This window comes from Boleophthalmus pectinirostris, unplaced genomic scaffold, assembly GCF_026225935.1.
Source record: "Boleophthalmus pectinirostris isolate CB_2022bp ecotype Guang Dong unplaced genomic scaffold, ASM2622593v1 HiC_scaffold_13, whole genome shotgun sequence".
NCBI lineage: Eukaryota > Metazoa > Chordata > Actinopteri > Gobiiformes > Gobiidae > Boleophthalmus > Boleophthalmus pectinirostris.
The window spans coordinates 34,467,719-34,539,807 of NW_026571036.1; the positions used below are offsets into that span (position 1 = coordinate 34,467,719).

The following is a 72,089-nucleotide window of genomic DNA, read 5'->3' on the forward strand; positions in this document are numbered from 1 at the left end:
GGAACTGCTCACCCATTCACAGTAGACTGCCCAAGGACACAGTGGCAGCATTCATCTGTGGGAGATGGAATCGCTCCGCCAATGATGTTTACATCAAGAGTGGGATTCAAATTGCCAAACACAACTCCAGGTATATTTTTAATGAGCAAAAAACATTATGATATTTTATGATCTGTTATAATATGGACCCTTTAAAGGTGCATTGTGTCTTTTTTTGTTTGTTTGTTTGCGGGTCCGTCACCTGCATGTTTCTATGGATACGTCATTGCTCTGCCTGGAATGTTCCACAGTATGAAATTAAACAGCTCTACCTTACATTTACTCAATTACAGGTTTTATAGCTCAAAAATACCTAAAAAACATATTTTCTGACTGTGATCAGGGTTTTGTCTACATTCCTGAAAAAGCAAAAGCATCTCCATGGAGAAACCCAAGGGTGTAGGTTTGGTCTCAGCTTTGATGGAGACATTTTCAGCTCCCCCACGTGAAACCAGCTGATAGGTTACTTGATTAACAGATTAATTATATAATATTGTTTACTTTTGGTATGATGCACACTGCAAAAAACAAACAGCACATCTGTATAAGAAAGGGTCAAATGGGATAAGAAGTTGCGTATTTTTTATGCATTCTCTCCAAAATAAGTGAGAGGTGGATTCATTCTTCAGTTTGTGTCCATTGCTCTTCTAAGATGATTCTCTACTGGATAACAGTGATGTAGAAGTTTGTAGTAGATTTCCCTTTGCTTGTTGGTGATGAGATATTTGTGAGATGTCCATACATTTTTTCCATGGAATATTGTCAATAGAGTGGGGCTGTTAAGTTACAGCAGTAGGGCTCTTTTTGGGAGGTGCACTTGTGGCGATAGTCGCTCTTTTTCTGCGATGACTCATTATAAGGCCAGTTTAATTGAAGATGAAGCCAAGTAAGTTCCTTTTGAAAAGTTTTTCAAAGTTTGGTGCGCAGCGTCTTCACTCACGCCTGCTCAATCTTCGGGAGGTTTAGCCTAACTGTCATCACTCTGTTGCAGCCAATGAAATAATATATCATATTACTGAATACATGTCAGAACATCTAATAAACAAAATGTGAATGAAAATGTGTTAAATTAATACTAGTGAGTTTGGAAAAATATTGGAATAAATATAAATATATTTATATATGTGTTTATTAAAATAAAATCTCAAATATTGGTAGGGACTATTTTGTCTTCCCCAAATATTGGTTGTGACATGTCCCCACCGTCCCTATGCCAACCTACACCCTTGGATGAACCCTCCACCAGTAAAGCTACATGACACACCTTTAAGACAGCCGTAAATGATAGAAGTTTAAACAGAAACTATCACTTTTTTTCCCAGATTGTTTTATGACTCTACATGAACCTTAGGCCACAGGTTTAAAGCCAGGTGTCCACTGCAAGAAAACCATTAAACCAAATCAAATGTCATCACCTTTGTTCACTCCTGACATGCCATTAGCTCAACAGAGAAAGAAAGGGGGCAGATTCCAAATTAGCTTAACAATTTTATTTCTTGACTCCAGCATGACCTCAAACAAAAGAAGCCAATTACCTCACCTTCCTCCAGTTAGGACTCAGTCTCTCGGAAACAGTAGGACTATTTTTTCACATCAAAAGCATGGAGGATGAATGCATTTTTGCAAGTTTCAAAACTGAATATGTGACGAAATATTGATATAGAAATGCAAATTTGTCCTTCCTTTTGTTTAATCCCATCTCTATGATCTTTAGTTGCTTTCAGACCAAAATGAGCCAGTGACAGAAGCTCGTGCACCTAATTCTTCCACAGCACCTGACATTTAAAGTATTAAAATTACTGCACTATCTGTGAGAAGTAATAAGATAAATGATTAAGCAAAATTTGAAATTAATCCAAAGTAAATACCACACAAGTTATTATATCATTAAAGGGCCTACATTACACAACCTGGATTATTGTACGATTTAAACCATGTTAGAATGCTGTAACCTCCTCAAAAACATACCTGCAGTTGTGTTTTTCATTCAAGTTTGAGCAATCCATTATTAGTTTGTCTACAAAAGATGTGCATTTTTTTCAATAGTTAAAGGGCCTATATTACACAAAACTAACTCTTCTGAGCTTTCAACCATGTTATAATATTGTTACCTCCTAAAAAACATACCCGGAGTTGTGTTTTGTTTCATTCACACATGTTTTATCAGGCCCCATGCACACTAGTATGTATTTGAGTCATTTTCGTTGCAGATGCAGTGTTCGTCCACACTAATCCGATGGAAAACGGCTCCAGAGACGGAACGATCTGGTAGTTTTCAAGATAACAGCTCCTTTTACCTTTATTTCAATAGAGATAATTATTCTAGTGAAGGCGTATGGAGTTGAAAAAACACAATGGAGCACTTCCTGTATTCCTGTATTACCATATGATAGCGCAAGATGGAATAAATGTTTTTTTGGTTTTGGAAAAGAACACTCAGCCTAAATATGTAGGATTTGTGAGTTAAATGTGTGTGAATGAAACAAAACAACTCCAGGTGTGTTTGTGATGAGGAAACAACATCATAACCTAGAGCAGAAAATCATGTATTTTGAGCCCTTTAAACCATCAATGCAGCACTATCAGTGGGAAGCAATAAAATAAATGATCTGGCAAAATTTGAAATTAATCCACAGTAAATACCACTCACTTTAAATTAGCATATCATTAACTAGGACTGCTGTAATCACCGTGGATGGATTCAAGTTCATGGCCTGTCTTATTAAAAATGTATGGAAGAGTTCCTTGTACACAGGAGAACATGGAAGAAATGTGTTCTGACGTATACAATGAAATATAACAAGGTTCACAGACATTGTCAGAAAGCAAAGCAGCAGACTCCTGATTCTATGTTTTCTTATCCGTGGGTTTTAGTGTGATGCCATAGCAGTTAAAGAGCTCATATAATTTTTAAAAAACCTCTGATTTAAACTATTTTAGACCAATTTCAAAGCTTCCATTTTTATCCAAAGTTTTACAGAACATTGTTTCTAACTAGATTTCAGATTGTATGAATAGAAATCACATCTTTGAGAAATTTCAATCAGGTTTTAAAGCATCTCACAGCAGTGAAACAGCCCTCCTCATAGTCTCAAATAATTTTCTTGTAGCTACTGACAGGGGAGAGTGCTCGATTTTAATTCTTTTAGATTCAAGCGCCACGTTTGATTCCGATGAACATGCTATTTTAATGAACCGCCTCAAAAACTGGGTTGACATCTGAGACACTGCACTTGATTGGTTTTATTTCTTTCTTTTAGACAGAACCTTTGCGGTCACCATAGGCAACTTTCCCTCCTCCTCTGCCCCCGTTACCTGTGGCGTGCTGCAAGATTCTCTTTTAGGTCCCATTTTTTTTCTATTTATACACTCCCCCAGAACATGTTATAACCCGCCATAATGTGTCCCTCCACTGCTATGCTGACAACAAACAGCTCTACCAACAGCTCTACCTCCTGACCCCGGGAGCCTGGCTGCTGTGTAAAACAGCTTCAATGACGTCAACATTATGGCACAGAACTTCCTACATCTCAACAGCTCCAAATCCAAAATCATTTTAATCAATCCTCCCCAATCCACCTCCCATATCAGCTGTAGTCTCGGCTCTCTCGCTTCCAGCACCACCCCTGCTGCCAGAAACCTTGTCGTTATTTTTGACTCTCACCTCAACTTCCACCTTCATATGAAAAAAATCACCCAATCCTCTTTTCTTCACCTTCACACAAATAGCAAAATCAAAATGATCCTCTCCTGCCCTGATCTTGAAAAAGTCATCCACACACTCATCTTCTTATGTCTAGACTATTGCATCTCCCTCCTCTCTGGCCTCGACTCATTCATCCTCCAACCGGTGCAGAACGCAGCTCGGCTCCTCACTGGGTTTAACAGGCATTAACACTTTACCCTTGTTTTAGCTTCCCTTCACTACCTGTGTGTTTTAGAATTGATTTTAAGATTTCACTCATCACTTTTAAAGCTCACTTAGGTCTTGCACCACACCAAACAAGCTTTTAACCCCGAACTTCAGAGCCCTCCCGTAGCCTTGGATCCTTAGGCGGGTCCCTGTGGCTGTTCCAAAGTCCAGGCTCCAGATGAAAGGTGATGGAGCCTTTTCAGTCCGAGCGCCTCGGCTTTGGATTGATCGCACCATCAGTATCAGTATCGCATTTCTTAAAACCCATTTTTATCGGCTAGCCTTCCTTTAGGTGGTTTTAGCTTGACTATTTCTTATTCAATTTTATTAATGTATTTATTATAATAGATTTTTAAATATTTAATATTTTTGATTATTGTGTTAACTGATCTGCCTCTGTCTGTTTTTGTATGCTTTTTGTATGCTATTTTATGCTTTTGTGCTGTTTTTTGATGTCATGAGGTAATATGGGAAGTGCTCCACTGTGTTTTTAAACTCCATACATCTTTTCAAGAATCTTTTTGATAATTTCAGGTTTGAAATTACCGATCTCTACTGAACAAAAGCTAAAAGGTGTTACCTAAACTACTGCTTCATGACATCACAAGGTGGATCAGAGCATTTGTTTTAAGAACATTTAAGACTGGAAAAATACACATCTTTTGTATAATCGAGTCCTCAAAATGTCCTCAAAATGTCCCTGCCACCACACATTAAGCTGAAAACAATCTAAAAATCAATCCAAAAGCTTAGGCGACTTATTGAGCCTGATGTAGAAGTAATAAAAGATGGATATTCGTTGTCTCACTCTTTCTGCTTGAATAAACAATCAGGAACACAGCGGTACCAAACTGCAGCTCCTGGGAACATACTGTATCTCCATCTTGAGCTGTAAGAAAGGCCCAGGCATAACATGCAAACTCCACACAGAAAGCCTGAGAAGCCAGCTCTATAGGACCTCTTTGTAGTCCACTACAGTGTATTAGAGCTCTGCCTTTGCCCCCATTATCTATCAATCTCTATTCTCTTATTCAAAGCACATGACGTAAGTTCCATGAATCATCACTGCTCACTGCATCCTTTACTGTGAGATAAAACATGAATTACTGTAGTTTGTGGGTACTGCCTGGATACACTGCATACTGTATACTTTACATTAGCGGTATCGTGTGAATGGGTAGCAACAATCATGATCGTTCAGTCTGTTAGCCTGTTATTTTAATTACTTTACTTGCTAAAAACAGTTAAAAGTGCACTGTGTAACTTTTCTGGAGGAGGGTCCACCACTAGGGGCATAACGATATCCAAGTCTCACGATTCGATATTGTCACGGTAATAACCTCATGGTACGATGTTTACTGCAATATCGTGGGAAAGCTCACGATATGGTGGGGAGGCTCACAAGTAGGGATGTAACAATATCTCTCGGTACAATATTTTCACTATATAAATCTCATGGTACGATATTTATTGCGATATTTTGTGGAGGTTAATATGCTACTTTTTCCTCTTAAAATGCCTTGACAAGACTTAATCCAAAGAACGAAGACTTAAAAGTGCTTACAACAGTTATTTCTGAAATGGAGCAAAGGATCATGGTCTATGTAGTTCCCTCTGTCTTTTTTTTTTTAGCTCTTGGACCATAACTCTTAATTTAAGCAAAGTTGTGATGGTCCACGATATTATTGTGAGAACTTTGACGATACAAAATCACGATATTTCGGTTATTGTTACATCCTTATCTGCCACCTGTTTGTCCTTGATTATTCCACAGTATGGAAATAAACTTTGTAATCACAATAGAGACAGGTTAGTGGTCAGATCTATGGAGAAGCAAGCCTGCACATGATAAGAATTCATGTATTTTAAGATATTTGTAAGCTATAAAACAACTGTAATTGAACAAATGCAAGAACATTCCAGGCAAAGAACTAACACCTCCCTGGAGATAAACAGGTAGCAGATAACCTCCATAAAAGTTGCACAGTACAACTTTAATTATCTTATCTGTCAGTTTACCATTCTTCAAGCTTAAACAACTTTCCTTTTTCTGTGCTGTCTTTTATAACGCTCTGTAACTTCCATCTGTGTTACCAACAGATGGAAATTAGCATCTTTGCTTTAATCTGGCACATTTAGACTGTATACAGATATTCATTAATATGCACTGCCTCTTTCAAGTAAATAAAGAGAGTTTCCAAGAAAGTTTCATGACATTTATCTTTTAGACAGAGATGTAGACAGAGACCGAACCTGCATAATCACCAAACTTATAAAACTTTAAACTGAACTCATTTGGTTTTGATGGTTTTGATTCTCTGAACTGTTTCTTAGCAGTTAAATCTTCTCCTATTTCATATTTAACTCACAATAGAGAGCTAAATGTTTAAATAATAAAATAAATTCAGTTTGTCTTTGTTTGTGTTGCCATAGGAAAGGACCAACGTTGTCGTGCTTGCGTAGAAATATCTGGGCATACGTACATCAGTTTCGATGCAAATTCACTTCCGACTCAAACTGGGTGATCACCAGACACTGCTATTTTATTTTATTTTATAACCAAGGTAACATGTTGACATCCATACTTTCAGTCTAATCTCCAGACACCACATGTCACCATGACTCCATAACTTTGATGTTTCAGACTCCCTTCACATCCTGGACCGTCATCTCTGTTGTTTATTTACAGTATCTTCTTTATGACCTACTTCTCCCGTTGCTATGGTTACCCTCCTGGGGCTGGCTGGACGTGGGATATATTTTGAAATTAAATTGTTATTGAAGATCATATCACCTTTTTCAGGTTGTAAACGAAATTGCCATGATAAAAGTGGTGTTTTGTTATAAGTGAATAGAAAACGAGTCAGTAGAAAATGCTTCTATCTCAACAGTCAGACAGAGAATCATCAGGTCTGTGCACACACTACTATTTACACTACAGAACATTAATGAAGTAAAAGTGCAGCGCCGATCAATAGAAATAACCTTGGTAACGGAAAAGAGAATTGAAGTTTACACTGGGTAACATTTCTAGTGGTGGGTCCACCAACTGCTTATCTCCATGGAAATGTTATTGCGTTGTCTAGAATGTTCCACAGTATATATTAAACCTATCTGTCACAAAGGAGACCAAACCCTTAGCTATATTACAATTCAGATCTGTGGAGAGTCGCCCCTATTCAATACATTTAAGAATAGAAACACCTGTAATGAATAAATGCTAGATGGATATGCTTAATGTCTACCATGGAACATTAAAAGCAAAGCAATAACATCTCCATGGAGACAATATCAAATAGCTGTGAATGAAGCATTTCTCATGAGAATGTATTTTGAATTACCATATTTTCTGGACTATTGAGTGCACCTGAATATAAGCGGCATCAACTAAATTTTAACAAAATTTAAAAATTGCACATATATAGGCCGCACCTGAATATAAGCCGCAGGTGTCCACGTCTTCAAGAATGTTTTCAAGTTCGGGCCGTCTGTTTTTATCGTCTCTGAAACCTTTTGTTGTCTTTTTGCACTGAGTCATTTTGTCATGGTGACGTTGCCAAAATCTCACCATAAACTCATCAATGCTGAGCTCACGTGCAGCAGCTCTGTTTCCTTCTTCCACAGCCACATCAATTGCCGTTAACTTAAAAGCTGCATCATCTGCATTTCTTCGTGTGTTTTCCATGAGGAGGGTGTGTGTATGAAGTGCAAAATAACTGTTCAAAACACAATCAAACGAGCATCTTCCTCAGCACATCACTCCCATCTCTCCCTGTGCTCTACTGCACATGTCTCCTGCAAAAAGAGCCTCTGTTGTGTCTGTATCATGTCAGTGTCTTGGAGGATTTCAGCAGATTTCAGTCTCTCTTGGAAGCAGGACTAGTTCTACCAATCAGGTATGAGTCGATGTTCGGCTACTGAAGTTTGAGACGTTTCTTCTCTTCATTTAACGCATACGGGTAAGACGTATCCCCCTCATTGATGTTCATTTAGCATCATAACTTATTTTATCACATGGCGATAAATTGTTTGAGTGTGCTGACAATATCACTAGTTAGTGTAGCAACTTCATGTAAATCCTAGATCCATGTGTTACCCACACAGACAGCGATGTTTTCTGCACTTAGACTGTGCATATCCGTTGTGTTGTCAAACCATAGACCGTATAATAAGTGGCAATGTGCCAAACAAATAATCCGTCTATATGTTAGCAGCATCATTTTATTCGCCGCAGGGTTCAAAGTGTGAGAAAAAAGTAGCAGCTTATAGTCCGGAATTTATAGTATTTATATTTTATATACACTCCTACCTCCACCTATCACTCACTCCAAAAACACATTCATACCAAGCAAGGTGGGTGGATTGTTTTGCCTAAGGACACAATGGCAGCAGAGTAGAGCCATAACCGTCCCACTGTGGTGCTTGGTATGCCCACTAAAAAGCATTATTTTACAAAAACTGTCTTTTGCCAGAAGAGTTATGGGGCAAATTTGAGAACAGAACCCAATAACAAAAAAATTTAAAATAAGGTTCAACATTCAAGTAGATTTGAGCTGTCAACTGGATGAAGACTTTTTAGTTTTTTTTTTCTTCAATTCTGAGGCAACCACTGGACTAAAACTTAAATATTTTTGTATGTTTTGTATTTTGTTTGAAGATTTCTTTCAAGTACTGTGCCCGTGCCCTCCCTGCGACTTTAAATTATGTGAATTTTCAGAACAAAACCAGTGATTGTTGCGCTTGGCTGTTACTTCTTGCAAAGCAATCTGAACTAAATGTGCCTGAGTTTTTATTGTTGTCACAAAGGATTCATTAGCACTGCTACTAGTATAATACAACACAAATCATTTTAAATAGACTGATGTTCAAAACGGCAACACAACAAAGAAGAACCAGTCAGGGGGAGAAACGGCAGCTTCAGCCCATTCCACAGGTGATGAAGCTCGGAACAGTGTTAATTGGAGAAATTCTCAAGGCCCCTTAGTTGTAGATGTGTGATCCCATGTTTGTCATGTTCTTTCTCACCTGAGATGATTTTGTATGTGGTGTATGTTGTAATGTAAAATGTGTGAACAGGGAGAAACATTTAGAGTAGATTTTGGCCTTTAGTAATGAGATCATGAGTCTTTAAATGCACAAGGAGAAGAGAAAGAGAGAGACAAAGAGAGAAGGAGAGAGAGAAAGAGAGGGAGAGACCAGAGAGAGAGATAGAGAGAGACAGAGAAAGAGACAGTGAGAGGGAGAGGGGAAGAGAGAGAGAGAGAGACAAAGAGAGAGGCAGGGAGAGAGAGAGTGAAAGAGAGAGACAGAGAGAGAGAGAGGGAGACAGAGAAAGAGGCAGCAAGAGGGAGCGAGGGAAGAGAGAGAGAAACAGAGAGAGAGCGAAAGGGAGAGACCAGAGAGATGGAAAGACAGACATGGAGAGAAAGACAGAGAAAGAGACAGCGAGAGTGAGGGGGGAAGAGAGAGAAACAGAGAGGCAGAGAGAGGGAGCGAAAGAGAGAGACAGTGAGAGAGATGGAGAGACCAGAGACAGAAAGACAGAGACAGACAGAGAGAGAGAGACAGGCAGAGAGAGAGATAGAAAGACAGAGAAAGAGACAGCGAGAGGGAGAGGGGAAGAGAGAGAGAAAAAAGAGAGGGAGAGAGACAGACAGACAGAGAAAGAGACAATGAGAGGGAGGGGGAGAGACCAGAGATATAGAAAGACAGAGAGAGAGACAGAGAGAGAGAGAGACAGAGAAACAAAGAGAGAAAGATAGAAAGACAGAGACAGGCAGAGCTAGAGAGAGAGACAGAGACAGCGAGAGAGAGGGGGGAAGAGAGAGGGAAAAAGAGAGAGAGAAAACAGAGTGTGAAAGAGAGAGGGGCAGAGACTAGAGAGATGGAAAAACAGAGACAGACAGACAGAGAGAGAGACAGACAGAGAGACTGCGAGAGGGAGGGGGGAAGAGAGAGAAAAAGAGAGAGAAAGAGAGGGCGAGAGACCAGAGAAAGAGAGAGACGGAGAAAGAGACAGTGAGAAGAAGAGGGGAAGAGAGAGAGAAAAAGAGAAAGAGACAGTGAGAGGGAGGGGGGAAGAGAGAGAGGAGAGAGGACCACAGAGAGAAAGTGAGAGAGACAGAGAAAGAGGCAGTTAGAGGGAGGGGGAGAGACCAGAGAGAGAGAAACAGAGGCAGAATGAGAGAGACACAGTGAAAGGCATTATTTTCACAATGCTTTTTATGGTTCTTGTCTGTACTGAAGTCTTCATTCAGTAAAAGGAAAGTGGTATTGTACATTAGAGAACATATACGCCAAATCAAAACTAAAACATGCAAATAATCAAAAAGAAGTCACTTAGTCTTGATGTTTCTCTGAACTGTTTGCTATGGTTTCTTCGCAGTACAAATTGGGAAATCAGGAGGATTGTTTTATTATTCTAATTTGTTTCTAACACAAATCAAAACTAAAACAAGCAGATAATCAAAAAGAAAACATACATTTTCATAAGTGTTGCATATTTGATTACTCCCACTCTTCATCCTTTGCTAATGCTAAAAATGTGATTCTATCATTTAAAACTTCTTAATTGTGAACAAAAATCTTAATTCCAGTGAGACTCTCTTGCGTTCCTTTACCAGAGTTCCACTGACATATGCCCTCCCCGCACCCCACGCCTTCATTGTTGTATTGTGTTTTTGTATTGTACTGTGTTCTGCCTTTAACGCCACCCCACACTCCCCTCTCCTGTTACAAGTCGAGTCTTCATGTTGTCTATATTGTGTGTTTGCATTGTTCGTATAGAGCAGGGATACTCATTGCCAGGCTTTAATTGGTGGCTTGCAAGCTTATACCAAAAATAGCAACACAGCCATTATATTTTTTCACATGTGCTAGATAAACAAATAGTGAAAACTGCAACACAAACAGCTGCATTACACGAAGTATAAATCAAGACTTAATTAATGGTATAAATGACCCGTAACCGACCAACGTTTGTTTTTATTTTTTTTTTATAATTTTATTTTCAAACTACATACATTATAAAAATTAGGAACCAAACAACATACAAGATACAAGACAAACATTATGATTGAAGATTACACACACATAGGGACAAAGGTGACGGGCTGGTGACAGTGTGGACATTATGTGTGCACAGGGGTCAACTAACCCACCCCCAGCTCTGACCACAAAAAAATATTTGAAAATACTGTACCCAACCTGCTGTCTGACCAACATTTTAAAAAGTAGTCCATGCTCTAGATTAACATTATCTAAATAAAGTGACCAACAAAAATAAAGTGAGTGAAATTACTGTTAAATGAAGAGCTGTACTAAACCTGCACACGTACGACCTGCACATGTATGACCTCTGAAAACATGAGCCATCTGCTATGATATATGCACAGAACGGACTCACCATGAGCAGCACGCCCTTCTGTCACAAAAAGAACACTCATATTCCACTGAATCGTGTCTTTTAGTCTGACAGAAGCTGACGCATCAGTGCACAAGGAAAGATCTGTTTTTTTCAACACTTACAGTTTATGCAAATGAACCATGTGGTTTTAAGTTTAATTTCTGTAAAACATAAACAAATGTGGCAAAGCTGCATTAAACACATTATAATCTCAAATGGGCTGATGTGGCTCTATAGTGGATATGGTTTATATCAGGGGTCTCCAATCTTTTTCCTCTAATGAACTACCTTTATAAAACAAAAATGCCAAAGAGCTACTGATTTTAACGGCCACAAGAAATTGAGGTGGTTATAAGGAAGAGGGCGAGCCTTTGGGTACAGTTAGATGCCAATAAAACATAAACCATTGTCCATTTATTAGTGCACAAAGTTGGGCTTCAAAATGATACATTTACGATAATAACAGGCATGTAATTAACCACATTTTGTTATTCAGCAACATAATATATAATAATACAGCATAATAACATATAATTCCGAAATCCCTTGGTGAGCTACTTGGAATGGGGTGGAGAGGTTGGAGATTCCTGGTTTATATGTTGTAAAGTTGAGTTTATTCATGCAGATTAGTAATAGTAATAATGCATACCAACTTCCACTTATGCCAGTATTAAAGTAAATATGGTTTTAATTGAAATGTATTGGCTATGTTTCTTTTTTGTGGGATGTCCATTTTATATGTAGAAAAGCAGATTTGCAAAGGTGACTTGGTATGTTGGCGTATGTTGGGTATAAGTGGCTCTCTGTTGATTTTTCTCTTCCAGTGTGGCTCTTGTGAAAAAAATAGTATCTCTGATATAGAGAAAAACACAATTCCATTCCTTTCCCCATTATGTTGCTTTCAGACATGTTTGACCCCCATACAAGGCCATCATAACTGAAGATTTCAGTCAAAGTCAAAGTCCTTGGACATCGTAGCTAAAGTAATTGCTAGTGGCTAATTGTTTGATAGCTTTAGCCCTAAACATGTTGTACTTTTGTCCATTATCTCCAGCTTAACAACTGTGCCTCTAAACACTGGTGAAGAGGCCACTCAGACAGAAAACAACCCTGACCTTGACCTACTACATGCCAACGCTAACCCCACCGCTGTCTGTAGCAAATAATTAAAATAAAATTACGACTAATTACCAGCACTATAAGCAGCAACCGGCGAAGGGTTACGACAGTGGCAAGTTTATTAATGGAATAGTTGGGAGTGCATTTCCATGGCAACGGATCTCTTTTTGGTAGAGTAAACATAGTACTAAATAATGTTTCATAATGACATGTCTCGGATTGGAGGTGGCGCCGGTCAGTCGTCGATATGATTGTAACTTCGTGTCTTGTCTCATTTCTTTATTGATTTTGTGTAATTGTCCACAGTGGAGCTTAGTACAGAGCAGGTACTGTTGGATACACTAATAAAGGTGTGTGGACACAACAAGCAGGCAAATGTTACTTCAAAATAATATTGTGTAAATTAAGGTGACTAGAGTAGAATAAAAACTGGGACACTCTTGGTTAGGAATGGTTGGTAATAATAATAAAACTGTGCGTAATTAAGGAAAACTGTTCAGCACTCGAGTCAGTATAGTCATATTTTCTTTCTGTTTTGGTCATTTTTAAGCAGCCTTTCTGTATTTTACCTAAACAAATGTCAATATCTTTACTGTTGGCAGGTATAAAACTGGTCAAAAATAGAGACACCTTGGACATTTCTTGTATAAAACTGGGACAGATCAGTGGTTTTGGATAAAGCTGCAGGGACAGAGGACACGGCTCAAAACTGGGACTGTGCCGAGTAAATAGGGACATCTGGTCACTCTAGTATAAGCAGAACTACAAAGTGTTCCAAGAAATTCTCAAGTAAGCAGATGTTGGGACTTACAAGTCATGACTTGGACTCAAGTCAGACTTGAGTCACTTTTTTAGAATTTGAGACTTGACTTGATAAAATGGACATAGGCTGCGTTTAGACTGCAGCCTGAAGTGACCCAAATCCAATTTTTTGGCCCCTATGTGACCTGTATCCGATCTTATAATGACAGTCTGAACCACACAGATCCGATTTTTTCAAATGTGACCCAGGACACTTGGATATGTGCTCCTGAACCCGATACATATCTGATCTTTTGACATGTGACTTCAGTCTGAACGGCCAAAGTACATTCATCCACCTACATGTTATCAACAAGACACAAACGTCACTATTCTGCGCTGAAGTAGGTGAAAATTGTTAACGAACTCCGTGTCACTGAAGTGAAGCACATCACCACTCACCACTCTTGGCTCCGTCTCCACATCCACACGTTCCTTTCAACGGACGTCGCTGCCGCTGCCCCACAAAACACCACGACCAAAAACCTCGTCCTTCTCCTTCTCAATCTCCTCCTTAAAACAAGTAAGTTGTTCATGTTCTGGCTCCGTTACGAGAGGAACTTTAAAATCTCCAGGTGCTCGATGCTGCGTCCATGTTTGGACAACTTCCATAAACACAGAGACGCTCGCTGCGGTTGACGTCATCGTGTCTCCAGTGCACATGCGGGACACTTTCGGGCCGTTTACTGTTCACACTGGAGTCACATACAAGACGCATTTAATTGGAAATGTGAATTTCACAAAAAAATCGGAATTGAGCGTTAAGCTCTGCAGTCTGAACGTAGCCTAAGACTTGGGACTCGACTTGGGCTTGAAGGTTATTGACTTGAGACTTGACTCGGACTTGTGGCCTTTGACTTGAGAAGACTTGATGCTTCTGAAAAAATTGTTTTTAGAAAATACTTTTCTCTTTAATTTTACAGGAACAAACTTTAACATGTCCCTCCCACTTTTTTGTTTGTTACTTTGGGTGTAACTGAAGTACTGTGATGTGGTATCCTCAAATGTACTACAGTAATACACAGTACAATACAGTAAAACAGAGGGAACTACATAGAACATGATCCTTCTATTTCAGTGCAGACTTCATGACAAAATAACTGTTATTTAGCACTTATCAATCTTAATTATTTCTATTCTGACCATCATGATTCACATCAAGATCTTCTCAAAAATTTGCATTTCTACAACTGTAAATGCTCATATATAAATATACCATGACTTCTTTAAGTACAAGTTAGTTTAAATTCATACAAATTGCAAAAGTCTAAGCTATATTTGGTATTTTGGTTTAAAGATTTGCAAAATGTCTTTCCACAACAGATAATTTAGCTTTTACTTTATTTTTTGCCACATTTATATCCACAATATGCCTTTCCTCACAGGCCAGAGTTGAATTCACGGCTCCATCATGCAATGCTTTTCTTTCCAAAACAACCACAATGCTGACAAAGTACAACCACAGAACAGATAATTGTGCCCAGAGGAGCCCAACTCTACAGAGATCTGTCAGTTGCACACTCCAGGGCTCTCATGCTACTTTACAATTAACTTTTGTCCAACCCAAACTGCAGAGATAGTAGTAGTATTACGTTTATCCTAGTAGTTGTGTGTACTTGGGTAAAACATTTTGAAGATTTTGGATTTGGAGATGTTATTGCTTTGTCTGGAATGTTTCACAGCATTAAACCTTTCTATCTTCATAGAGACCAAACCAGGCCATGTTAAAGGTCAGATCTGTGGAGACGCAACCACACTCACAGACAGAATGCCTGTTTTTCTAGGTATTTTTGAGCAAGAAAAACACTTGTAATTAAATAAATGTAGGGTAGAGCTGTTTAATGTCATACTGTGGAACATTTCAGGCAGAGCAATGACCATATCCATAGAAAGAAGCAGGTGACCAGGCACTTTTAATGACAAAAGCTTTAAATTTAATGTGTGATTTAGCTTTTATAGGTCTGGTGGAAATCTAAGTATTGTTTGATGTTTTATCTGTCCAATTACAATGAACTCTTAATAAAACATCATTAAAGGTGCACTGTGTAATTTTTTTTTTTTTTTTGGAGAGTACATCACTAGCTTGTCTTCATGATGATGTTAATGTGACACATAAAAAATTTCCAAGGTTGTTTTGACCAATAAAATCACCCGTGCCCATGTGTTTCAGAACGATTCAAAATTAAGACTGTTGCCATGGCGATTAACATTTTAAAACAAAAATGTCAAAATATTATATCTTTTCACTGGAAAAATCCTCAAAATGCAAATTGCTATTTTTTTTCCCTTTTTTCCTTTTGTTTCTGTTAAACACTCTGAAGCAAGTAATAACATTTCCATGAAACATTTCCAAAACTATGGTGTACCTTCCATCAGACAAGTTGCACCTTTAAATAATTGTTTGGCTCACTATAGTTGATAATCATTTAGTAATGGTACTCTTTTTGAAGTTTTATGGAATGCCAAACTGCAGTCCTCCTGTACTTTCTCAATTTTAAGAGCAATGACCTCCCTTATACATAGTCAGTACAAGTCACTCCAAAATGGACCAAGTAAAAAGACTCTTCTTACAGGAGCAGACAGACTGCAGACTACATACTATAGTTGAGTCACTTCTGTTGGTGATAAATTGTTTGACCTCGAGGTTGTCTCACTACACATTCTGTACAAACATGGTAGATTTCACAAACCTAACAGCCATTTGTAGGTGAGAATTGAAACGTTTTAAACATCTGATCCAAAAGAGACCAGCGAGTTTGTTTGGTAAACCCGTCCGAACCCTCCAGGATCTCAAGGTTTGGTGTTTATTTCACAACCAGTACAAAAGATCAGCTCCTTCTTGCCAAATACTCATGGATTTTGGCTGGTACATTTATATCTATTTCCAACTGGGCAGTTGTATCTCACATATATTTTAAGCAAGACTCTTCTTCCTCATGTTTATATATGATTGGAAAGTGTTGTTTTTTTAAAGGTGGAACTTGAAGAGGTCTTTCAGGCCTGATACTATCTTCTCTTCTCCATGGAGATAAATTACTTTAAAAGGTCCTATATTATGCTAAATGGACACCTGTGAGCTTTAAGCCAGAATGTCAGAATGTCATTACTTATTAGCTATGTTGTTTCATTCACAAATGTTTGAGCAACCCTTTATAATGATTGGCAGATCAAAAAGGCAAACAATGAAAAGTCCAAAAATAAACAGGATTTATTGATTACAAAAATGTGCAGGTTGCTAGGATTGGGTCGGAGGCTGGAGAGAAAGTCCAATACAGGTGAGTCCAAAAACCGAGTCTGAGGAAAGCATAAAAAAACTAAGTATCTAGGAAAATGGGAAAAAATGCAAGAAACAGATCTGGAGCCAATAGTAACCCTGCGTTCAATTATCTTCCCACTCCCATTTGGACCTCAGATTTGATGTCACGTTCGAGCTTGAAGCGTATTTTTATGTTTCGTGTGTCGGAGTACATGGATTATGATTATGACTATTCCCTCATCTTATGAAAACGCTGCCACTTCAGTTAATTTAATCTTTGAAATTTGCACTTTATTTTATATTATGATTTCTCTTCTGTTACAGCCTTAGGGACGTTAATGCCTGTTAAATCAAGTATTTGTTCAATATTGGCCTCACCACAAGTCCAACTACCATACCCATAGGCAGTGATACAGACGCAGTAAGGTATTGCAGTAATATGAGTGACTGAAACTGTCGTTTAAACCACCAAAGTGTCCAAACACGATGAAAACACTTCATATTTACATGTCACAGTGGGTGTAGCCATCTTGGTTTCTGACTTGGAATCCTTGCTCGTTTTGCTTTTTCCACCACCGAGGTCCGAGTCGTGTCGTCCCAGGAAAAGGGGTATGTCACGCATGTCACTAGGCAACTTCAAAGGCAACAAAACCGATTTGCAAGGATAATCAAACGCTGGGTTAGTACCATGGAGGATAAACCGTTGATCTGGCGAGGTGTAGGTGTTTGAACTGGTCTTTAATCCTGCAGGGGTGAAGACACACAAGGCACAGAGGGGAGGGGAAGACAGCACAAAAAAAAAAAAATGGGAAACCTGACACTTTATTAGTATAGTCTGTATACATCTCTAAAGCTCAAACTGCTCTGTTCCACCATGTGATGTCATCAAGTGGCAGTTTTTAGCAGTAGTTAACAGCTCCTTTTTATCTTTAGTTCAGTAGATAATGGCAATTCCAGGGCTGAAATTATCCTGATGATTCTAGTGAAGGTGTATGGAGTTTAAAAACACAGTGGAACACTCCCCATATTACCACATGACATTACAAAGTGGAGAGTTTTCTGTTTGAGAGAAGAACTCAGTTTAAATATGCAGGTTTTGTGTGTTAAACATGTGAGAATGAAATAAAACAAAACATTAAATAATAAAGCAGAAAATAAAATAATATGAGCCATTTAAATATGATTGAACAGACTTACATCACATTCAAAACTCATTATTAAATTACATTGTGACTAGATGACTCATTTTGTCAACATATCCTCCAATCAGACAATAACTTAAGCTTGAAGTCTTACAGTAATTCCCTTGAAGTTTCAAACAAACAAGTATCTTTTTTACAGCAGTCACAACATGCAAACTTTTATTTTTATTCACTGCAAATAAAACTACCTAGCCTGAATTTTGTCATATGAAGAAAAGGAAATACTTCTAGGAATCGTAAGGTTATTAAAATTCCTGCAGAGGGGTAGTGAGTTAGACATCTCATTGGGAGGTGCAGAGTTAGACTGTTCTCTGCGCTGTGTGCTGAAGTACAGAGAGAAGTGCCATCTTAAGACATAATCACAAAGTCTTTTTCATTGTTCCGTCCGTTTCCTCAAGATATGAAAACTGAAAACAAGTTCATATCAAAACAGAATTACAACTGGCCAACAGAAAATGGCGGTATAAAATTGGTTTTCTAGTGTGACTCGCAGCAGATTTTCAAGACCAAAGCTTTATGTTAACTTTGGAGTGATTAAATGGGAAGAGAATAACATCATGAATGGAAAATGTGGTTGCGTTGTGTACGGTAGTGAACTTTTAGACTGACCTCTGTTTACCCTTTGTATAATCTAATGGTTAATATAAGTATCATGGGCTCAAAAAAACATTTTTATTCTTTATCATTTATGTGTCTAAAGCAGTATAACTTAACATTATTTTGTACAAGTGCAGAAAAGAGAAAGCAGAGCCAAAACTCTCATTATACTGGACTTGTGCATTTACATGACAGTGCTTTTAGTCTATGAAGAAAACTCTTTGATAGAAAGTGTTATACTGAAGATTACTTTCTGTAGAAATAGCATAAAATGTGAGAAAATACAGTGCAGAGACAACCAAAGCTCCTCCAGCCACTGATGTACCTGGCTCAAAAATAACCATAATATAACCATAATAACGGTGTTAGGGTTATGGTGTTATGGTGATGATCTTTTTCAATTTTCCCTGGATCCCATCTCCAGATCTTGAACTAGATTTGGGGCCAATCCCATTTCTAATTTCTACTCCAATCCCTACCCCTTGCCCCTTGAAACTGAGTAACAAGGGGTAGGGGTTGACAGTAAACCCCTATGAATTGGGAACCCCTCAACAGTCACATACGTCATCAGTAGTCTCCGCCAGCTTTTACATAAGCAGACGTGACAAGCTTTTGCCAGAAATCCAACAGGCCGTCTACAATTTGTGAACTTCTTTGGTCTCTGTGGTCGTGGTAGCAGCCATCTTGCCGGTGATTCGCAAGGCATTCTGGAAAATTGCTCATACCCCTCTGAGCAGAATGGAGGGGTATATAGACCTACTACTTTCCCCTACCCCTCTGCTATAACGGTAACTGGTACATCCCTACCGCTACACGAGAACGTGCAAAACGGAGGGGTAGGGGAAAGTGGTACGGCCAAGGGGTGTAATGGGTTTCAGCCTTGGTCTTGTTTATGCATGTTTTGGGTTGATTGGACAAATTTGAATGCCCAGACCTGGGGAGAACTTGCAAAATCTGCAAAGAAAAGCAGGCAGCCCAGAGTAAATGGTAAAAATGGTAAATGGTCACATTTTTATGTAACACTTTTCCACATTTAAGGCACTCAAAGCACTTTACATCATGGAACCACTTCACACACATTATTCAAACTCCAGTGTACGCAGAAAAGACACTGGAGAGCAGGATTCGAACCGACAAACGCTCTACCAACTGCGCTACTGTAGCCATATAGTAGTACAGCACTGAAGGATAGGTCAGTTGCAGTGAACATCTTTCTCTATGGGTTCAATGAGGTCTACCATGCTGACAAGGAGCTTCTGGCATGTGGTTCCCAACTGATTAGATTATTTCTGAGTTCTAATTACCCCAGCTTTAAAAATACAGCCATTTTCCCTATGCTAGCTGACTTGGGTAATGACCAGAAACACCATCTTTTCCAATTACAATCCCTCCTGAATACAAACCACCATGGAGCCTCCCGTCTGGAGCTTCAACAGCCAGTCAAAAATCAACAGTGATGTGTACTTTATTATTGCCTGATAGCTTCTAACAGCCTCTCCAGACTCAGATCAGCCCAGTGAGTGGAAAAACAACACTCCAATCAACACTGACCTCAAGGCAATTGTTGGTAAAATACTGACGCTTCTTACTATAGAGCAGATGGGGAACTCAGTAATCAGTGGTTGGAGTTCATGGCAAAATGTTATAGGTTAGTTTGTGACACAGGCTGTTATTAAGAGCACCCTGCTATTCTCTATCCAAAGAAATCTGTAGGCTGACTTTTAAAAATCCATCAAAACTACAATGAATTGATATTACTGTAATGATAGTGTAAAGAAAGTACTCACATCAAGCTATGGTGGTTAGATGTGTCAGGGAGGACATCTGAAAAAAATAATAAAAATCACCTGTGACAATTATTAAAAAACCCATATTGTGCAATAAATGATGTTTTCTCATCACAAACATACCTGAAGTTGTGTTTTGTTTCATTTACACATGTTTAACTCACAAATCTAGGCTTTTTCTCAAACAAAAAACACTCATGTGGTAATACAGGAAGTGGCCCATTGTGCTTTTAAACCCTATACACCTTCACTAGAATTATCAGGATAATTTCAGTTGTGGAATTGCTTATATCTACTGAGCTTCATGGTGGAACAGAGCATTTTAGACAGATAAAGTAATATAATAATGTGTGAATGGAACAAAACAAACAGAATTATAACATGGCTAAACTCTCAGAAGGACCATTTTGTGTAGGACCTTTACTGTACACAATAAACAAAAAAATATTTTTCAAAACAATGATATTCAAGCAGAGGTATAAATTTGACTAAACTACGCAAAAGTTTCATTGTTTAGAAAAGAAAATTGTGAATCTTTGGAGACTCAAAACTTAGTGTTCTCAAAAGAAAACTTATTTAAACACAGCTAACAACACAACAACAATAAGGATGATTGTGAACACGCATTGTCTAACAGCCTGTTCACTGGGAAACAATTCTACCCTTGTTGCCATGACATCTGCTGGATTTTGCGAAAACGCCAATAAACTCTCTCCTGCTGAACTGGGAGGTCTCTGTCCAGGGTCCTGAACCATCTCGTCCAAGTCAGATCACTATTTTTAACTTTTTGGCCTACATGTTCCTGCAGTGATCGTGAATAATTTATCTTGGAAACCTTTTTTGTGTGCTGACATTTGCTCAGATCGTCCCCGGGCAACGCACCGGAGCCTCGAGCCCACACCCCATCAGAACTCACAAAGGTCACGCCATATTGATCTCACCTATGCAAACTCGGGTCGCGCGCGCAGAGCTTTGAACAACAAGACCCGAATTATATTGAGCTTTGTTCGAAAGAAAAACAAGTGGAAGCGAAGAGGATGTTTACACGTTTCGAATAATGAGCTAATGAGAAGAGTTGCTGGTCAGTGACTGGTGCGTAATACGCGCGCTCCGGGGTGGGGATTTCTTTGGAGAGGCTGGAGCTCGCGCACAACCACACGACTCTGCGCATCTACAGGTTGCCACGCGAACGCCACAGTTTGAAATGGGATTTTAAATGATGCGTGAGCGAGAACAGTAGACGTGAAAATGCCTTTTACTTTGCGCATGTTTAATTCATTGCTTGACATTTGGACTCTGTCGATACTTTTCTGCGCGTTTTTCTCGCCTTGGCTTTAAGTGCCTCAGCAGCACCATGCCAGAAGGACTGACGGCTACATAATGGCATGTAGGAGCGGCTGTTGCTGCGGCTCCATCAACGAAGACAACGCGAGGTTCCTGCTCCTCGCGCTCTTCATCGTCTTGTACCTTTTGTGCGGAGCCGCCGTGTTCTCCGCGCTGGAGCAGCCCAAGGAGCGCGAGGCGAAGGAGCGCTGGGAGCAGAGGTTTGAGCACTTCAGCCAAAAGTACAACCTGAGCAAAAAGGAGCTCAACAACTTTCTGAAGAACTATGAGGAGGCGAACGTAGCGGGGATACGCGTGGATATGATCAGACCCCGGTGGGACTTCACAGGAGCTTTTTACTTCGTGGGAACTGTGGTGTCAACGATCGGTAAGAGAAGAATAATTCATTCAGAAATCACACGCAAATGGATTCACAGTAACATTCTCTCGTTTCTGTGATTACTATTAGTATTATTCATTATTGATCATCATTATTAGCTTTACTTGACAAAGAATTTCTAGATGATTATTTATAATAATTGATTATAACTTTTGAAATAAAACCTGTAGATATACAATCACATGCAACATATCAGTATTTTTCAAGTGCAAAAGAGTGCTTCCTTTTCAGCTGCTTAAAAAAAAATCAGCTATACAAAATATGTTTTTACTTATTTTTTCTAGAGCAAAATAATGTTACTGTAAATATTCAGTAATTAGAAAATCTGAGCAGTAAAACGCCGTTCATACACTCAACATGTCTTTTTGTCTGTATCTACTCCACTTTACATGATTATTCCTGCCCCGTTTGTTTGTTTTAGAACATGTTTGGATAGAAATGAATAAGATTTGTCATTCGCCATTTAACCTACATTTGAGTGGCTGTCACCGAGGCAACCACTAATTGGAATCTGAATTAATCCAGTGTCCACATGAAGCTTATAATTGGTCCTCCATTTTGCTGAACATCTGGCTCTGTACCAGACTCCTGCTTGGTTAAAATGAGGAGATTTGAGGAGTTATTGTCAGCACTGAGATACACTGAATAGGCTACATGGTGGGAAAAGGGTTTGGTTCATTTGCACAGGTTGGCGTATCTCTCATTATAAGAAAATGCACATTCTCCCAGACTTGCTCAAATCAATTTAATGCACAACCTATAGGGTCTTCAGCAATTAGAATTTTAGCTGCTCTTTGTGTGAGCTACTGTGTCTAAATCATTTCCCTTGTGGATCAATAAAGTCTGTTTAAGTCTAAGCCTAAGTCTGATTCTAACTGCTTCACTCCTCAGTGTATCCATCCCCCTCAGTGAGTCCTTGTGCCCTCTGCTGGTGATTTTTTTTAAGTAATTGAAATCAGGAACTGACCTTCAGTTTTCCATACATATGTTAATTCAAAATGCTATGAGGGTAGTGTCCAATATTATTTTAAAAGGGCAGAAATTACATATCTTGATGATGTGTTGTCAAATTATATACTAATTAATCTATTTAACATGTTTTAAAACTGGTAGAGTATAAGACGTGATCACAATATCAACATTAAAAGTCTTATATTACATAAAACTGACACTTTTAAGCAATATTATAATACGGTTACCCCACAAAAACAAACAAACAAAAAAAAGTTGGGTGTTGTTTCATTCACACATGTAGCTCTTTATTATTAGTTTGTCTACATCTCTAAAGCTCAAAATGCTCTTTTCCAAATTGTGATGTCATGTAGTGCTAGTTTTGTGGAGTTGACAGCTGATTTTTACCTTTTGTTAATTAGAGAGTGCAATTCCAGATCTGAAAATACAGCAACATAATATGGGCTCTTTAACAAAATAAGAAAAAGTTTCTCAATTCAGATTAAGTATAAGATTTCATATAGTAGTTGTTTTTCCCAATAATCGTCAATACAACTCAGTAAGATTTAGTTCAATGAGGTTCATCTGGTTTTCCGATATTTTATATTATTAGCCCAAGAGTTTGTTTTCATACCTGACAGTTTCGACTGCTCACTAAGTGTCTTCCTCAGAGTGGTCACGTGATGTTGCTGTGACGTGTCCGGTCAGATGATTTATACAGGTTTTGGTGCTGTCTTCCTACTGGTGGAGGCACGACGACAGTGCAATTTGCAGTCAGACTTCCTCAGGACAGTATCCCAGGTGTGTGAGAGTAAAAAAAAACCCTCGTCCCAGTTTATAGTCCATGGGCACGTTTCCGTATTTCGATTGCCTCTTTAATCCAGCGACGGTGTTCGTTTTCCTCTGTCCCAATGATGTTTGCTCCATCCCAGTCCATAATGTGGTTCTCTTTTCTCTGCTTTGTGTTTTGTTGCTCGTGTGCACACCTTCGCTATTTCCTTCTCGCATTCTGTTCTATGTTCCTTCTTCCGTGTACTGAACGCCCTCCCTGTTTCCCCGATGTATGTTTTATTGCAGGACATGCAGGGTATTTCGTATATGACATTACATTTATGCTCCGGTTCTATTTTGTTGACGAGTAATTGCCTGAGTTTATAAAAAAAACCTGTATAAATCAGCTGACCGGACACATCACAGCAACATCATATGACCACTCTGAGGAAGCGCGCTAGTGAGCAGTCGAAACTGTCAGGTATGAAAACAAACTCTTGGTCTGAAAAAAGAACCTCATAATCAGTAAGATTTAGTTCGATTAGCTCTATATCTTTTCACAGTTCACAATGCAATGTTAAGTTTGAGTACAAGAAAAATTACAAGTCGACAAACTCACACCACCTACTCATTACCTTGAGCAAACTACAGCTTGTTGGAATCCTGCCAGTGTTCAAATCTTATTTATTCTGAGGACATCCACCCAACAGCATGGCCATACCCAACATGGTGCTCCTGTAAATATATATACAGTTTAGGGTGTTTACTGTTGGAAGAGGGGGATGTTTGTCACTGGCCTTTAAATATTGAAATTACAAATTGGGTCCATTAAACTTATTTATTCATAGGTTCCAGCTTCCTGTTTGTGTAGAAGGCGTTTGAAGGACCCTTCAGCCTTCAAAACGTATAATATTCTGTTTTAAATTGTGAATTACTATGGGAACAGTGCCAATTTTCTGTCATTTTGAAACCCATAGCTGAGGTAAATGATTTCCAAACTGTAAATGGAGGAAGAGGATTTTTTTATTTTATTTTATCTGCAATTATAATTTGTTCAGAGCTCTCATGAAACACATATTATCAGCATATTTCTTAGTATATGAAGTGAAAAGGATCAGTCTCTACACTATTCAATACTAAAACTATACAAGTATTTATAATGAAAGAAATCATATAAATAGGAGCTTTGCTGAATGCTTTTAGAATAGCCTTGATCTGAAACTCAAAGTAACTATTATTTATCTTGAAAATACATTCTGTTGAAGATCTTTAAAGGTGCAGTATGGTCCACCACTTGCTTGTTAATACCTTGAATGCTCCAGGGAATGGCTTTAAACTTGCATTTACCATCTTTTCCACACTATAGGGCGCTCTGGATTATCCGGCGCACTGTCACTGAATGGTCTATTTTCAAACTTTTTTCACATATAAACCGCACCGGACTATAAGGCGCATTAAACGAAACACAACACTTAGATGGGTTAGTCAGACTTTGTTTGGTGCGTTCATGGTGACTCTCAGCTTTGTTCAATTGTCGTGTGTAGGGAGGGTGATGTCTGGGACTGCTCGATTGTCGGCGTGTTCGCAGTGACTCAGTTGTTCAGTTGTGGCTAGAAGTGGCACATTGCGCTTGCTTTTTCGGTTCGTTCCTCCGTTCCATTCCTCATCCGCGTGGAGTGATGAGTGTGGCAGTGGGTGTTTTTCGCTGTGCGGTCGCTGTCTGCTCTGTGTGTGTTTGCGTGCGCTGCGGGTGATGCGGCTTTGTAGTTTACTGAAGTCGTGCTGGGACACCCAAGTGGATTCATGTATAGGGCGCACAGTTGTTTTTTGATGGGGTTGGAAACTTAAGTGTGCGCCCTATAGTGCGGAAAATACAGTATTCAACTATAGTTCATATATTGTTCATTTTCTTTTATAGAAAAATACCTTGCATTCTTACAGTGAGTGGATTTGACTCTCCACTGCTCTAACCTGTAACTTGTCTTTATTTTGGGACTTATTTGGAGAAACTTGAACACCATAGGGAAAGGAAAATCTCAATATAGTACTTTGAAAACATTGAGCACACTTATGTGAACGCAAGCCTTTTGTGGTATTTGTTTCATGTTGTCATTTGATGATAAACTCCAATTTGTTTCCAGGCATTTCATAGCTACCGTTCAAGGAAAGCTGCTCTTGTCTGTCAGATAGAAGAGAAGAGGCCTTGTGGAGGAGGAGGAGCTGGATAATAGACCTATTGATCCAACCATGTCAATGCTGTCATTTGATTTCACCCTCGTTATATTCTTTTTTGCTTGACTATACACCGAGTTGAAAATTGCCTATAGGTGACTGACACTGTAATGGCTGGCATGGATCATATAGTATTTGTATTTTTCTTTTTTTTTTTTCCCTGACCTACTTTTGCCAAATGGTAGTATGATGGCATCAGTGGTAAAAGTATGAATGCAAATTGGCGAGACATGGGTGGGCCGGCTGGTCTCGAGTATATGTGAATGAATGCATGTTCTCCATATTTTTCAATGGGCTTTGAAGAGCACTGTAGCTATAGGATGAGACACTTGCAATATCACAATCATTAACTACATTATTATGGTGAAGTGGCATTGAACACTAGCAGCATCTTTTGTGCTAATCTATAAAACAAAGAGTGATCTTGTCATGTATAATCTTAGCTTTCTCTTACGCTGCCTACACAATAGGCATTTATGAGAGAGCAATAATAATAGTCATCGTAATAATCTTTAGTCGTCTTGAAGGATCTACCGTGTTGCAATAAGTTGAGTTAACTTGATATCATGGCATTCAAATCAGTCCGTATTTAAAGGACACATATTAGGCAAATTGAGGTTTTAACTAGAGAGGGGCGTTCGATTAAATTTTCTTAATCAATTGTTGGGAGAATTAACGATCAATTATTTATTAATCATTAACGTTTTTATATTAAAATGATCATCATTATTATTACTATCTGCACTACTAATCTGCATAAATAAATTCAACTTTACGACATATAAACCGTAACCACTCTAGAGCCACATCAGCTGTTTGAGGTTATGTGTTTAATGCAGTTTTGCGCAACTCTCACAGAAACAAAACTTAAAACCACATGGCTAATTTGCATAAACTAAGCAAAGGGGAAAAAAAAAAAACAGCTCTTGTGTGCTGATGCAACATGACTCAGTGGAATACAGGTTAGTGTGACCATATTTAAGTTTGTCAAAACCAGGACACCGTACGGGGGGGTGAGAGGTGGGGCCTCGTCATCGATACTGTGCTACTCTCACCTGGCAACGCTTTTTCATGCTTTCGGGGTCCTGGTGAGCTTTTTCCCACTGGACAATGAAACATATGTGCTGCATTTTACACTGTGCACATGCCCTCCCACTTGTCCCGACCGCAACAGAAAGCGTGGAATTTCTTTACAAGTTATTGTTAAATACGCATTTGCGCTTCAGGGTGGGGGGTGGGAGGTGGGGCCTCGTCATCGACATTGAGCTACTCTCACCTGGCAAAGCTTTTTAATGTTTTTCGGTGTCCTGGTGAGCTTTGAGGTCCCTGGCACCACCACTGGACACCGAAACATATGTACATCACTTTATAAAAAAAAAAGAAACCCGGACGGCCAGGACAGGACGTGAAAAACTGACATGTCCGGGGGAAAACGAACGTTTGGTGACCCTACGCTACGCACAGCAACCTACATTCAGTTTGTCAATTAAAAATGAACGTAATCGACGAAATTCTTAATGATCAATTATCGATTAATCTACTAACCATGTCCATCCCTAGTTTTAACCATGTTATATTGTACTGTATTGTATGTTGTTATATTATACTCATCAAATACATTTCTGAAGTTGTATTTTGTTGCACTCATTCTTCTTTCATGAATCTATTAATCCAACGTTGTCTTCTCTGTGCACAAAAAAGATTCCTCTGTTCACATTTTGTCAAAATTGTTTCGTCATAGGTAAAACTCCAGATTTCTTCTGCAAAGTTTTTAAGCCCACAGGACATGTTCTGTGGTTAAATTGTGTGTTAAAATTTAAGAAGCCATTAGACAAAATAGAGCCATGTGTTTTTGTTTTAATTCTCATTGTTTATTCTCACCCCCAAAACTGAAACAAAAAGGCATAATTGGAAACAAATATATGTTTTCTAAATGAATCATGTGATATTTTATGTTAGAACATGTGGAATACTTATCCCAAGGACGTTTAAAAGGGAAATAAGCAGCAAAAAATGCACAGTGTTTAAAATGGACCAGGTGGGCAGTTGGACTTCTGTGTTCAAATCCGTCTTTCAAACTGTCTAAATGCAGATGTTTTTGGTGTGGTTTATAGTGAACAGACCTAAAACAAAGGCGAGAGAACTTTCTTTTGAAATGTGTGTCGTAACTTGTAAATAATTCACAAGATGAGTCAACTGCCTGTCTCACATCCTTCAATAACACAAGTGGATTCAGGGGTTTTAGCCGATGAACATTTTGAGGACATATTTTTTCCCTAAGCAAAACAATATATTATTTTATTTTAAATTGTTAATTGCTATTGGCAAAGGTCCAGATTTCTCATCATTCTGAAACAAATGGTTATTTTCCATCTGGACTGCAGTGTAAAGTGTGTGTTGTCACTAGAATTACAGATTAACTACGCAGTGAAGTCAGTGATCTCAGTAGATCCTATGGGAAAAGGAAACAGATAAACACATAAACACACAAAGACCATATGCCCAGTCCAGGAATCAAACCCATAACTTTCCTGGCATTGTAAAACTAAAAAAATACACTGATTCAGAAAGCTCATGTACTATATTTGCCTGCTCCACTCTAACTCTAATCTTAAGACTGATTCATATGTCATTGCCATTTTTAGCACAAACAGGAGTTTGATATATTTTTATTCCCAAAAGGTCACCAGTCATCAGATGAGCTTAGGTAACCTGTCAAAGACTCAACACCATTTTTGATAAGTGCAGACCTGCAAGATAAAGCATAATTGTTTTGCCATTTTAATGTTACAATTAGCAAAAAGAACTGTCATTTAAAGGTCTCATATTACACAGAATTGACTCATCGAATTATCTCATTAAAAACATGCTTGGAGTTGTGTTTTGTTTTATTCACACATATTTGAGTAATCCTTTATTATTAGTCTGTCAAACACAACTACACCTCTAAAGCTCAGAATGCTCCGTTCCATCTTGTGATGTCATGTAGTGGTAGTTTTCAAGTTAACAGCTCCTTTTACATTTAGTTCAGTTGAGATTGGCAATTCCAGAGTTGCAATTATCCAAATGATTTTAGTGAACATTATACAGAGTAATATGGGCCCTTTACGCAATAAAATAATATCCTCCAACAGCGGAATGCACAGTGAGGGTTTTTTTTTTCCCATGCACATAGTATTATACATATGGCACCTTTCTATGTATAGAATGGCGAAATGAGTCATCCATGTAGAGGATTCACAGAAAAATAGTACCTTTGTGCACTTAAATTCAATGTATATTGGAAAAGAACCTTAAGTTTCAATTATCACCTTGACAACAGTGCTCGTGTGGTGACAATCATATCCGCATTGGGACGTTGCCAATTAGTTAGCACCAATTACGGATAAATGTGGTTTAATAGGTGAAAAGAATATAATAAGTGGAAATATATATATGTAAACTCATAAATGCAAATGAGTGAGAACTGCTTTTTTTTTTTTGTAATTATATCTTAAAGGGCCTATATTATGTCATTTTCAAATCTATGTTATAATGTTGTTTCCTCATCACAAGTTCTTCTCTCTAAGAGAAAACTCTCTATTCCACCTTCTGATATCATGTGGTGATACAAGAAGTGCTCCACTGTGTTTTTAAACCCCATACACCTTCACTAGAATCATTTGGATAATTTCATACATGGAAATGCCAGTCTCTACTAAACAAAAAATGTAGCTGTTAACTTAAACTACTGCTTCAGCTTCATGACATCACAAAGTGGAACAGAGTATTTTGAGCACTGAATGTGGGAACTAATAAAGGATTACTCAAACATGTGTGGATGAAACAAAACACCAAGTATGTTTTTGAGGAGGAAACAACATTATAACTTGACTTAAAGCTCACAAGAGTCCATTTTGCTTAATATAGGAACTTTAAATACATTTTCTTCTCTAAAAGTAAAACCATTTACCACATGGACCATGCAATGCTGAGTACAATAAACCTTTGTCATCTTTTTCCATGTTGGTGATGGGAAGATTGGACCCTTTAATTGCAACTATGGTTATGCTGGACAATGGGCCATTTAGTTGCAAAGATGACATTTTAGCTGAATAACACTGTGTTGCGCTGTGTTATTCAGCTAAAATGTGACAATGTAAGTAGATTAAAGGAATGCAATTTCAACATTTATAATTAATATGATGTGATGAAAAAGGCAAATTAGTATTTTGATAATCACATTTACTCTGCAGCTTGTAAATTACAGAGCACACGTCATTCATGTATCTATTATTTTCAAATATTCTTATGAATAAATGAATAGCAAACACATCGTGGCTATAGTACGCAAAGACTGCATGTGACAGACTCAGAACACACACACCAGTTTCTTTTGTTTACTGACAAAAGCAAATTTTTTTTTTCCAATTAACATAATGATTCCTACGGTACACATGTCATTTCTGTGTTCACACGTGCTCATCATCACATCAAAACTGGGACTAAACAGAAGCTAGATCAGGATTAATGGTGGAAGATGTATTCATTTTTGTTACCTAAGAAAAAGCTGAGATTTAGCTGTATGAATAATTATCCAAGCAAAAATTTCACATAAAAAATACATATACTTAAATGAAGTCAAACCACGCAGATTACGCACACGGATCAAAAACAAAGATTACGCACGAGTAGTTAAACTGTTGGATTTTGAGACCAAGTTATTCTAATAATTCTCATCCAAATCTGATGGCTAAAAACAAAAGCTTATGTTTAACTTTTGCAAAACAAAATGGCTATATTTCTGGGATACTTCTAAAATAGGCTAAATTACCATAAAGTTTAAAAAAACGGTGATGAGATATGCATTATTATATATCATTATCATTGTTAACAGCACCACATACTGGTGTGGCATATATATTACATCGTTTTCACTCAGTGCTCCATTGTCATCTGGATGTGAATATTTATGAATCCGACAAGTGTGTGGATGCAATTAAAATTAAAATATAAAAAAAATAATCCAGGAGCATTATCATGTGGATGTAGCCGAAGTGTTTAAAAATTTAGTTTATAGAGTTAAAAAAAATTCATACAGATTTTGAGTAAAAAACAAAACAAAACTATATTTCTTCATTTTTGTTGCAGTTCTATAGATATATTTTGGTTTGTTCAAGTTGTTGGTTTGTTCAAGACATTGGTACAAACTTGTTCAAAATAACCTTTCAGCCATTTCAGTGGACATAAAGAAAAGCACTTTTTAGTCCAGCTATTCCAGTTAAAACTGTAGTGAAGTAGTGCTCTCAAATGTCGTGAAATAAAAGTTAAAAGTGTGTACTCAGGTACTGTCTACCACCACCAGGACTAAGCCAGGACTAGAACAGGACCAGTAATCTGCAAATTGGCTTAACCCATTGTCTATTGTCATGTATTGTTATTTTGGAATAGTTCACCCATCGACTGCAGAAATGACTTAAGTACAATTTTGGTGCATAGTCTGGAACATATGAACAAAAAGAAACAGACAAAGGACTTGTTTTTTTTTGTTTTCTATCTGCTTGGTCCCTATAGACAGGACTGTATTTACCAGATTCAGAGGTTGGTTCTGCTGCTGCTGTGGAGAAAAGAACAAAAGGACTCAGCGTGTATCTTAAACTGTAGGATGAAGGAAGGGAAAGAGAAGCAGTGCTGACAGATTAGGTACAGTATTAGTTGCTTTCAATGGTGAATGAAGTAGTCAATTTATGTTATTTCAGTAAAAGTACAGAAACCAGAGCAAAACAAAAGACTCAAGTAAAAGTATTGAACCTATACCTGTTTAAAAATGTGCTTAAACAGTACAAATTAAAAGCATTTCGGACAGATTTTGAGGCCTAATAAAGCTTCAAATGTAGTGATCTTGAAACAGATTTGTGCTGACAACTGTACTTTGTAGCTGCTTGTATTTGTATATTTTTGTTTGCTCAATCTATGAAGGTGTTAAAAATAACCTTTTCAACAGGTCTGAACAGGACTGAAAATACTTTGAGTTTTCAGTTCTGTTCAAAAATGTTGTGGAGTAGAAAGTATAGATACCTTCTCTCAAATGTAGTGAAGTAAAAGTAAAATGTACTTAAAGGGCCCATATTATGCTATTTTCTGATCAATGTTGGAATGTTGTTTTCTTGTCGTAAATAGATCTGGAGATGTATTTTGTTTCATCCACATGTTTAACACTCAAACCCTGCATATTTAAGGTGAAAGTCTTTCTCACACAAAAAACACTCTGTTCCAACTTGTACTGTCACGTGTTAATACAGGAAGTGCTCCACTCTATACACCTTCACCAGAGTCATTTGGATGATTTCAGCCCTGAAATTGCTAGTCGCTACAGAACTAAAGATAAAACAGTATTGTGAGCGTAGGATATGTAGACAGACTAATAATAAAGAATTACTCAAACATGCATGAATTAAACAAAACACAACCCCAGGTCTGCTTTAAATCATTGTTTCCTAAAGACTGGGTCACGATCCTCAGGTGGGTCGTCTTGTCATGATCTGCATGTAGGTCTGACACTCACAGTTCTGATCTGTGACCTTATCGTCATTCTCGGTAAGCATTTTGTCAGAATATCCTGTCCTCAGTAGAGCCAGTATTTCTATGCTTATTCCTTTCACAACTACATATATGTGTGAATTGGGATTTTCTGTGCTCACAAAAAGACAAAGCACAGAGACAGACTGAATGCTGCTCCTGATCTGCTGTTGTGCTCTCCTCCTGCGCCCTGGACTGAAATGCATTACAAAAATGCAGACAGATCCACCTATCTCATTAGAAATGTTGAAATGTTAAGACATGTTTTGTATAATTACTAATCTTTTTTGTAATTATTTTAATGACAATTTTGTTCCAGTATTGATGGTTCAATTGAATGTTGAAAAGAAAAAGAAATAGGCTACATTTAATGTCCAAATTGGCAACTTATGGATCCTTTTATTGCTGGTTCAGTTACTGTTTTTCATAGTTTAAAACTCGAGTAATACTAATTGTTCAGAGAGACAAGATCACTCAGTCAACAATAAAATATTCTCATTAATGTTCAAAAATAACCTTTATTTTGTGATTTACAAATAATGTCTATTGACTTGGGTCGCGAAGGTTTGTGACTTTTAAAATATGGGTCTCCAGAAAAAAAGTTTGGGAAACACTGCCTTAAATGACATAACAGTATTACAACATGGCTCACAAGTCCATTTGCATAATATAGGATCTTTAATTAAAGTACAGATACCTAAAATGTATATATAAGTACAGTATTTTTCTACTTACTCTTTGTTACAGTTCACCACTGGTTGCTTCCATATAGTTAAAGTTTCATCTTTTTTCTCCATCAAGAATTTCCCTAAGGCAAAAATACAGTACCGTATCTTGCTTTACCTAAAAGGAGACAGTACCATTCGTACATTTAGTGAACATAGATGTCAGCAGATTTAACTTCTATATTTAGCCTTGACACTCACCTCATTTTCACAGGAGATGTACAGGCTATTATTGGCTGGTGCAGATATGATGGTGCCACTTATTTGCGCTTTCAGTGTGAAATGAGCTAAAATAAAAAGAGGAGAGGTGAAAAGGCTCCAACCGGTCTCCCCTACACTCCGTTTTTCTGTCTGTCCTTATCCACTAGGAGGAGGGAAGAGGTTTGAAATGTGTTACAAAGAACTGTCACTTATCCTAAGCTGACTTCAATCATTTTACATTATTAGGAGTAATCTTGCATATTTAAATAAAACATAAGATGCATTCAGGTGGCTCTAATTCCCTTTTAAACATGCTTCTGATCACCTTAGAATAAGTAGTTCAGAGTATTTCACATTTTTCTAATTGAAAATAAAATATACTTTATAAACTTCACCTCTGTTTCCTATGAGACATTCAGCCTCTGCTGTCAGCAACGGGAATTAACAATGGCAAAGTAAACAATTGAAGTCCTTATCCTCCATGACTGCTATACTAATAGAGCTATGCATTTGTTGTGAACACAGTTTGACCGTAGAATGAGTCTTTATGGGCTTTTGAACATGTTGACAGGTCTGGACTTGACCGACAGTTGATGTTTTCTTTACACAGGGGTAGTTTTGTGTAGTTTTGTGTATGTGTTGAATATGGAGAAATTTTTTTTGAGTGTTATATACTGTATTTATTCTCAAAATTTAAAACACGTAGACTTTGGCAAACTGTATTGAGCCACAAATGAAATTATTTGGACACAGTAGCTCACACATCACAATATAATATAATAACAAAGGGCAAGAATATAAATGGTAATAACAAATTCAAAATGAGTAGCAAAAATAGCAAGAGATAAGTGGTTTCAAATAAGGCATAATTATACACCTGTAGATGTACAAATAAAAGTCAAATATAGAAATACAGAAATATAGTAATACAACATATATCTTGGCCATATACAACTGGGGTCAGGAGAAGTGGTTTTATAATTTGTTAAAAACAAAACAAAAACAGAGCTTCCCATCAGAAAAAGAAATGAAGAAGCAGTGATTTTTTGTATTTCTCAGACGACTGTAGTGCTATACAATGACACTTAAGTTCAAGTGGGTGTTCAGGGTAGCGGATAAGACTTATCACCAATGGCAACCCAGCTCCTGAGAGAGACATGGACATAATTTTTCTTCTTTACAAATAACAGAGAGATTTATATGGAGTAAGAAAGCTGTCAAAAATATTCGTGCGCATAAAATAGAAATCCGTGCATATTTGGCTGTAGTTGCGCATAAAATAAATATTTGTAAACTCTCAAATGAGTCCAGTCGTACATAAAATATATTGTGTGTATTTTATCCATCAGAATACGAATTGAAAAATTACGACGTCATGAATTACAATCACAAAATGAAAATTTACGATTACGCTTTCATCAGTACGAATACGAATTCACAGACGAGACTTTACTGTCAAAAATACGTCATCACTTCACAGACATTATCCATCGAGCAGAAGAAACATCGATCAAGATCAAGACTGTGCAGCTCAAGTTTGTAGCAGAGTAAAAACAGAGTAATAGCACAAGAAGCTACAACAACGACCAACAAGTGAGTTAATTAAAATCTATTGTAAAAATGTCTTGAATTCGAGAACCGAACGCTGCTGTATAATATTGTAGAAACACCTCCTTTGAACGGGAAATTGCACCTATATGTTAGAAAACACAGTGGAGCCAGTTGGCTAACATCCGATGTAACGTTATCCCAGGGCTAATTAGCAAATATCAGGCTCTGTATGTTTAGATTAAAACATTCACTTCTTCTTCTTCACCGTCCACACTACTACATATTCAAATCGTTTTCGTTGTGGATGCAGTGTTCGTCCACACTAATCCGACTGAAAACAGCTCCAGAGACGGAATGATCTGGTGACTCCAGCTCCCACAAATTCATTTGAGTATGGATCTGATCCAGCACTGTGTGGACGCCTGAAAACGCTGATACGCTGATGTAGGTCTATGCACTGCGAAGTAGCTAATTCAGCACCAAAACGCTAAGAAGCTAGCATATATTCATATATACATTCTGTGTGTATGACCTGCAGACGTATAATCTCTGAAAAGTTTCACATGAACCATCTCCAACACAATAGAAGCATAGAACACACTAATCATCAGCAGAACACCCCTCTGTCACAGAAAGAACACATATTCTACTGAGTTGTGTCCTTTAGTCCGACAGAAGCTGAACCGCATCAGCGCACAACAGCGAGCTGTTTGAGTGCTCAGTTTATGCAGAGTAGCCATGCAGTTTTAAGTTTTGTTTCTGTAAAATGTAAACACATGCTCAAAGGCGTGTGGATAAGGAAGCATTGCGGACACATAAACGACGTGTGTGGACGCAGATTGTTTCCGATACGGTGATACGATAATACGCGGATTCATTTCGGTGTAAATGGGATCTAAATCAGCCAAAGGACTAATTACTTTGAATACTTCAAGGTGCATTGTGTGACTTTTCTACTGGAGCATTCGTCAATCCTTTTCTCCATGGAGATGTTATTGCTTTGTCTGGAATGTTTCACAGAATGGCATTAAACCTTTATCCTCATGGAGACCCAACCAAACCAAGTTATAGGTCAGATCTGTGGAAAGGCGACCCTGCTCACAGTCAGAATACCTGTTTTTCTAGGTACTTTTGAGCAGTAAAACCACATTTAATTGAATAAATATAAGGCAGATCTGTTTAATGTCATGCTGTGGAACTTTCCAGGCAGCACAATGACACGTCAAGCAGGTGAGCGACCCCCTGCAGAAAAATTACACAGTCCACCTTTAAGTAATCATAATTATTAGTTCATTATAACTTAATTGCAACTGTTCCCCTTTAATTAAAGCAGTATCATTTTATAATAGTAAACAAAGATGAAGAACTTTGGTTGATGACATCATGTTCAACTAATGAAGCCTAAATGATCATCTCACACATAAACACTCACCATGGTTTGTAATGAATATAACATGAGTCATTTCAAAGGCTTACCGAACAGTTTTATGCAGACAAAATTATGACTCAGTTCAACTATTGACACAAAAGATGAAGAACATTTAGTTAAATCAGGTATGTTCAGTTCTGGTGCAATAATCTGTTTTTGAGTGTTTGTACTGGCCTTGTTACTCTCAGTAGCTTCCAAGGCCTGTCAAAACGTGTACGGATGGAGAATTCATTTGATCCATTTTGCTTAATAATCTCTCTCTATCAAAGGAAGTGCATTAGTAAGATGAATTTCCCCTGCATGAACAGTTGTCTGCTCTGTCTACCCCTTCTATAATCTATTCACTCCACTGTCCAGATTAATTCTTACACTTCAGGACTGAAAGCAAGAAAAAAAATCTATCAATCAATTCATCAATCTTAAAGGTGCACTATGTAACTTTTCTGGTGGAGGGTCCGTCAAATGCTTTTCTCCATGGAGATGTTATTGCTTTGTCTGGAATGTTTCACAGTATGACATTAAACCTTCATTCTTCATGGAGACGAAACTGGACTAAAAGTTAGAGGTGTTTAATGTCATACTGTGGAACATTCCAGGCAGAGCAGTGACATATTCAAAGAAACAAACAGGTGAAGGAGCCCCATCCAAAAAAGTTATACAGTACACTATTAAAGCGCTTAAAGACAGGTTAGACCACGACTGTAATGTTACTAAAACACAGTTAAGATCGTTATATGGGGGATCGTTACTGGGGATTTTTTTGGTTTAAAATATACTTCCTGGTTGGAAATTGTGACATTATGCTAGGGAATTCCATAAATGTAGCAACCATCTTGTAGCCAGGCTGGCGCCACCTAGTACCTCCACTCAATTCCATTTCTCTCCAGCAACTAGGTCAGGAATCAGAATAAAACAGATGGTTTGTCAGATTCCTGGAAGTGCAAGTTTGGGCACCAGCCAATCAGCGAAGAGCCATATATTCAGTGTTATCAATGATTCCCGAGATCAAGGATTTAAAGCCGGAACAAAGAGTATGTTTGGTGAATTTCATCAAGGGGAAAGACATTTTTGCCCTTCTTACTACGGGATTTGGGAAAAGATTAATATACCAGTTAGCCATACATGACTACCAAATAGTAGCGACTGGTTAAATGACAAAAAGAACCCACCTACCGTCGAGCAAACGAATTCTAACACTGCGAGGTCAGGCGATTTGTACGAAGTGAAACGAAGTAAAACCGGCTGATGAATCAGGCTAACCATCTTGTACACTGGGCCAAAACTCCTCTAATTTACACGGAAATTAATACTGGACAAATAAAATATAAGAAAGCACCTTTATTTTGTTGATATAATGTTTAAAGTATCAGATAAAATGTGTTTCTATTGTGTAAATTGTGCCAAACTTCTGGATAGAATTCTCCCTGGTGTGATGACATTATTATGAAAATGTAAATGTTTCTACAAATTGTTTCTCGATTGGTGTAAATGGTACTGGTACTGGTACTATCCCATCACGTTAAGTCAAAATTAGAAAATCATCAAAACCTGCCATGCACACTCTAAATGGGCTCTTTATGTAATTCTAATTTCACTTGATCGAAAGATGAGCAATTTTACTGAAGGACAAAAGACAGCATTTTCGCTCAGCCTATTTATCCCAGTTGAATGGAATCAGTAATAAAAAAATGGCGCTGGTTGTATATAAAAATCAAAGCACTTAGATTTGATAAAGTAAACACGAGCTGATAAAAGATCACCTTTATGAGTGTGAGTGCATTAAGAGCAGCTGTGCCATGGGCGAAAGCGAGCTACGTGCAGCCTCCATGCTCATTTAGACATAATTTGTGCAGCCTGTTGGAAAAAACTGTTGTTGGCTTCCTAGAACACGAGGGACATAGTTCAAAACACATCACATAAAAGCAATCATCGTTCAGTGTATTGACAAAGAACACGCTGACCACTCACGTATACCTTTTGCTACCTGACCTGGATCAAACAAAAACTTATCCACCTATAGAGCTTGGGATCACATCACACAATTTTCAGTTACCCATATGTTAAATCAATGTGTTCAGTGATTCAAAAGTAATGCTAATATCAATAATACATTTTATTTATGTTACACTTAAAATAAAAAAAATCTCAAAGTGGTAGTATTCTAGCACTTTGAGATTAGTATTCTAGTAAAGTGCAAAATATTCTGACATATAGAGTTATAAATGTAGTGACCCAACAACCTGTTAGGATGATCTTTTGTTTTTGTTTTTAGATTTCTTTTATATATTTTTTTCTGACAGGAACATAAAGTTTGTCACTTTTGGTTCCTAGCTGTATTATTATCTATGTATTTTGTACAATGGTGTTTTAACAATTTCCTGTCCTACTGGAAATACATCCAGGTTTTGGTTTCCAGGAATTTGTGTAATGCAAACAAAGCAAACATGACCTGTGTCAATCTACCTGTGCGGCAAAGAAGGAAGCAGCTTGTATCAAGATAATAAAACTGCAGGTTTAAAGGGCCTGTTTTATGCAAAATTCACTCTTGTGAGCTCTAGGCCACATTACAATGGTGGTACCTCATCACAATCATACCTGTTGTTTCATTCACACATATTTAAGTAACCATTTATCATAAGTCTGTCTACATCCTCAAAACTCTAAATGCTCTGTGTGAAGAATCCCGCGGTCGTCCAGGTAGAATCCATGGCGAGGAGAAAATTCAGTTTGTCGACTGGACAAAAGTTAGGTTAGGTTAGTTTGGTTGAAGACGTTTCGAAGCTCATCCAAGCTGCTTTTTCAGTTCTGGTAAGACGCTGGTGGACACTTCCTTATATCTGCAGGGAGGAGCTAACTAACTGAAACTAACCCTCCTACTTGTTTACAGTTTCTGTTTGTTAGTTTGGTCTATTGACCAGGGTGTGGGGTCTAATTAGCATAACAATTCATGGCCATAATGGAGCTTCCACACCTCTGGACCTGACCTGGCTACACCTATTGTTCTCTTGTTTGTTTTGATTTAGGTTTGAGTAAGGAGTTGTAAATAGGAGAGTCCTCCATTTCTGTTTAGAGAAGGATTCTCTTTCTTAACAAAAATGGCTTCTTTCACTCCCCTCTCAAACCAATTCTTTTCTCTGGCTAAAATCTGTACCTCACTGTCCTCAAATGAGTGGCCCGTGGCTTTTAAGTGGAAATGCACAACAGACTGAGGTCCACTGCTGCTCTCTCGTCTGTGTTGGTACATCCTCTTGTGAAGTAGCTGTTTAGTTTCTCCAGTGTAGTGTTCACTGCAGTCTTCACTGCACTGAATGGAGTAGACCACATTGCTTTGTTTGTGGCTCGGTGTTTTGTCCTTTGGTTGGACCAGTCTCTATCTTAAAGTGTTTGTAGGTTTGAAATAGACCGGGATCTCATGTTGTCTGAAAATCCTCTGTAGTTTTTCAGAAACACCAGCCATGTACGGAATAGTTACCCCCTTTCTCCTGGGTTCTGATTCTCTGTTGTCCTGTTTTTTAGTTCTCTTGGTTTTGTTGAAGGCCCATTTTGGATATCCGCAAACAGAGAGGACTTTCAATGCTACATTGGAGAAACTAAACAGCTACTTCACAAGAGGATGTACAAACACAGAGAAGAGAGCAGCAGTGGACCTCAGTCTGCTCAGTCACTTAAAAGCCACGGGCCACTCATTTGAGGACAGTGAGGTACACATTTTAGCCAGAGAAAAGAATTGGTTAGAGAGGGGAGTGAAAGAAGCCATTTTTATTATGAAAGAGAACCCTTCTCTAAAGAAAAATGGAGGACTCAGACACCATCTATTTTTCATTTACAACTCCATCCTCAAACCTAAATCAAAACAAACAAGAGAACAATAGGTGTAGCCAGGTCAGATCCAGAGGTGTGGAATTATGGCCAAGAACTATTATGCTAATTAGACCCCACACCCTGTACCGGTCAATAGACTTAACTAACAAACTAAAAATGTGAACAAGTAGGAGTTTTAGTTTCAGTTAGTTAGCTCCTCCCTGCAGATATAAGGAAGTGTCCACCAGCACTCTGACCAGAACTGAAGAAGCAGCTTAGATGAGCTGCGAAATATCTTCAACCGAACTAACTTTTGTCCAGTCGACAAACTGAATTTTCTCCTCGTCTAAATGCTCTGTTCCGCCTTGTGATGCCACGCAGTGGTAGTTTCAGCTACCTTTTATCTTTGGACTGAAATCTTACAAATTTTTCTAGTGACGGTGTGTGAGGCACTTCTTGCATTACTACATGACATCACAGGGTGGAACAGAGTGGTTTCTGTTTGAAAGAAGAACTTCACATATATGCAGGTTTGCATGTTAAACATGTGTGAATGAAACAACTCCAGGTATGTTTGTGATGAGGAAATATTATAACAAAGATTGATAAGATAGTACAGGCCCTTTAACTAAGCTGGACAGTGAGAGCAATTTGAGCACTCTAAAGCACAATTCATTTTCATGCATCAAATCGTCTGCATCATGACGCAGAGAGTCTGTGTTGCCTTGGATCCCCTCCACAGAGTGTCAGTGTCAACTGATGTGCACCTCCGAAATTTTCTAACTACACTTTGAAATGACGCAGACAGCAGGGGAAGGCAATGCATACAATAAGGGTTGTGATTGGTCCTCTCTGCATCAGCATTACATACCTTTTCAGTACTCTGCTTTCCCGCTTCATTGTGTATACATGAAAGCAATCCTAGCAGTGCATAGACCTCGACGCAGATCCATAAATCAAAAACGACGGCGACAAGGCAACGGTGGCAGTGTATGTTGAGTCAATGCAGAACTATAATTCAGCTTTTAGATGGGCCATTATAAGACAGAGTACTTAACTTTGAAAAACACAGAATCTTTGAAGAAAGAACTCTGAATATCTGTCAGTACTTTATACTCTGCACTGATACATTCTTCTTTGCCGTTTTCAGGTTTTGGGATGACCACTCCTGCTACCATCGGTGGTAAAGTCTTTCTCATGTTCTACGGTCTGTTGGGCTGCGCATCCACCATCTTGTTCTTCAACCTCTTCCTGGAGCGCGTCATCACCGTCATCGCAGTGGTGCTCAAGTCCTGCCACGAGCGACGCCATAGCAACATCGTCCTGCCCCAAAACGGCCGCCGCACCTCAGAGGAGGGCCGGGCACGGGCTAAAGTTGAGGACCTATCCGGATGGAAGCCGTCTGTGTACTGCGTTATGCTAATACTCGGGGTGGCGGCTATTCTGGTTTCTTGCTGTGCTTCTCTCATGTACTCTGCCGCTGAAGGTTGGGGATACCTGGACTCTTTATATTTTTGCTTTGTCGCCTTTAGCACTATCGGATTTGGGGACATGGTTAGCAGTCAAAGAACAGTTTACGAAGGGCTCCCCACTGCTGCTTACAGAGTGTGTAACTTCTTTTTCATCCTCACCGGAGTTTGCTGCATCTACTCTCTCTTCAATGTAATATCTATAGTGATCAAGCAGGTTCTGAATTGGTTGCTAAGGAGATTGGAAGCCCCGTGTCGTTGTTTCCCCAGAAGAGGGCACCCACACAGACACCCGCGGCGAAATGTGGTCGCTCCCGGCAACCTCAGGACGCGCAGGGACCCCTCCATTGAGACGGACGCAGTGAACGAGAGCGAGACTGACACTGGTCGGAGGATGTCAGGCGAAATGATCTCAATGAGGGACTTCCTGGCAGCCAATAAGGTGAGAGACAGCTATAACTTTAAGGTGTACTGTGTAACATTTCTAGTGGAGAGTCTGTCACCTGCATGTCTCCATGGAAATGTTATTAGAATGTTGTCTGGAATGTTCCACAGTATAGATTAAATCCATCACGAGGGAGACAAGCAGGTTACAAGCAGGTTACAGCACTACGCTACATTATAATTCAGATCTGTGGAGAGACGAGCTGAAAATAGATTGAACAGAATGGATCATTTTTAAGATAGTAAAACGGTTATTAGTTGTTAAAAAAAAAAAAAAAAAAAAAGACCACTGCCTATGAGTGTACTGATGAACTGTTTACCTGTCAGGGTTCATAATTAGGGTGGGATGACAGGAAGTGGGTGGGGCTGGCAATTAAAATACAGCCTATTGTGTAACTTTTCTGGTGGAGGGCCTGTCACCTGCTTGCCTCCATGGAAATGGTATTGCTTTGTCTGGAATGTTTCACAGTGTAAACCTTTCTATCTTCATGGAAACCAAATCAGACCAAGTTACAGGTCAGATCTGTGTTGCGGCGACCTCGCACTCTGTCAGAATGCCTTTTTGTCTACGTATTTTTGAACTACAAAACCACTTGTGATGGAAGAAATGTAAAGTAGAGCTGTTTAATGTCATACTGTGAAACACTCCAAGCAGAGCAATGAGAAACAAGCAGGTGACGGATCCCAATCAAAAAGTTACACAGTGCACCAAGACTTAAAAAAAGAAATAAGCCCTAATTGTTGACGCAATAGCTTTGGCACTAATCATGATCTTACATTACTTTAAATGAATGTTGATGAAACTAACTCCTGTTTCGTTCATTTTAGCTGTGAATGGAGCATCGTGAGCTGGCTAATTAGCACACAACAATAACAAGGTGCTAACAGATAGAGCCTTTCTGAAACGATCAGCTCTACTGATGATGGACGCTGCAAGAGAAGTCATATAATACATAGTTTTTCCAACACTCTACAATCACGGTTTAAAGGTCCTATATTATGCAAAATTGACTCTAGTGAACTTAGCCATGTTATAATGCTGTATACCTCCTCAAAAACATACTTGGAGTTGTGTTTTGTTTCATTCACACACGTTTGAGAAATCCTGCATCACTACTCCACATTGCCGAAGCTCAAAATGCTCTGTTCCACCTAGTGATGTCATGAATCTTTTACTTTTTATTCAGTAAAGATTGGCAATTCCGGGGCTGAAATGATCCAAATGATTCTAGTGAAGGTGAATGAAACTTAAAAACACAGTGGTGCACTTCCTGAAACAGAGTATTTTCTGTTTCAGAGAAAAGCATAGCCAAAATATACAAGGTTTATGGGTTAAAAGTGTGTGAATAAAACAAAACACAACTCCAGGTATGGTTGTGATGAGGACAACATTATATCATAAATCAGAAAATAGTGTAATACGAGCCCTTTAACAATGAATCATCTGAATATAAAGAGATTAGGTTTTTACTGAGCTAAAGTAAAATATAAATCAAGATGCAGATGCAGGGGAGCGGTGACCTGAGGACATTGGCTAATGTGAAAACTGAAAAATGCTTTAATAAAAGTGAATATATCCCTAACCTAATTCAAAAGGGTATTACAATCAAAACAGAGAACAGCTATTTACTGAATTCTGTTAGGGCTCTAAAAATAAAATCATTGGTGGTTTAGTGAATATGTCATCAAATGTATGATTACAGGGAGGTTATGTAATCATTCCCCTGCTGATTGGAGCTGAGGAATCCAATATACAGTTCCCCTGGAGTGGTGTTATGGCATTATTAGCTCTCTCAGTAGTCCTCTTAACGCAATGGGATTTAAACTGCTATAATTTATTTTACAATCTTCCTATATGAAAGCAAAGAGTGACAATCAGCAAAGCTCCTTATGCTCAAAATACACATTCACATAATATTATCTACGTAATAACTTTACATCAATTAGCAGATGGTGTAAATAACAAACAAATGTATTTTCGAGCTGGAGGATGTTTTTGCTTTGGCTGTAATGTCCCACAGTATGGCATTAAAGGGCACCTACTACACCAGTTACCGATTTATGTTATAATGTTGTTTCCTTATTGCAAACACATCTAGAGTTGTGTTTTGTTTCATTCACACATGTTTAACACACAGATCCTGCATATTTAGGTTCTTTTCTCAAATGGAAAACACTCTGTTCGACCTTGTGATGTCATGTGGAAATACAGGAAGTGCCCCACTGTAGTTTTAAACTCCATACACCTTCACTAGAATCAGCCCTGGAATTGACTATGGCTATGTTTACACTCAAATGAATCACCATATCACCATATCAGAAACGATCTGCGTCCAGACACGTCATTTCTGTGTCCACAAGCCTTCCCTATCCACACAGCTTTGAGCATATTTGTTTATGTTTTACAGAAATGAAACTTAAAACCGCATAACTAATTTGCATAAATTAAGCACTCAAAAAACAGGTCGCTAATGTGCGCTGATGCGGTTCAGCTTCTGTCCAATTAAAGGAAATGACTGAGTGGAATATATATGTTCTTTCTGTGACAGAGGATGTGCTGCTGATGGTGAGTCTGTTCTGTGCTTCTGTCGCATTGGAGATGGTTCATGTTAAACTTTTCAGAGATTATACGTCTGCAGGTCATACACATAGACCGTATATATGAATGGACATATATTCTAGCCTCTTAGCATTTTGGCAGTGAATTATTTCGCGGCGCATAGACCTACGTCAGCGTATCACCATTTTCAGGCGTCCACCCAGTGCCAGATCAGATCCATACTCAAATGAATTTGTGGGAGTTGGTGGCATCAGATCATTCTGTCTCTGGAGCAGTCAGATTAGTGTGGACGAACACTGCATCCGCAACAAAAATGACTCAAATACGTACTAGTGTGGACGGGGCCTATCTCGACTGAACAGAAGGTAAAAGTTTGCTGTTAAGATTAAAACTACCGCTTCATGACATCACAAAGTGGAACACAGCATTTTGAACTTAGACATAAACAAACGTGTGAATGAAACAAAACAAAAACAGGTATATTTTTGAGGAGTTTCCAACATTCTAACATGGCTTAAAGCTCACAGTCGTCAATTTAGCGTAATATGGGACCTCTAAAAACGCTCAGACTACCTGGTTCAGTCTTTAGTAAAAATTGGTCTCATACAATCATAGTTATCAAATGGTCAGACTTTTGCCAGCCATACTCGGAGTGATGTTTGCAACCACGTTTGAACTTGACAGCAGAAGTCTTGCAAGATTTCTTATCCATCTGGTGTTAAAAGAAAGCCTGCGCCAAAGAGAAAAACTGCTCCACGCTGGCCCTTTGATTTAACACAGCCCTGCCTTATCTCATCTGTACAGTCACAACATGAATACTCTGGTCATTTGAAATTTGTATTCTCAATGGACTGATCACGGGTTTCTAGATTTAAATTGTTAAGCATTTAAATTATAGATAAAGCTAACATATTATGCAAACTTGACTCATGAGCTTTAAGCCATGATAGAATGCTGCCATCTGACAAAAAACATAGCTGGAGTTGTGTTTTGTTTAAGTAACCCTTTATTATTAGTCTGTCTACACATCCCCAAAGCTCAAAATGTCCTGTTCTGCCTTATGATGTTACAAAGCAGCAGTTTTCAAGTTAACAGCTGCCTTTTACCTTTTGGTCAGCAGAAATTGCCTGCTGCAGTGGTGAAATCACCCAAATGATTCTAGTGAAGGTGTATGGAGTTTGAAAACAGCACTTCCTGGATCACTACATGACATCAAAAGGTGGAACAGTGTGTATTCAGTTTGAGAGAATAACCCTCTAACCTAACCTAACTCTAACCTAAATATGCAGGGTTTGTATGTTAAGCATATGTGAATGAAACAAAAAACAACTCCATATATGGTTTTGATAAGGAAAGATCAGAAAATAGCTTAAAATGGGCCCTTTAATCATGTAAGCTTTGTTAAAGTGATAAATACTTATATAAATGTGAGTATTTCTGAGGACAGCACGTATTTCGGTCCATTATTCTTTTGTCCAGGGACTGTTCTGAGTTTGTGATTTTACTGCAGAGATAGATAAAAAAAAAAAAAAAAGGAGTGAGGGAGCAATTACCGACTTGTACAAGAAAATAGAGAAGAGTCCTGGGAGAATTCTGTGTCTTTGGTATAAAAATAATGTGCTATTTCTTGGCTTGCATTTGAACATGGAAGATTTTGATATAAGCAGGTCTGATTATGTGAAGTACACTATAGGGAACAATGGAGATTCAGTCGTTAGTAGAAAAGAAATGAATAAAAATAAATGTCTTAGTACAGAATACAAAATACCAAAATACTTTTGCCAAGTTTAAAGGTGCACTGCTTACATTTTGGTGGAGGGTCTGTCACCCGCTTGTCTCCATGGAGATATTGTCGGCAATGTTTCACAGTATGGACAGTGTTGGGAAGGTGACTTTTAAAATGTATTCCCCTACAGATTACAGATTACATACCCCAAAATGTAGTTTGTAAAGTAATCCATTACATTACTTAAAGTGAGTAATGTAATCTGAATACTTTAAATTAATTTGCTGTAGAGAAGCAAAGATGAGGAAATCTTAACATAAGATGTTTTGTCTGCTAAAAGAAAATAAAAAGCCCAGATTTTACTGAACCAAATTTAAAATATTATTGATAGAAGACGAGGAGACACAGTCCGCACAGCATGATTTAGTCCTGTTAAATCCTGTTTGAGACATAGTTTAGACATGGTTTTAGTCCTGGTTAAGTCCTGGTTTAGTCCTGGCTTTAGACCTGGTTTTAGACCTGGTTTAGTGTCCGGCAATGAATGGAATTACGGGGGGAAAAAAAAAGGGATATAGCCCAAAATGTGAAAACAGGAAAATACCTCTCTGTAATCCATTTATTTCAACCAAGTAACTGTAATCCAATTACCACTCATTCAAACAGTAACTGTAACTGAATACAATTACTCATAATTTGTACTCTGATTACGTAACTCTGGTACATCTCTTACTCCCCAACACTGAGTATGAAATTACACTTTATTGCTATGGAGACAGCAGGTCAGCCACCATAGGGCCAAGTTACATGTCAGATCTGTGGAGAGACCACTCTCAGGTTTTAGATAATTAAAAACACATGTTATTGAGTAAATGCAAGATGGATACTTTTAATGCTATACCTGGACATTCTAGACAAAACAATAACATCAACATGGAGACAATCAGGTGGCGGACCCCAGCAGAAAAGTTACACAGTCCACCTTTAACATACCTTATGCCAGTGGCGAACCGTGGACCTGGATATATAGGATTATAAAGAATGCCAGAAACAGACAGTAATTTTGGTCACTATTGGTTGAACTATATCGGAGCACAACGCACAGCCAAGCAAACTTGACCCAACACACCACTCACAACCAGCCCCAACAACACACTGTAACACACCGCTCACAACCAGCCCCAACAACACACTGTAACACACCGCTCACAACCAGCCCCAACAACACACTGTAACACACCGCTCACAACCAGCCCCAACAACACACTGTAACACACCGCTCACAACCAGCCCCAACAACACACTGTAACACACCGCTCACAACCAGCCCCAACAACACACTGTAACACACCGCTCACAACCAGCCCCAACAACACACTGTAACACACCGCTCACAACCAGCCCCAACAACACACTGTAACACACCGCTCACAACCAGCCCCAACAACACACTGTAACACACCGCTCACAACCAGCCCCAGCAACACACTGTAACACACCGCTCACAACCAGCCCCAACAACACACTGTAACACACCGCTCACAACCAGCCCCAACAACACACTGTAACACACCGCTCACAACCAGCCCCAACAACACACTGTAACACACCGCTCACAACCAGCCCCAACAACACACTGTAACACACCGCTCACAACCAGCCCCAACAACACACTGTAACACACCGCTCACAACCAGCCCCAGCAACGTCAACAAAACTACAATAAGAGGCTACAGTATGGGCACAATATGAACACACGGCATCAGCACCGCTCCTACAGCACACGGCAAAACATTGGAGCGGCTCCATTGAGCTTTCGAGCTCATTTACGCACTATTTAACTATTAACACTATAACACTATCTATGTGTGAGGCTCTGCCCGCAGATTTAGCCCAAAACTAAAGAAAACAAGCCTCTTACCTTCTCCAGTGGACTGATGCAGAGAGTTCCTCTATCCACTGTCCTATTGGTTCTGTCTCCAATAAGAAGAGATCAAACTGGTCCAAGTCCAAGTACAAACACATGAGCTGGCTGTCTTAATCCTACTTCCCACTTAAATCTGAAAGTTATGGTCAGTCCATATTAGCACTAAGGCACCAGGTAGACTGCCCTCTGCGCTACGCCCACGCTCTACTTTTACACCCAGAAACGAGCAGGCAGAGGCGGATAGAGCAGTGAGTGACTGTCCCAGCCCCAGCAGCAACTGGCCCAGGTCCCAGCGGCGACTGCGGGTGCTGTTCCCCTCGTGCTCTCCTCTGTGGAAGCTTAAGCTAAAGTAGCTAGCCGCTATTAGCCAGTAGGATTCCACCACAGCCAAATGCACTCATTTCAGCTTAATGCTTCTTTTCTTGCTTGGCACAAGGGTCCCGCTGAAGAGAAGACATATTATTCCCTAAGAACTGTACCTCGGACCCACTATGACTTGAAGTTGAACTCGCCATAACTGTATAGCACACCGCTCTGTTGTTATCCTTTCATTAGCCTGTAGCAGTAACATGCCGCCAGTGGAGAGTTAGGGCGGGACAGAGCGAGCACAGAGCATTTCTCGCTCGCTTATATTTGCTATCACGGGGTATTCACGAAGGCCCAGAAAATGTCGTGATATGATCCCGTCCATAACTCAATGAAATATGGTTGGCTAAGACAACTGTCAATCTCTTCATTCCAGTCACCGAAGGCCCTGCAGGTGTTTCTTTAGTTCAGTGCTGCAGGGGGAGTCACTGATTTACCCAGATACCATTGGAAAAAAAATAGTGATTGGTCCATTTCCATTCCATTATATTAACCCTTTGTTTCCCCCAAAAATATTAGTCCAGGTTCATAAAAATTATCTAGAAGTTATTACTAGTTTAGTGCTTATTACTCACTGAAAAATATATTAGTAGTACAAAAATTCTTTCAGTATTTTTTCTTGGGCCTTCACTGAATACCTTGTAGGCTCTAAGGGTTCCTCTCTGCCATGAAGCACCACAAAAAGGCAAACAGTGCCTCTATCATATATTACACAGCCTACTTATATATTTCTGCACAGCCTTTGGAAACAAATCTGGTACAGTCATTTGAATAGTTGTATCATGCCCACATCAACTCCCTCCGAAGCCGTACCACAGACTTTTTCCCTTAACAATTTTTTTTTTTTACAAAATTAAATACTCTAAATCATACTCATTAAAGTTATATTACATAACCTGACTGGCAGCCCACTTGAACAAAGAACTCATATTATGCACATTATTATAATTATGCTGTGCCATATTACCACATTAGTTTCAACAGCCCTTTCATTAGAGTCCTGAGATCTGACAGCATATTGAACAAATTCAAAGTATGTATTCAGACTGAAATGTGGAAGTATATCTCTTTCCTGCTTTTATTCTTAAAGGTGCACTGTGTAACTTTTCTGGTGGAGGGTCCACTACCAGCTTGTCTCCATGGAGATGATATTGCTGTTATAAATTGCAGAAGTGCAAATCTTGGACCCAAAAGCAGAACTAAACTCAGGTGAAGTTAAGTGTTTTATTATACAGGTGGGTATGGATGTATGGGGGGGGGGGGACACAGTGACACAGGCAAACACAAAAGGGGGGGAAGAAGAAACTGGAGGATCATGACAACTGCTTTGTCTGGAATGTCCCAGTATAGCATTAACCATAGCCATCTTGCATTTACTCAATAGCATAACTTAAAAACTTGCATTTTTACTAATAACGGGCTCACCTCTTCACAGATCTGAAGTGTAACTTAGCCCTGTGGAGATAAATAAGTGTAGTGTGGCATATTCCAAGCAATATCTCCATGGAGAGAAGCAGATGATGGACCCTGCACTAGAAAAGATATGAGGGAATATTTTTACAATAACAATGCATTGAATTTAGATAGTGGTTTTCAAGACAGCTTCACAGTGAATTATTCATGCACCCACCCCACACCAATACTGTATACACTTCTGCCCTCGGGTAAACTGATGAAAGCGCCGCTGTCAATCAGCACCATCAACCCCTCCAACCACCACCAACACTTACTCACTCACCTTATTCATGTGTGGGTGAAGTGTACTGCCTAAGGACACAACAGAAGTATGCAATATTGTGTTTTTTCACAGTATTGTGCATTGCTGTTGCTGCTTAGCTTCTGAAATCAGACAAGATTATACATTCTTCAGGTAGTATGGCTTCTGAATAGACGTAAGGTTCCCTATTACACGAAATTGAGTCTTAAGGCATGTTATAATGTTGTTACCTCATCAAAAAAATACCTGGAATTATGTTTTGTTTCATTCACACACATTTGAGTAATCCTTTGAGTAATTCTGTCTACATCTTCAAGCTCAAAAGGCTCTGTTCCACCTTGATGTAGTTTTCATGTTACTTACTACTTTTTACCTTTAGTTCAGAATAGTTTGGTAAATCCATTGCTGAAATTATCTAAATGATTCTAGTGACAGTCTATGGAGTTTAAAAACACAGTGGTGCACTTCCTGTATTACCACATGACATCAAAAAGTGGTTGTGATAGAGTGTCTTAAACATGTGTGTGAATGAAACAAAACCCAACTCCAGATACGTTTGTGATAAAGAAACAACATTATAACATATATTAGAACATAGTTTAATATGGCTCCTTTAATACAGCTATTGTTTCAGTGTATTGGAGATTATGGATTAAATTCTTAGACATTCTTATTCCCTGCACCTTTAAGTACCTCATGTTGTCCGAAGACATGTAGAACTGCACTAGCCCTGATTAAACATAATGAAACCTTCAGTAGTAAATTAGTGTGCAAAAGAATTCTCTCACACACATATTGAAACAAGAGCATTCAATGGTCTTTATCTCCTAACAATAACATGTGACTCATCTGAAGGTCTTGTGAGTGCAGCCACCTCTTTGTTGGAAACCACTTTTTCCTTTAATCTTCTAAAGGTACAAGAATAGGTCAACCATTCTCTTCTCTGTCTGTACTTTCTCAATGTCAAATAGGGTGACCACATCTGAAAGTTGTGCAATCCAAAGCCAGCTAAAATTAAAGACACCCATGTTTTTTTTTCATACACCTATACGTTATATTAAAGGTCCTATGTTATACAAAATTGACTCTTGTGAGCTGTAAGACATGTTATAATGTTATTACCACATCAAAAATATACCTGGAGTTGTGTTTTGTTACAACCTTTTGAGTAACAGTTAATGCTCAAAATTATCTGTTGCACTTTGTGATGTCATGAAGAGGTAGTTTTTTTAGTTAACGGCTACTTTTTACCTTCAGTTCAGTAGATATTAGCAATTGTATGGCTGACATTATCCAAATGATTCTTTCAAAGGTGTGTGGAAATTAAAAACACATGTACTTCCTGTATTACCACATGAACATCACAAGGTGGAACAGAGTGTTTTCCATTTGAGAGAAGAACTCTAAATATGCAGGGTTTGGACATAGGACCTCATTTCCTAGTGAGCCAGAGTGTTGGAGACGTGTGGAGACACTTTTTAAAATATTCCATCCAGTCCTTGTATTTGCAGAGGTCGCTGGTGCAAGGCTAGTGCATGTCAATGGCCATAGTTAGCCTGCCACTAAAAATAGTCTTACCTACTCCCTGCTCGGCAGCAGGGGACTGATATATGAGAAAATAGTCCCTCAAAATGCTGCGATTCATGTGATGCAAGGTTAGTTTCATTTCAAACATTATTCTATCAACACAGACATTTACATCGACAGTCTGGCGTAATAATAGATTTGCTTCGGGTGTTTTGTGGAGTGGGTAAGACTGTTTTTAGTGGCAAGCTAACTATAGCCATTGACATGCACTAGCCTAGCACCATTGACCTCTGCAAATACAAGAACACTATTTAAAAAAAGTGTCTCCACACGTCTCTAACTCTGGCTAACTAGGAAATGAGGTCCTATGTTCAAAATTCCGCACTGTCCATTTAAATACGTGTGAATAAAAGAAAACACAACTCCATGTATGTTTGTGGTGAGGAAACAATATTATAACATAGATCAGAAAATAGTGGAATATGGGCCCTTTACGGTATAAAATATGTTACAAATGAAAATGTGTCTGACAGTATTTTAAAAGTTAAATTTGCTGCAGTACATTCAGAGTCGTGTTTCTGCTTAGAAATTGTAAGTTAAAGAGTTCATTTGCTGTTTACAATCTTCCCCCTAGTTTTCCTGTATACAGTAGTAATACTAGTACAGTTTGTCGCAGCCAGTGGGCCAAGAGATTATTTTAAAATCCAAAATACAGAGCTGAAACATGTGCATTTTAATAGCTGAGGAATCAAAGTCTACAAGTTGTGGACACGCAAGCTAAATCCATCTGTTGCTTAAAGGCACACAGTATCATTATTTTATTTATTTATTTTGTTGAACTGTCAGCCACCTGCTTATCTCCATGGAGCCATTCTTCATCTTTTTCAGCTTTCTTCTGTGGAACTTTTGATCATTCAACAAATGTTATTGTGGCTATGGCGACAGTCCTCATTTAGTATTACTTTGTCTGGAATGTTCCATGACATGAAAGATCCTATATTACACAAAATAGTCCCTTGTGAGCTTGAAGCATTCCTATAAAGCTATTACCTCCTTAAAAACAAAGCTGAAATTGCAATTTGTGTCATTCACATATGTTTGACTAACCCTTAATTATTAGTCTGTCTGCATCTCCAAAGCTCAAAATGCTCTGTTCCACCTTATGATGTCATGAAGCAGTCATTTTCAGATTAAGAGGTTTGTGTGTTAAACCTGTGTGAATGAAACAAAACACACGAGGAAACAACATTATAACATAGATCAGAAAATAGCCTTTAATTCTCTCTATGTACCTTCAAATGAATAGAATTGTGTTTACCATCCTCCCTTTGGATACTCTGTTACGACTGTCTTGCTAATACTGTATTGTTGTGCTCTGTATTGTGTTTTTATTACCCTTTAGTCTGGCAATAAATAAAGGACTGACTAAACCATGCATGGAGGAGGCAGAGGTGGTGACCGCTATTCTAAGACTGGTCATATAAATCTCTTCTGTTTTCGTGTGTTTTCAGGTGAATCTGGCCATAATGCAGAAGCAGTTATCGGAAATGGCCAACGGTCACCCACGGCAACCCAGCTCCAGCTCAAGACAGAACGGGTTTTCTGGGGGGGTGGGGGCCCTCGGCATCATGAACAATAGACTCGCAGAGACCAGTGTGGACAGATAAGACCACATCAGACCAGACCAATGCCTTAAGGGACAATCACAGTAATGAATGGACTAGAGGTCTGACGCATGTAAAGTTACACTATGTACTGAGATTTTGAAAGGCTTGAAAGAAATTTTTTATTATTATTATTTTTTTTTATAGAAAGAGTTCTGGTTCGTTTTAGTTTCTACAATGTGATGATGTGAAACTCTCAGATGGAGGAAGGTATTTTGTATCAATTATATTATATTATATAATATATATATATTATACATTTTACTGAGAAATAATTATAGAAAAGTTGTACCTATGCGCATTTGTATTAGTGACACTAAGGCAGAAGGCTGAATAAAATTGCTGCAAACTCTGCATATAAAAAATATTTTAAAAAATTGTTTATCTTAAACTTTGTCATAAATGTTATAACCTTATTACAACACGAATAAAGATTTTATAATAATAATTTACATAATTTAATACCTAAGCCATTACTAAGCCTTAATTGATATACTCTAACTCCTCTACCTAACCCCTTCAGTTTAGTTAGTTTAGTAAGGTGGAATCAGTTGTAATAAACGTTTAATAAACTATTTGCTCATTATGAATTAAGTCATGCTTTAAATAAGACACAGCGAAATTATAACTGTAATTTCACCTTTACCCAATGTCAGTTTCAGGCTTGCACAATGATACCAGACCAGCAATAGTATAGTTAATTTTAAGTCGTTTGGTAGTGGTTTGTATATATAAATAAAACTCAGTGTGGCACAGAGTTCAATGTATGATTACTCTGCAATAATGCTGCATTTTAGTGAATGTCGGAGTGGATAAATAAAGTCTGTTCTCCCAACATCCATTGTAAATGCATTCCATTGCAACAATTGGGGAAAATACGAATGCCCAAGCAAGTTTAATGTCCAACTGACTTGATCTGCACTGAATTAGCCAGAGTTTGTGTTTTGGAACCCTGATTTGATTGGCCATTTCGTTGCTCTTTCTCGAGACGGAGGTCAGTTTCACTTTGCGGAAACCATCTGACCTTACAGCGTTAGAATTTGTTCACTTGACGGTAGGCGGGTACTTTTTTAAATTTAACCAATCAATGCTATTTGGTCGAGATGTATTTAATGCGCTGCTACTGGGGGTAACTGGTATATTAAAATTTTCCCAAATCCCGTAGGAAGAAGGGCAATAACGTCTTTCCCCTTGATAAAATTCACCAAACATTCTCTTCGTTTCGGCTTTAAATCCTCGATCTCAGGAATCGTTGCCAACACAGAATGTATGGCTCTTTGTTGATACGCTGATGCCCGGGCTCACGTTTCCAGGATTCTTGCAAACTGTCTAGTGTATTCTGATTCCTGACCTAGTCGCTGGAGAGAAATGAAATTGGCTAAGTTTTTCCTGAGTCCCCAGCACAATAGAATGCTCCATAACATCACACTCTACATGTCTGTATACGGTGGAATGTTCATCAGTTACCAGGGAGACACAATGCACCCATTAGCAGATACTTCTGAAAAAGAAAAAAATACTAAATTGATTTAAACAGCACATTTTCAGGCCTGTGATCAATAGGAGCATTCTTGGTCCTGTTTAGGTGTTTGATTTTCAGCAAAAAGGTGAGAGTGACTAAGTGAAAAACTGTAAATTACACAGTGCACCTTTATGTCAGTTTTTTCCGGTCAGATTGTCTAACTTGAGTAACAGAGCTTCAGACAGAGCAGTGTCTACAGTCAGTATCATACCCCCAGGGAATGTTGATGACATGGGCTGCAAATATCAATATAAACTTGTTTTTACTTTATCCACACATTGTACACGATGGATTTTCTTAACTTTGAAATTGTGCTTAGCCTTTAAAATTATTATTCCACCCTCCGTCTGAGAGTTTGACATAGGCAAATCCCTGTCACAGCATAGCGTTTCCACATTAAGAGCCAAGAAAAGGAGAGCAGCATCGTTCAGCATAAAGTCTACTGTATTTATGAAAGATGCATGAACGATCGGAGCACATCTGGGCCCCCACGCACGTTGTTCCGGAATGGTGAGGGCCTCTGTTTCCATGGTGATCAATAAAGCTGCTGTTTTGATCTTCTCCCGGAGATTTAAAGACCCGAGCTTCTTCACACATGGATGAGACTGCACTTCACACTTCTCCCGTTTCTCTGCAGAATGGAGATCATATGCTGCAAAACCACACATTCACAAGTCCTGTTTATGCTCATTTGTGGCAACGCCTGAAGGATTTTTTTTTTCTTCTCTTCTGTCGATATGAGGTCTTTAGAAAGCTGTTAAATGTTGAAATATTGACAACAGCAAAAGATGTAAAGTTCAGTTGGATGTAGCAGCAGATGCAAGCTCAATAGTCTGGAAATGGAGGAGATTTTAGGGTAAATAAATACAGCTAATCAAAACTGGTACTAATCTGGGAAATAATGGTGCTTTCTACGCAACTGGTAACTGGAGCATATCCCAGCTCGGCCATGAAAAAATGCCCTGGAACACTGGTTAAAATGTAATTGGCACATGTGAAGTGGGAGATGATCAAGAAACTGCCACCACTTTGCATAAGCTGAACTGTAAAGTTAAACTGTGACATATTTTAGCGGTCCTATATTATGTTAAAGTGACTCTTGTGAGTTTTAAGCCATGTTATAATGTTGTTTCTTCATGAAAAATATATCTGGAGTTGTGTTTTGTTTCACATATTTGAGTAACCCTTTATTATCGTCTACATCTCCAAAGTTCAAAATGCTCTGTTGCACCTTGTGATGTCATGAAGAGATTTTCAAGTTAACAGCTACCTTTTACCTTTGGTTTAGTAGAGATAGGAAATTCTTGGACTGAAATTGTCCAAATGTTTGTAGTAAAAGTGTTTGACTTTAAAAATACAGTGGAGCACTTCCTGCATTACCACATGACATCACGAGTGTTTACTTTTTGAGAGAATTCAGAAATATGCAGGGTTTGTATGTTAAACTTATATGAATGAAGCAAAACAAAACTCTAAGTATGACTGATGACAAAACAATATAACATAGATCAGAAAATACTTTAATATGTGCCCTTCAATGATGTAATACCACAAAGCGTTACTCTGAGGTTAAAAACCTTCTTTCAAGGTTCACATAGTGAGTTAACAGATGAGTTAATTCAGCTGGAACTTTCTGATGTGAAAACTCAGTGTTCAAGTGAAAAAAAAAAAAAAAAATCCCAGTTACCATTTGCCTAAAACAAAGCAGAAACTTGGACCAGACCAGGACTACAACAGGTCCCAACCATCAGGACTATAGTGGCCTCATTAACTTCTTGGGTTCTTTTTAAAGACAATACAGTAAAGTGTATTGACCTTGTTGACATGTTTCGGCTGCTGCTGCAAGTCATCTTCAGAACTGTCACTGCTGTTGGTGGTGACGTGTCGTATATCAGCTGTTGTTTCTTCCTGTAGACGTGGTCAGCCTGATGGACCTGGCATTGTCGATCAGACTGAGCTATAAGACATGTCAACAAGGTAAATATGCATTACTGTCTTTAAAAAGAACCCAAGAAGTTAAAGTACATAAGAAGACTAAATGAACACCTTTGGCTCTATAGTGGCCTCAAACCAGGACCAAACAGTCTGTCAAACCAAAATCTCACTATATATTCTTATTCATATGAAGACACCCTAAAGACAATGTACACAAACCATCAATATATCAACATTTTAGAAAACAGATTAAAATTGACAGCACAAATAGTCACTTTATAGAAGGTTTATTTCTGTTTCATATCAAAGCATGCAACAGGTGAAGCTTGGAAATCACGTTAAAGCTTTTCCTCCCATTCCTGCTTTTGTCAAACCACCCGAATCTGCAACATATTTTGATACCCAAGTTAATGACCAAAAAGTGTATTTGCATGCTGTTTCAGTAGCATAGCTGTTTACAGTGATGTTAGCAGCTTGCAAATGTTTCAACACAATCCATAGAAAATGCCTAAGAACTGTTCAAAAATAAATCACTAAAATCTATAAGTGTATCTCTTTATTTTTTAATTACATTTTATATCGACTTTTCAATGGAAAAGTGACAAATCCAGTTCACGAGTTATCAATCATTGTTACATTCTTTTCTTTTCATTTTTCTTTTTATGTATTTTTCTTTATTTATGTATTCCTCTCCTCTAGTTTTGTATTTGTGAATGTTTTTAAATGCATTCAAAAATAAAATACAAAAGAACAATAAAAGAACAATTGAGTAGCTAAAGGAAGCAGGTGTCATTACAAGCTCGCTTTAAGGTTTGAGTGGGAGGTACTTTTGTTTTTCATAGTTCAACAGATGTCAATAGAAATGCAATTATTATAGCATTTACATAAAATCAATCTGACATTACCATATGTGAGACACACAGCCTATAAACGCACACACTGAAACCCACTCCAGCCTTGTTTACCATAATTTCCAACTGCTATTGATGTTAAAGAAAAGGCTTTACAAAAGATTTCAAAAACGAAACAGTACTGCCATCCACATTTTACTTTATGTATGGATATAGGATAAAGAAGGTTCACTGAGATCACCTGAACATTCTACTCAATAGCCTTATATCTTTTCTATGTCCTGTACCCCCAATAGACAATACCAGGACATTCAGTCCAGTCTCACACAAAGGCAAATTGTATTATATATATAACACTATTGTATACAGTTATATACCCGCACACATGGGGCAAACAACAACAGCTTATCCACAGTGGAGACGTGTGTATTCTTGTGTATACTAACGTGGAAAAAGAAAACGTCTAAGAAAGGCAACACATTTTAAAGGTGTACTGTAGGATGGTCCAAGCTATTTTTTTTTTTTTTTAGATTCTCTAGATTAGAACCCTGTGTTTGGTTCCATATCCGGCCATTACATTTGGGTCCAAATTTTATGCAAATTAATATTTAGAGGTTGCTCAAGACTCTAACGTAGCAAACCAAATAAATAAGGCGTATTCAAATAATTTCTCATTTTATTATGCAAACACAAAGTGAAACTTGCATAAAAATGACTTAGAAAGTCTATAAAAGTTGCTTAGAAAGTCCAGCTCCAATGTGGCTTTGTTGGCATCACAAAAGAAGTGCCTGTGGCCTTTGACAACCTGCAGTAGATACTGTTTCTGATCTTCATTCTTTGTTAGACTATTCCTAAATAATCTTCACCCTCTTTCAGCAACATCATTGTCAACTTTTCTAGAATGCACAATTTTAGCAGCCTTTTGAAAGTGTGCAGCATCAGCTCAGTCTGCTGGGGAATTATTAAAAATGTTTTTGGCAGATCAAAAGCTTTGAAGAAACGCATCATGCTGGTGGTGACAAAATCACTGATCTGCTTCCCTTCATAATATGATTGATTAAAGGCATCACATCGTTGTGGTGGAACCTCTGAACTTTCCTTCTCCATAATATTGTGAACCATCAGCTTCCTCTGCTTCCTTCCAACCATTTATTCGCTCAAGTACCAAAGATGTTGGCCTGAAGCTGTTAAGGTTGCTTTCTTTACAACTGAATTTTCATACTGTGACAGCTTCTTAAGGAATACCAAATCATTTGCAGCAGCTTTAAAACTTCATGCAGGAACTTCATGCAGCTTGAAGAACTTCTAAAACATCTCCCTTTTCTTCCAAACTTCTTCCTAAATCATATTTTGGATGCTAAAAGCTAATGCAGGGTTCTAATCATGGTTATCTGAAACTTAATTTTTTACCATACTTTGATGGACCACCCTAGTGTACTGTGTAACTTTTCTGTCTCCATGGAAATGTTAATGCTTTGTTAATGGTCAAAAATATCTTAAAAACATCCATTCTCACTGTGAGTGGGGTCGCCTCTCCAAAAATCTAAACTGCAGCTTGCAAGTCTAATTTGGACCAACCTTTTTTACAGCCTGGGCAAGATCTGAGTCACTCATTAGGAAAAACAAAAAAACAAAACTAAACAAAAACAAAACAAAAAAGAAAACCCAAACAAACAAAACAAAACAAAAAAAAAACAAAAACCCAATATCTAGCTATGTTAAAATTATTAAAGTATATATATATATATATAGTTTTTTTTTTTTTCGTTTTTTTTTTTTGAGTAGATTCAGCTTGACAAGTGAAATTATCTGCCAGTGGAATAAGTGTGTTTTTCTAAATTCAAGCAACATTCAATTTTGTTTCTTTTTTTGTTTCTTAGTGGAAAAAGTTGCTGTTTTTCTTATTTTAAGAGTAGCAGGATGTATTTTCATATTTTAAGAACAAAAAGGCTTATTCCAATGACAGACAATTTTACTTGTCAAGTGTAGTGTGTGTCAAATCGTGAAAAATCAAGTCAACTTAACTTGACTAGAATTAGTTTTTTGCAGTGCAAATACCTAGCAATAGAATTTGCTTACTGCCAAGAATGTACCACAGTGTAGCATTAGACTTATCCAGCTCTACGAAGGCAAGTATGGGACATTGTTAGGCCAAATTACAGGTCAGATCTGTGGAGAAGCAAGTGCACTGACAGTAAGAATGCCTTTCACTGATTTTTTAGCAAAACAAAACATCAACAACACCGAAAATTATATAAATGCAAGTTAGATCAGCTTAATGCCACACCATGGAACATTCAAAGTACAGTAATATAGCTTCCATTCACAAATTCACAAAAGTTAGAAGTCAAATTGCAACTATATTTTAAGTAGAATATTACCTAATGTAACTTATTTGAATATTTGTAATTCCAGCCACTGCTCACGTTGAAGCTCTTGACACTTTCATATCTCTACTTTCTTCATGTACAGTATACCCATGTACACAAGGATTACTATCATGTGTGGCTGCAGGATCATCAAATAATTCATGATATAAACATAAATTGCACTGAATTCAGAATATGGTTGCCAGTTTTAAAAGAAATGTGTTATAAAAGAAATGAAGAGTTGAAAATTGTCCAGTGGGCATTGTCCGAGGCTTCTGACGTCACCAGCTTAATAATGGATCTGGTGTGATCACAGATATTCCTGAAGTGAAATGACTTTTGGCAAACCTGCAACTGTGATATTTTTTGGAGTAAAAACTGTAGCAAGTGAATGTTAAAACTGAGAAATGTTTGCTGCTTTACTTCATCAAGTCCATCACTGTGTACAATGAAAAACAGCTCAATAAAAGTGAATATATTGATCAGTTTTCTTTCAAGAGAGACACCTGCTTCTGTCAGTATGTAATGACTTTGAGAAATTGAATGAATGCATGGCAGTTCATTGATATAGATGTAACAATTGCAGGGTCTACAAGTAAGCTTTAATAACAAAGTAAGTCAGTGTGTGGGTCCAACAGCCATTAGGCAGCTTTTATTCATATAAACAGGCTGAACAAAACTAAGGTTGATTGGTGTAGGAAAGATGGAGATGCCACTGCAGGGCTGAGGCTTTACGCTGAAGCTGGGGTGAAGGAGACATGCTACGAGTGAAAAAGAAATAAGATTAAAGGAACAGTCAAGAATTTTGGACACAGGGCCTCATTTTCTATTAAGCCAGAGTGTTGGAGATGTGTGGAGACACTTTTTAAAATATTCCATACAGTCCTTGTATTTGCAGAGGGTGCTGGTGCTAGGCTAGTGCATGTCAATGGCCATAGTTAGCCTGCCACTAAAAACAGTCTTACCCACTCCACAAAACACCCGAAGCAAATCTATTATTACCCCAGAATGTTGATGTAAATGTCTGTGTTGATAGAATAATGTTTGAAATAAAACTAACCTTGCATCACATGAATTGTTGCATGTTGAGGGACTATTTTCTCAGCAGCAGCGGAATTTTACTTTACCAGTGCTAGGTGATATCAGTCCGCCGCTGCCAAGCTTTCTATCAGGAAGTACAAGTCGCTGCTGCTGCTCAGACATAAATCCTTCAAATGCAAGGCTGGTTTTACATCTAAAATTATTCTATTGACCTAGACATTTACATTAAGTCTGGTGTAATAATTGTTTTGCTTCAGGTGCTTTGTGGAGTGGGTGAGACTGTTTTCAGTGGCAGGTTAACTATGGCCATTGACATGCACTAGCCTAGCACCAGCGACCTCTGCAAATACAAGAACTGGATAGAATATTTTTTAAAAGTGTCTCCACACGTCTCCAACACTCTGGCTAACCAGGAAATGAAAAAAATCTGGACTGTTCCTTTAACACAAAGAAAACCATTGCCACAACTGAAAACATCCAATTACAAGTGCCACCACCACCAATAACTATAAATAAGGTCACCCTCTAAAGTGAGCCCCGTCCACAGCCATCTGTCTCCAGCCTACACCCACTGCAGAGTATATGTAACGATATAATTCAAACTCAAAAACTCATAAAATAGCAACCAGCACTGAGCCTGTAAGCAGTGCAGTTAATATAAAAATTACATAAATCCCAATTACACAATAGGATAAATGTTGAAAGCATACCTCCACAATCTGGACTGTTAGGAGCCTTTAAAATTATATTTACAAAAAGTACAAATTAGTCTTTAACAGTAAGATTAAAATATACAAAAAAGATTTATTTCTCTGACCAGACATAACCATGTGTTAGGCCTGCGCAGGAAGAGGAAGCAACCTGTAAACATTATGGGCCACATACAGCTTTAATACACAGCTGGTCAAAAGTTTTAGAATGCCACACTTTTTCCACTTTTTTCTGTTTACTGTTGACCAAAACATATTCAAAACTTTTGAATCATGACAGCAGGCAGCTTTGGCAGAACACACTTGTGGCATTCTTTTTACAATAGATCAAATATTCTTCAAAAAGTTCTTCCCAAGTCTGTCACAGAAGTTTCCATAAATGTGTGGCACTTGTAGGTTGCTTGGCTTTGACTTTTCTGTCCACTTCATCCCAAAACCAGCTCGATGGAGACTGTGCTGGGCATCCATTTCAAGCTTACAATCTTGTTCTTTTTTCCTGAGGTAGTTTTGGCAGAGGTTGGACTTGTGTTTTGTTCTTTTTTTTAACCTCTGGCTGTTCAGTACTTACCTTAATACCATTTCAAGCTATTCACTGGATTTGCACGACTTGAATTGCAATAAATGGAAATGGAACTGGAAAAATTTGGGTAGTATATACGTGCTTATTTAATTATTGTTAGTAATTCTACCATGTGAAGGACTGTATTATTCACCTATCACATAGTTGCAGATGTAGAAATGTGCTTTGAAATGAAGGAAGAAGGTAGGCAAAAATCAATATTCAACTTTCACATGAATTAAAAGTCCTATATTACACTAAATCGACTCTTGTGAGCTTTAAGTCATGTTAGAACGTTGTTACCTCATCATAAACATACCGGGAGTTGTGTTTTGTTTCATTCATACGTTTGAATCACCCTTTATTATTAGTCTGTCTACATCTCCAACGCTCAAACTGCTCAACCTTTTACCTTTTGTTTAGTAGAAGTATATCAGTAATATACTATAATATGGGCCCTTTAAACTTTTGGTTCTCAAACTGTTCCACAAAGCCGGTAACTCAATAAGTTCTGTACCTGTCTGAGAATAATTTTAACAGAAAAACTGACCTAAGCTGAGACGGGCTAAACAGGTCTTAAAGCTGCATTACCCAAGTTTTCTCTTGTAAATACGTAAATTTAGTTTATCCCCCCATAAAGTGTACCATAAAGTCTACCTGACCGTTGCGTACTGTCTGCATCGAATTGTAAACTATTTTATTGATGTAAACTTTAGGAAAGTCATGTGAGTTTCTAATTGATGCTTTGCAGTTAAAGCTGCATGTGCCCAAAATGCGTGCTTGAGAATAACAACGATTTACATGGACAAACTTTATAAATCATCAATGCTATTAGAACATTTTGCCAAATCTTGTGCTTTAAATGTGCTTTTTGGGCTTAAAACAACCGCACTATAGACTGATTTGTTACAACAAACCTTGTTAGCCTTTGAACTCTTAAAGGGACAGTCCAGAATTTTGAACATAGGACTTTATTTCCTGGTTAACCAGAGTGTTGGAGACGTGTGGAGACACTTTTTAAAAAAAATATTCCATCCAGTCCTTGTATTTGTAGAGGTCGCTGGTGCTAGGCTAGCGCATGTCAATGGCCATAGTTAGCCTGTCACTAAAAACAGTCTTACCCACTCCACAAAACACCCGAAGCAAAGCAATTATTATGACAGACGATGTAAATGTGTAATGTTTGAAATAAAACTAACCTTGCATATCATGAATTGTCGCATGTTGAGGGACTACTTTCTCAGCAGCGGTGGAATTTTACTTTGTCGGTAAGATAGGTGCTAGGTAATATCAGTCCGCCACTGCGAAGCTTTTTATCAGGAAGTACAACTCACTGCTCATGCTCATAAATCCTTCAAATGCAAGGCTGGTTTTACTTCTAAAATTGTTCTATTGACACAGACATTCACATCGACAGTCTGGTGTAATAACAGATTTGCTTCAGGTGTTTTGTGGAGTGAGTAAGACTGTTTTTAGTGACAGGCTAACTATGGCCATTGACATGCACTAGCCTAGCACTAGTGATCTTTACAAATACAAGGACTGGATGGAATATTTTAACAAGTGTCTGTACACGTTTCCAACACTCTGGCTCACTAGGAAATGAGGTCCTATGTCTAAAATTCCAAACTGTCCCATTAATATTTGAAGTTTTCGAAACATGTATGGGAAAAAAAATTATCGAAATTGCATTTAATATTATTATTTTTATTAGGGGTGTCAAATTATCACGTTAATTGCGATTAATTAATTACAGTCATATGCGCGTTATGTTTTTTAATCGCTTTAATCTCATTTTTAATCTCTAACTTTACTGTTTCTGTATGCGAGTTGCTTTATTATAAAATCTGTTTTTATGTGTTGAATACACATTTATATATTTTTTTTATTTCGGTAATTCCACTCAAAACGCACACAGTAAGAGCGATGTAAACGTCATGTTCACGTTGGCGGCGTCAGTCGCACAATGGACGAGGTCGAAGAGCCAGTAGAACAGAGTCAGCAGTGCACAGGGAAAAACGCATTCGTGTTTTGGAAATTATCCTCCCGACGTGAAATATAAAAGAAAATAACAAATATAAAATCGCCTACAACTTAAATGTCACTGGTGAAAACAACCTGCATAGACTCATGATGTCTGCACTACTGTCCTACACACACACACACACACACACACACACACACACACACACACACACACACAAACACACACACACACACACACACAAACACACACACACACACACACACACACACACACACAACACACACACACACACACACACACACACACACACAACACAAACACACACACACACACACACACAAACACACACACACACACACAACACAAACACACACACACACACACACAAACACACACAAACACACACACACAACACAAACACACACAAACACACACACAAACACACACACACACAAACACACACACACACACACACACACACAAACACACACACACACACCTTCATCATCGTCATTAACCTGAGAACGCGCGGATCACGTTTACTTCCGTAGTTACTGCGCGGACGCCGCTGTCCTCCCGTGCGCCGCGTGTGGACCTGTTTTCTCGCGTACGCTGCGTAAACCGCGCTTCCTCCTGTGCGCCTCTAAACCAGAACTAACACCAAGACTAAAACCAGGACTAACCCAGTCCAGGACTAAACCAGGTCTAAACCAGAACTAAAACCAGGTCTAAACCAGAACTAAAACCAGGTCTAAACCAGGTCTAAACCAGGTCTAAACCAGGACTAAACCAGGACTAAACCAGAACTAAAACCAGAACTAAAACCAGGTCTAAACCAGGTCTAAACCAGAACTAAAACCCAGAACTAAAACCAGGTCTAAACCAGGTCCTAAACCAGGACTAAACCAGGACTAAACCAGAACTAAAACCAGAACTAAAAGCAGGTCTAAACCAGGTCTAAACCAGGACTAAACCAGAACTAAAACCAGAACTAAAACCAGGTCTAAACCAGGACTAAACCAGGACTAAACCAGAACTAAAACCAGAACTAAAGCCAGGTCTAAACCAGGTCTATAGCAGGACTAAACCAGGACTAACACCAGGACTAAAACCAGGACTAACCCATTCCAGGACTAAACTAGGACTAAAGTAGGACTAAAGCAGGTCTAAACCAGGACTAAAACCAGTGATCTCATATATAAAGCATTTCTCTATCAATAATATTTTTAATATGGTTAAGGAAAGACTGGACTTTTTATTGTCTTTAAGTCGACAAAAGTTATTATGTTCAGATTTCCTCGTCTTTGCTACTTTACAGCAAACAGTTTCTTATTCATGGAGACTTGGGCTCAACAGCCAATTTGAAGAGAACAAACAAGAACAACATTTGCATGATGCGGTTGCTACATTCATGTAGTTTTAAAAAGCACAACAATATCAAGTAATCCAAAGTATTCAAATTACGTTACTCACTTTAAGTAATTAAATGGATTAAGTTACAAACTACATTTTGAGATATGCAATCTGTAATCTGTGGGGGAATACATTTTAAAAGTCACCTTCCCAACACTGCAGATTAGATACTGTGAAATGTAAGTGACTGCATCTATTAAAGTTTGTTAAACAATAAATGACTTTATAAAGTCACTTTTTTTTTGTTCTATATGAGTCTTTTGATCTGCCACTATAATGTAATAATGAATTTAAATAAAAATACCTCAAATTGAAGGCTTTTCTCAGCAATTTTTAGGTGAGATTAAAAAGAGATTAATTAGATTAATTAATTACAGATCATAATTAATTAATTTTTAAATTTTTTAAATCACATGACAGCACTAATTTTTATTAACGCAGACTCCAAAGTGTGCAGGACTGTTGATGTAATTGCATGCTTCATAAGAGCTAAACCAGAACTAAACCAGGACTAAACCAGGACTACTCCAGGCCTAAGATACAGTTAAACCAAGATGAAACTGCTTTTTATGCCTGAACACTGCACGGAAAGTCACAGACTGTATTCCTCATTAAAGACAACACTTCCCTTTTTGCCTTACCACAAACATCAGCGACTGCAATCACGATATTGCACAATCAAAACCTTTTCATCATCTCCAAGTGAATTATACGAACTCTAAAAATAACTGTACCGAGCAGCGGCCTCCACTCTTTGCTATGGAGACAACTGTACTTCGGAGATGAGTCGCTTTGCCAGTGTTACTGCCTGCACAAATTAAAGACACACTGTGTAACGTCTGGCAGGAAGGTCTGTCACGATGGAGCTGTTATTGATTTGCCAAAAATATTCCACATGGTATTAAGCTTATCTAACCTGCAGTATTTTTAAAAGCTCAGAAGAAGTACTTGAAAGCTGTGTATTCTTACTGTTAATGGGCTTTCCTCTCCAGAGATCTGACCTATAACTTGGCCTGGGGATGTTTTCATCTTATTACCATGGAATTATAAGCGTAATTCTATGCTGTGGAACTTTCCAGACAAAGCACTGACGTCTCCACAGAAATGATAAGCTAGAGGGCCCTGAAGAGCTATGGAAATTTGTGTTAATGCAGAAAGCACAATGAGTCTTCATCATTCTAGTCTAGGTAGAACAAAAGGTAAACACATTGTACTTTATTCAGCATGGCTTGGGTTATGGTATTATGGTAAAAAGAGGATAAAATGCCATGTACCAGAGAATTATCATAATATGGCCAAACAATTTTAAATCAGTAGTAATAGAGGTGTTTTGTGAATTTTGAATAGCCAAGTGATGTGTTGTGCTGTTACAAAGCCAGCACCTATTATTTTTGTTAGGAGCACACTGATTCAAAAAGAAAAAAGAAGCAGAAAACAGAAATGTGTCAGTGCAAAGAAGACAGGTATCTGAATGGACTTAATGAGGATGCTATTTTTGAAAAAGTTTTAGGAAATTTTCTATCTTTAGTTGTTTGACAAAATGTACATACTTTTTCAAGTGGTTGAAACATATGCTTTGTTAACTATAGCCTAAAGGGAATTTGAGCCTCTCTTATTTTTATAACAATCTGAAAAAAATTTACTTCATTCACTTGCCAGGTAACTCCAATTATCAAGAGTCCACAGTCAAAATATAATGGTACATAATCTTAAGAGATGGAACAGTCATTATAATTAATTAAGTCTGAACTTTTTGAACTTGGAAACCTCTTTTATAAACTGACTATTATCTTCTTTCTTAGTATTTATTCAAATCAGAGTATATCTTGATGGGCCTATGTCTATAATGCATCTAAATATCAAGCTATAGGTGGATTTGTGAGCCCAGCAGGCCTCCGCTAATTACTTTAATGTCATGATTAGAATGGATACAAACTGTTGAACTGGTTTGTACGTAATTATTGATCTGTCACATGAGCGACCATTAGACTAATTAATTTGGTTTGACAAGGTCCGCGTGACACTCAGAGACGAGGCATGCAGGAGAATGAAGGGAGGCCATTAATGCTGAAGGTACAGGCCTACGTCTAATTAGGACAGGCCAGGTTACAAAAGGATACTAAATACTGTGTTGCTAAGGATATGCAGAAATAAACAAGGATATTGTTCTTCTACATTGTTCATTTACTTGATTCTGTTAATTCAAAGCATTTTATAGGTATAACCTTGGCCTTAAAGTACAGTATGTGTGTATTCCTGGGTTTCATATGACATCACAACATTCTATATTCCTATGTAATTTAATACTGATGGCAGCAGACAAAATTTATCATTTTAAAATGCTGATTTTTATTGTAATTCAGTGATTTCTTGGGTCTAGTCACCAATAGAAATGATCAAGTCAAACATTTCTGAATTTGCCTTTTGGATATGTCAGGGGTCTCCCATCTTTTTCCTCTGGTGAGCTACCTTTTCAAAACAAAAAGGCAGGCCAGAGAGCTACGCATTTTAGAGGTCGCAAGAAATTGAGTAAATATAATGTTAGATGGGGTACAGTTTCATGGCTATAAAACATTTACACTATTACTATTACCCATTGCACAAAGATAGTCATCACAGTTACAATGGTAATAGGCATTTAATTAAATCAAATGTTAGTTATTTACCACAATACTTATGATTCAGAAATCCCTACAGGTTGGAGACCCCTGGGATATGTTATGGCAAAATACAGTGTGAAAAGGGAAAACTTGCTCCCCATCTGAGAATATGACATCAACACATTCTAGAATCTGAAAATCACCAATATCTGTCTACTCACATATAACAGTATAATCATTTGGCTTTAATTGCTGGTTTAAAAATAACCTATAATGCTTTGATTACTAGGCTCCTATTTATTTTGGTTACTAGATCAGCCTCCTGCTGGTGCCCAGACTCAGAGCTAAACACAGGGAGTCAACGTTTCCTGAACATGTGAGACAAGCCTCTACTTTGCTCTGTTTAAATCCAGACTCAAAACAGTTCTGTTTAGCCGTGCATATGACTGAAAGATTTTCATTTTTCATTCCACACTCTTCTCTGTAATTTAATGTCTCTCTTTCTTTTTAATTCTATGGTGATTATTTATATTTTGATTTGTTTGTATATTGACTTTTATGTATTTGTTATTCTGTAAAGCACTTTGAATTACTTTGTGTATGAATTGTGCTATACAAATAAACTTGCCTTGTCTTGCCTAAATCAAAAGGTTGGTTTCAGAATGATAAAAAATTGTGAAAAGTCCTCAAAATGTCACCTATAATAATGACATTTTAGATGTATTTAGTGAAACAATACAGTATCACCACACTCTTGTCACCCCTAGAGGGCGCTTTAACGTTTCTATTATTTTGTCGCATAGAAAAATGCGTAATGCTCTGACGTCATATCCAAGCGACAAGCAACAATGGTAAGTGAGCAAGCAGTTTTCTTTGCGGCGATTTTACTTTGAATTCAAGCCATATAATCTATCCAAATAGACATAAATTACTCTTTGAAATGGTATTAAAATGTTAATCCAAAGTGATTAACTTAAAGTCAATTTAATCAGATGGTTGAATAATTAAAAATGCAGAATGATTGAGCTGCTTGCGGCTAACTGTGGGGCTACTCTGCTCTTCATTACAGATTTTATTTTTCTAACTTCTCTTTATCGTGTTTAGCGTAATCTATCTGCACATTGTTCTTTTGTTCTGAGAAATATAATGATCGGCATTGTTGATAGAATTGTCACGTTAAATATGTAAAGCTAACTGCTAAGTCATGTAGCCTCCACGTAAACAAGGCTGCAGCTGTGTGAAATATCCCGATTATATTAACTTTAGGCATTAAAGTCTGTAGAGTTTTGGTCGTTTATAGTCAAATGTTGTTTTTACACAGGGACAAAGTCAGAGCGGAGGACACGGACCGGGAGGAGGAAAAAAGGATGACAAGGTGAGGATGACACAGCGACAGTAAAGATGCTACATCAGTTTTGACATTTCTGCTTGTGAATTGTAGTAAATCTGTTATTCCAAAACCAGCGTGTGTAGCTTTAACTACACTCAAAAGGAAACAATGCAGTTGTTTTTAAAAACACTGTATGTGTTCATTTCATTATTGCTGGTTTTCAGGTGACATATCAACATTCTACAGACTAATATCATTTAATACAGATGGGAGCATATGAATATTGTTAAAATGCAGATTTTTGTTTTTAAAACAGTGAAATGTGAAATATAGTCAATAATAAAAATGATCAAGTCCAACATTTTGCATTTATATTTTGAATATTTTATGGCAAAGTACAATGCAATCAAATGGGAAATGTGTCTCTTGCTCCCTATCTGGGAATATGGCAATGTTATAATCTAGAATCTGAAAACCACTGATTAACAAAATGTTTATGTGTATATATATTTTTTTGTACATAGGATAAGAAAAAGAAGTATGAACCCCCAATTCCCACCAGAGTTGGAAAGAAAAAGAAGAAGACCAAGGGACCAGATGCTGCCAGCAAACTACCACTAGGTAAGAAACCTGGCACAAACACTTGCAGTAGTACATTGTAACTGTACACATTTGTTGGTAGTCAAAATCAGTAATCGTATTTGTGTAACGTGTTCATAATTTCCTCTCTGCAGTCACCCCTCACACTCAGTGCCGCCTGAAGCTGCTGAAACAGGAGCGGATCAAAGACTATCTGTTGATGGAGGAGGAGTTCATCAGGAACCAGGAGCAGATGAAGCCACTGGAGGAGAAGCAGGAGGTCAGACCTTTGTTCATAGTGATAAAGGTTCATTATGTAACATTTCTGGTTGCATCACTTGCTTATTTCGGTGGAGTTAGATCATTTTAAAGCGACACTGTGGAACATTTCAGGCAAAGAAATAACATCTCTTTGAAGACAGGAATGTGGCAGACTCTCAACCATAAAAGTTCCATAGTGCACCTTTTTAAATTGGTCAAACGGCCAAAAGCAGTTGAATAACATTTAAACCTTATTGCTATGACAGGAGGAGAGGTCTAAAGTGGACGACCTGAGAGGCACCCCGATGTCTGTGGGCACTCTGGAGGAGATCATTGATGATAACCACGCCATCGTCTCCACCTCCGTGGGGTCAGAGCACTACGTCAGTATACTGTCGTTTGTGGACAAAGATCTGCTGGAGCCTGGCTGCTCTGTGCTGCTCAACCACAAGGTACAGAAACTCTAACTTATAGAGTTATTAGCTGTGTGGAATCAACAGTACAATGGTATAATTGTATAAGTAAAAATCAGCAATTTGGTCATTGTGCAATATAGCCATTGCATTATCCTAAACATATAAAAAGTGACTACACTGGTTAAGAATGACTGATAAAAATAGGCAGTAAGTGACATGCTCAAACAAACTGACCCAAAGCTTATCATGTTTTGCTTGGTTAATTACTGAATAATACTATTTTTGTTCTGCCTCTATAGGTCCATGCTGTTATTGGAGTCCTCATGGATGACACAGATCCTTTAGTGACAGTAATGAAAGTAGAAAAAGCACCACAAGAAACTTACGCAGACATTGGAGGACTAGACAACCAGATCCAGGAGATCAAGGTATGACATAGTTTAGCCTCTAACAATCCTGAAAAAATTTAAATAATAAAATGTGAACACTGTACTGGAGATTTTTTTTTTAAACATTCAGGCAGACCAACAATGTATCTGATGTCTTATTTTAAATCTCATTCTCTCCAATATAACTTTCAAGCTTTTGGCACAATGAGTTGTTGGGACTACGATAGGGGTTGGCCATATTGATTAAAGCAAATTTTCAAGGATTGTCCCGGTGATATTATTCATACTGTGCTGTAAATGTCATCATAGAAGTGCAAGTTTAGCATGAACCTGATTATGAATATGAATGGTCTGTGTTATTGACCAGAGCATTTGAAAATACATATCACTTTATCCTTATTTGAAAATTTCATCAGTTTATTTTTTTGTTTCAGATTTTCCCCAAACAACTGCAGTAACCTTTTTTCCATATATTTCCCATCTCTAGCTTGTGAATACCCCTTGTTTCTCACTATGTATCTTTATTTAACAGGAGTCAGTGGAGCTGCCTCTCACACATCCAGAATACTATGAAGAAATGGGCATCAAACCTCCCAAAGGAGTCATTCTGTATGGACCCCCCGGCACTGGTGAGCTTTACTTATTCTTTAGTACATCAGTTTGTTAAAA

General features: G+C 38.1%; 2 protein-coding genes across 2 annotated transcripts in view; both read left to right on the plus strand.

The window, feature by feature from the left end:
* The first annotated feature begins 21,499 nt into the window (after positions 1-21,499).
* On the plus strand, positions 21,500-53,461 carry kcnk13b (potassium channel, subfamily K, member 13b). The gene is made up of 3 exons (XM_020927658.1): positions 21,500-21,830; positions 41,212-41,972; positions 53,306-53,461. The coding sequence occupies exons 1-3, from the start codon at positions 21,500-21,502 to the stop codon at positions 53,459-53,461; spliced, it is 1,248 nt and encodes a 415-aa protein (XP_020783317.1).
* A 15,802-nt stretch (positions 53,462-69,263) lies between these two features.
* Positions 69,264-72,089, plus strand: part of psmc1b (proteasome 26S subunit, ATPase 1b) — a gene marked incomplete at both ends in the record, with an annotated part of 5,395 nt that continues 2,569 nt past the window's right edge. The window contains 7 exons of the mRNA XM_055149303.1: positions 69,264-69,296; positions 69,767-69,820; positions 70,300-70,396; positions 70,510-70,634; positions 70,882-71,067; positions 71,331-71,459; positions 71,953-72,049. Of these exons, the coding sequence (XP_055005278.1) occupies positions 69,264-69,296; positions 69,767-69,820; positions 70,300-70,396; positions 70,510-70,634; positions 70,882-71,067; positions 71,331-71,459; positions 71,953-72,049 (721 nt within the window). The remainder of the gene's footprint in view (positions 69,297-69,766; positions 69,821-70,299; positions 70,397-70,509; positions 70,635-70,881; positions 71,068-71,330; positions 71,460-71,952; positions 72,050-72,089) is intronic.

Excerpts from the sequence above, each read along its gene's own strand:
- kcnk13b (XM_020927658.1), top strand. The coding sequence starts at position 21,500 with ATGGCATGTAGGAGCGGCTGTTGCTGCGGCTCCATCAACGAAGACAAC. Across the intron at positions 21,831-41,211 it reads AACTGTGGTGTCAACGATCG|GTTTTGGGATGACCACTCCT; the intron begins GTAAGAGAAGAA and ends TGCCGTTTTCAG. Across the intron at positions 41,973-53,305 it reads ACTTCCTGGCAGCCAATAAG|GTGAATCTGGCCATAATGCA; the intron begins GTGAGAGACAGC and ends GTGTGTTTTCAG.